This window comes from Zosterops lateralis, assembly GCF_965231275.1.
Source record: "Zosterops lateralis genome assembly, chromosome: 32".
NCBI classification, from domain to species: domain Eukaryota; kingdom Metazoa; phylum Chordata; class Aves; order Passeriformes; family Zosteropidae; genus Zosterops; species Zosterops lateralis.
Window position 1 is genome coordinate 1549246 of NC_139792.1, and position 69307 is coordinate 1618552.

At 49.9% G+C, this 69307-nt stretch overlaps 4 protein-coding genes across 8 annotated transcripts in view; 1 reads left to right on the forward strand and 3 right to left on the reverse strand.

The window, feature by feature from the left end:
- Positions 1 to 10232, reverse strand: part of ERBB3 (erb-b2 receptor tyrosine kinase 3) — a 30947-nt gene extending 20715 nt beyond the window's left edge. Inside the window, exons 1-6 of the mRNA XM_083880988.1 lie at positions 10125 to 10232; positions 4665 to 4816; positions 2883 to 3069; positions 2182 to 2307; positions 1193 to 1258; positions 976 to 1094 (exon numbers count right to left, since the gene is read on the reverse strand). Of these exons, the coding sequence (XP_083737114.1) occupies positions 976 to 1094; positions 1193 to 1258; positions 2182 to 2307; positions 2883 to 3069; positions 4665 to 4816; positions 10125 to 10215 (741 nt within the window). The 5' untranslated portion in view covers positions 10216 to 10232. The remainder of the gene's footprint in view (positions 1 to 975; positions 1095 to 1192; positions 1259 to 2181; positions 2308 to 2882; positions 3070 to 4664; positions 4817 to 10124) is intronic.
- Positions 10233 to 11771: 1539 nt separating this feature from the next.
- On the reverse strand, positions 11772 to 19008 carry RPS26 (ribosomal protein S26). 2 transcript variants are annotated; one of them, XM_083880954.1, is made up of 4 exons: positions 18862 to 19008; positions 16070 to 16247; positions 12734 to 12864; positions 11772 to 11869 (listed from the first exon to the last, which is right to left on the reverse strand). In XM_083880954.1, exons 1-4 carry the CDS (start codon positions 18862 to 18864, stop codon positions 11834 to 11836), a joined length of 348 nt encoding a protein of 115 aa, XP_083737080.1. In that variant the 5' UTR covers positions 18865 to 19008; the 3' UTR covers positions 11772 to 11833. The 2 variants fall into 2 exon arrangements, with proteins under 2 accessions (XP_083737080.1, XP_083737081.1); XM_083880955.1 differs by lacking the exons at positions 11772 to 11869; positions 12734 to 12864 and adding an exon at positions 12878 to 13006.
- A 3844-nt stretch (positions 19009 to 22852) lies between these two features.
- On the reverse strand, positions 22853 to 44168 carry RNF41 (ring finger protein 41). Of its 4 annotated transcripts, none has more exons than XR_014592060.1 (8): positions 44022 to 44168; positions 40893 to 41007; positions 39440 to 39554; positions 36449 to 36720; positions 31905 to 32040; positions 25730 to 25833; positions 23321 to 23916; positions 22853 to 23175 (listed from the first exon to the last, which is right to left on the reverse strand). XR_014592060.1 is itself a non-coding variant. In XM_083880943.1 (7 exons), exons 3-7 carry the CDS (start codon positions 39527 to 39529, stop codon positions 23565 to 23567), a joined length of 954 nt encoding a protein of 317 aa, XP_083737069.1. In that variant the 5' UTR covers positions 39530 to 39554; positions 40893 to 41007; positions 44022 to 44168; the 3' UTR covers positions 22853 to 23564. The 4 variants fall into 4 exon arrangements, 2 of the variants coding, with proteins under 2 accessions (XP_083737069.1, XP_083737068.1); XR_014592061.1 differs by having other exon boundaries at positions 22853 to 23093; positions 23275 to 23916; XM_083880943.1 differs by having other exon boundaries at positions 22853 to 23916.
- A 250-nt stretch (positions 44169 to 44418) lies between these two features.
- Positions 44419 to 52570, forward strand: NABP2 (nucleic acid binding protein 2). Its single transcript, XM_083880989.1, has 7 exons — positions 44419 to 44473; positions 45826 to 45928; positions 46930 to 47068; positions 47908 to 47979; positions 49800 to 49881; positions 51400 to 51466; positions 52382 to 52570. Exons 2-7 carry the CDS (start codon positions 45850 to 45852, stop codon positions 52531 to 52533), a joined length of 591 nt encoding a protein of 196 aa, XP_083737115.1. The 5' UTR covers positions 44419 to 44473; positions 45826 to 45849; the 3' UTR covers positions 52534 to 52570.
- The last annotated feature ends 16737 nt before the right edge of the window (positions 52571 to 69307 follow it).

The following is a 69307-nucleotide window of genomic DNA, read 5'->3' on the forward strand; positions in this document are numbered from 1 at the left end:
TGGCATGGACTGATGGACATGGGATGGACACATGGACACAGGGATGGACACAGGGACAGACACAGCCATGGGCACAGACAGGACACATGAGCCGCTGTCATTGAAGTGCCGGCAGGCCTGGGGACGGACAGATGGACACGGCATGGACTGATGGGCAGATGGACAGATGGACATGGCATGGACTGATGGACAGATGGACGTGGGGATGGAAATGGGGATAGAGAAGGGATGGACATGGCACAGACACAGCCATGGGCACAGATGGACACAGGAGCCGCTGTCATTGAAGTGCCAACAGGCCTGGGGGTGGACAGATGGACAGAGGGACATGGCATGGACTGGTGGACAGATGGGCAGATGGACATGGGGATGGAAATGGGGATGGACACAGCCATGGACACAGACAGGACACAGACAGGACACAGGAGCCATTGTGGTTGAAGTGCTGGTAGGCCTGGGGTGGACAGATGGACATGGCATGGACAGATAGACACAGGGATGGACACAGCCATGGACATGGGGATGGACACAGGGGTGGACACAGGAGCCGCTGTGGTTGAAGTGCCAGCAGGCCTGGGGATGGACAGATGGACAGATGGACACGGGATGGACAAGGAATGGACATGGGGAGGGACGGATGGATGGATGGACGGATGGACGGACAGGCAGACACAGGGATGGACAGAGACAGACACACAGACTCACGAAGTAGTGGGTGCGCAGGGGCCTGGTGGGATGGATGGACACACAGACAGACAGACAGATATACAGACAGACACACAGAGACTCACGAAGCAGTGTGTCCTTAGGGGCCTGGTGCAGCCCCCCGCGCACTCCTCGTGGCAGCACTCGTTGGGATGGACGGACACACGGACAGACACACAGACAGACACACAGACAGACACACAGACAGACAGACACACAGACAGACACACGGACAGAGGGGTGGATGGACAGACAGACAGACAGACTCACGAAGCAGTGTGTCCGCAGGGGCCCGGTGCAGCCCCCCGCGCACTCCTCGTGGCAGCACTCGTTGGGCGCGCGGCCGAAGCAGCGCCCGTTGCACTGCGGGGCACAGATGGTCTTGGTCACTGCGGGGGGACACCGAGGGGTCACCAGGGGGGTCAGGGGGGTCACGGGGGTCTGGCTGACCCCCAGATTCCCCCCAGGAGACCCCCCAGGTACCCACGTTTCTGGCAGTCGTCAGGGCCCGGCCCCCAGCAGTGACCACCACAGCTCTCGTGGCACGGGGCGCCTGCGGGACAGTGAGGAGGGGTCAGCGAGGGGACCCCAGAATAGGGGGACCCCAAAGGGACCACAGAAAGGGGAGACCCCAAAGAGACCCCAGAGGGACCCCAAAGGGACCCCAGGAGGACCCCAGAACAAGGGGGGACCCCAAAGGGACCACAAAGGGACCCAAAACAGGGGTCACCCCAAGCCCAGGGGGGACCCCAAAGGGACCCCAAACAGGGGTCAGCCCAAACCCAGGGGGGACCCCAAAGGGACCCCAAACAGGGGTCAGCCCAAACCCAGGGAGGACCCCAAAGGGACCCCAAAACAGGGGTCACCCCAGGGTAACCCCAAAACGGGGGGACCCCAAAAAGACCCCAAAACAGGGGGGATCCCAAAGAGACCACAAAGGGATCCCAGAGGGACCCCAAAATGGGAAAGACCCCAAAGGGACCCTAAAGGGACCCAAAACCAGGGAGGACCCCAAAGGGACCCTAAAGGGACCCAAAACCAGGGTCATCACAAAGGGACCCCAAAAACGGGGGGACTCCAAAGGGACCCAAAACAAGGGGTGTCACCAAACCCAGGAGTGACCCCAAAGTGACCCCAAGCACAGGGCTGACCCTAAATCCAGGAGTGACCCCAACCTAGGAGTGACCCCAAAGTGACCCCAACCTCCAGGTGTCCTCAAAGTGACCACAACCCAGGAGTGACCCCAAACTGACCTCAACCCCTGGGTGACCTCCAAAGTGACCACAAACCAAGGGGTGTCCCCAAACTGAGGAGTGACCCCAAAGCCACCCCAACCCCTGGGTTGTCCCCAAAGCCACCCCAATCTCCTGGTGTCCCCAAAGCCACCCCAACCCCCTGGGTGACCCCAAAGCCACCCCAACCCCCTGGGTGACCCCAAAGCCACCCCAATCCCTGGTGTCCCCCGCTGTCACCCACAGCCCTGGCCGTTGTCCCTGACGAGCGGCTCGAGGCGCGTGTCCCTCATGATGTCCCTCCACTCCACCGTGTCCACGTGGCACAGCTGAGCGTTCTTCTCGATGTACACGCCCCCCGCCAGGATCTCTGCGGGGACACGGGGACATTGGGGACATTGGAGACACTGGGGGACATGGGGGACACAGGGGACATTGGGGACGTTGGGGACACTGGGGACACTGGGGACACTGGGGACATTGGGGACATGGGGGACACAGGGGACACAGGGGACACTGGGGACATGGGAGACCCCAACCCTCTTGCTGTGCCCAGTCCCCCACAATGTCCCCACTCCCCATGATGTCTCCAATCCCCTTGGTGTCCCCAAGTCCCCGTGATGTCCCCAATCCTCCATGATGTCCCCAACCCCCGGATGTCCCCAGTCCCCATGATGTCCCCAACCCTCCTGGATGTCCCCACTGCTGTGATGTCCCCAGGTCCCCACGATGTCCTGAGTCCCCTGCCATGTCCCCAACCCTCCATGGTGTCCCCAACCCCCCTGGGTGTCCCCACTCCCCCAGATGTCCCCACTCCCCATGATGTCCTCAACCCTCCAGATGTCCCCAATCCTCCATGATGTCCCCAACCTCCCTGGATGTCCCCAACTCCCCAGATGTCCCCAGTCCCCCCAGATGTCCCCAGCCCCCCTTTGATGTCCCCACCGGTGAGCTGGTTGAGGCCGAGCTGCCTCAGGGCGTGGGTGGTGTTGGGGTTGTAGTTGAGCAGCACGAAGAGGGCGAATCGCTCCTCGTAGAACTGCGTCCCGCGGATCACGCGCAGGTTCTGCAGCGGCAGCGCCGAGAACACGTTCATGGCGATCAGGATGTACCCCGTCACCTCGCGGATGGTCTGGGGGGACAGCGGGGTCACCTCGGGGCCGGGGGTGGTGTGCCCGGGGTGGGCGGGTCACCTCCTCAATGGTCACGTCCTTCCTTTGATGGCCACGGTCACCAGGACATGCCACATGGACATGATTGTCCATGGTTGTGTCACCTCTTCAATGGCCATGTCCTCCTCCCTTGATGGCCACGGTCACCATGGTGCACATGTCACCCCCACACTGACCATGTCCATGGCCGTGGTCCCCATGGTGGAAATGTCACCTCCAAACTGGCCATGGCCACGGGCACGGTCACCATGGTGGCTGTGTCACCTCCTCAATGGCCACAGCCTCCTCTTGATGGCCACGGTCACCATGGTGGCTGTGTCACCTCCTCAATGGCCACAGCCTCCTCTTGATGGCCACGGTCACCATGGTGGTTGTGTCACCTCCTCAATGGTCAAGGTCCCCATGGTGGTTGTGTCACCTCCTCAATGGCCATGTCCTCATTTTGATGGTCATGGTAACCATGGTGGACACGTGACCTCCAAACTGGCCATGGCCATGGGCATGGTCCCCATGGTGGCTCTGTCACCCCCTCAATGGCCACAGCTTCCTCTTGATGGCCACGGTCACCATGGTGGCTGTGTCACCTCCTCAATGGCCACGGCCTTGTCTTGAGGCCACAGTCCCCATGGTGGCTGTGTCACCCCTCAATGGCCACAGTCCCCATGGTGGTTGTGTCACCCCCCTCAATGGCCATGGCCTTGTCCTGATGGCCACAGTCACCATGGTGGACGTGTCACCTCCAAATTGGTCATGTCCTTGCCTTGATGGCCATAGCCATGGTCCCCATGGTGGACATGTGACCTCCAAACTGGCCACGTCCTCACCTTGATGGCCACAGTCCCCATGGTGGACATGTGACCAGGTCACATCCTCCCATTGATGGCCACGGTGGACAAATGGCCACCAAACTGGGCACATCCTCCTCTTGATGGCCACAGTCACCATGGTGGACACGTGATCTCCAGACTGGTCATGTCCATTACCATGGTCCCCATGGTGGCTGTGTCACCTCCTCAATGGCCATGTCCTGGCTTTGATTGCCACGGTCACCATAGTGGACATGTGACCTCCAAACTGACCATGTCCTCACTTTGATGGCCACAGTCACCATGGCGGACACGTGACCTCCAGACTGGTCATGTCCATTGCCATGGTCCCCATGCTGGCCATGTCCTCCCTTTGGTAGCCACAGCCAAGTTCCCCACGGGCTCCCTGTCCCCTCCAAACTGACCATGTCCTTGCCTTGATGGCCATCGTCCCTAAGGTGGACATGTGACCTCCAAACTGATCATTGTCCTTGCCTTGATGGCCACAGTCCCCATGGTGGCTGTGTCACCCCCTCAATGGCCATGTCCTTGCCTTGATGGCCACGGTCACCATGTCACCTCCAAACTGACCATGTCCATGGCCGTGGTCCCCATGGTGAACACGTCACCTCCAAGCTGACAGTGTCCTCCCCTGACTGACCACAGCGATGCCCCCATTGTCCCCTCCGAGCTGACCACGTCCCCCGCTCTGTGGCCACCCCGGCTGTCCCCGTGTCCCCGGGGGTCACCTGGAGGAAGGAGAGGTCCTGGGTGTGGTCAATGAGGACGATCTCCAGGTTGCCCATGACGATCTCGCAGTTGTTGTACATCTTGTGCAGGGTCTGGTACTGGTGCTGAGCGTCCCCTGTCACACTGAGCCCGTTCAGTGTCCCTGCGCACACTGGGGACATCCATGGGGTCACCAATGGGGTCACCAGGGCCATGGGGACACCAATAGTCACTGGTGCTGAGCATCCCTGGTGACACTGAGCCCGTTCAGGGTCCCTGCACACACTGGGGACAACCACGGGGTCACCAATGGGGTCACCGGGGTCACCAATGGGGTCACCAGGGTCACCATGGGGACACCACAGGGTCAGGGGGTCACTGGTGCTGAGCGTCCCCGGTGACGCTGAGCCCGTTCAGGGTCCCTGCACACACTGGGGACAACCACGGGGTCACCAACGGGGTCACCAGGGTCATGGGGTCACCAACAGGGTCACCAATGGGGTCACCAGGGCCACCACAGCCACCAGGGCCACAGGGACATCAGGGTCACCATGGCCGTGGCGACACGGGCCACCACAGGCACAGGGACACCATGGCCACGGTGACACTGGGGCCACGATAGGCGCAGGGCCACTGGGCCACCAGGGCCACCATGGACACAGGGACACCAGGGCCACCATGGCCACCACAGGCACTGGGCCACCACAGAAACCCCCATGTGGCCACAGCACCTCCTGCCTGGTCACAGCAATGTCCCCTCCCTGCTGGCCATGTCCTCTCTGAGGTGGCCATGTCCTGCATGTGGTGGCCGTGGCCATGACCCCCATGGCGGCCATGTCACCTCCTCGATGGCCCTGTCCCCTCCATGGTGTCCTTGTCCCCTCTACGGTGTCCCTGTCCCCTCCATGATGTCCCTGTCCCCTCCACGGTGTCCCTGTCCCCTCCATGGTGTCCCTGTCCCCTCCACGGTGTCCCTGTCCCCTCCATGGTGTCCCTGTACCCTCCATGGTGTCCCTGTCCCCTCCATGTCACCTCCGTCCCCTCCATGGTGTCCCTGTCCCCTCCACAATGTCCCTGTCCCCTCCACGGTGTCCCCTGCACACATCCCTGTCCCCTCCATGTTCTCCCGCCCACGCTGTCCCTGTCCCTCCCTTTCTGTCCCTTGTCCCCCCCTGTGTCCCCTGTGTCCCCGGGGGGGGGGTGGCGGTGCCGGGCGCTCCCCCCGCGGGTCCTCCCCCCCCTCCCCTCCCTCCCTCCCCTCCCCTGGGCGGCCCCTCCCGGTGCCCGAACCGGCCGGGCGAGCCTTGCGCAAGGCGGGCGCCTGGGGCAGGGCCCCCCGCCCCTCCCCTCCCCTCCCTCCCTCCCCGCCACACCCTGCACGGACTTCGGCCCCGCCACCGCCCCGAGGGCTGAGCCCGGCCCCGGGACCATCCCCGGGGTTTGGGACCCTCCCCCGGCTCAGGGACCATCCCCCGGTTAGGGACCATCCCCTGGGCCCCGGGACCATCCCCGGGGTTTGGGACATCCCCCCGGCTCGGGGACCCCCCCTGGCTTAGGGACCTTCCCTGGGCTACGGGTTAGGGTTCTGGGACCCTCCCCGGCTCTGGGACCATCCCCGGGGTTTGGGACCCCCCCCCCCGGCTTGGGGACATCCCCCCGACTTCGGAACATCCCCGGCTCCGGGACCCCCCTGGGCCACCCCCCGGCTTAGGGACCCCCCCGGGGTCCTGGATCATCCCCGGAACCAGGACCCTCCCCCTGCTCCAGGACCCCCCCTCCAGCTCCGGGACCCCCCATCTCCAGGACTCCCTTCCAGCTCCAGGACTCCCCATCCCTTGGACACCCCCAGGCTCCAGGACCCCCCATCTCTGGGACCCCCCATCTCTGGGCCCCCCCAAACTCCAGGACACCCCTGGGACCCCCCATCTCCATGACCCCCCATCCCTTGCACACCCCAAGTCTCCAGGACCCCCCATCTCCAGCCCCCCCCCCATCCCGGTGGTCCCGCTGTCCCCTCGGGGGTCCCGCTCTCTGTGTCCCCCCCCTTTCCCCGGGCTGACAGAGCCCCCTTTGTGCTCGGTGCCCCCTCCCCTGGCCCCGCACAAAGCGCCGATTGTGGGGGACACCCGGAGCCCCCCCTGTCCCCAGAGCGGGACCCCCGGGGGCACCCAGGGGTGACTCAGGCCCGGCTCAAAGGCGGCTTTGTCCGGCCCGGGTCGCTCAGGAACGGCCCCCCCACCCCGGCCCGGGCTATAAAAAGGTCCCAGCTGCGATTCCAGCGACCCCAAACCCCGAGGGGCCGGACAGGGGGTGCTGCGACCCCTCCCCAAAATAAATAAAAACATCTCAAAGCGTCCTGGGGCAGCGCCGGGGAATCATTAACGGCGGGTTTTGGGGGGATTAAAGGGGAAAAACCCCCGGCTGCACCTGCCCGAGGGATGGGGGGGTGGGCGGTGATGGTGGGATCCCCCAAACCCTCCCCAAAGCCTCCCCAAAGCCCCCCCAAAGCCCCCCCGGCTCCGGGAGGGGAGAGGAGCGTTATCAGCTCCGGCAGCTCCGTTATCAAACACCCAGAGCCAGGAATAGCAGCGGGGGGACCCGGGGGGCACCGGGAGGGGCCGGGGGGGACCCGGGGGGCACCGGGAGGGGCCGGGGGGGATCCGGGGGGCACCGGGAGGGGCCGGGGGGGACCCGGGGGGCACCGGGGGGGACCGGGGGGGACCCGGGGGGCACCGGGAGGGGCCGGGGGGGACCCGGGGGGCACCGGGAGGGGCCGGGGGGGACCCGGGGGGCACCGGGAGGGGCCGGGGGGGACCCGGGGGGCACCGGGGGGGACCGGGGGGGACCCGGGGGGCACCGGGAGGGGCCGGGGGGCACCGGGAGGGGCCGGGGGGCACCGGGAGGGGCTGGGAGCGGCCTCCTGCCCCCCGGGCCCGGCACAAAGGGGGCTCTGTGTGTGCGCCGGGAACAAAGGGGGCTCTCAGAGAGGATTTTGGGGCGGGTGAAGAGTTGGGACCACTCCTTTCTCCATCCCCGAGGGGTCCCCAAGGCCCCCAAAGTGTCCCCAAGCCCCCCAAGCCCTCCAAAGTGTCCCTTGTCCCCCTGTCCAGGCAGGACCCCCGTGGGTGGCACATGGAGAGAGGGGGGGATACAGAGATGGGACCCCTCAATATGTGCCCCCCACCCCTGGGTGCTCCCCCCACCCCTGGGACACCCCTGGACACCCCTGGGACACCCCTGGGACATCCCTGGACACCCCTGGGACACCCCTGGGCACCCCTGGGACACCCCTCTACACCCCTGGGTGCTCCCCCCACCCCTGGGACACCCCTGGGACACCCCTGGGCACCCCTGGACACCCCTGGGACACCCCTGGGCACCCCTGGGACACCCCTCTACACCCCTGGGTGCTCCCCCCACCCCTGGGACACCCCTGGGACACCCCTGGACACCCCTGGGTGCTCCCCCCACCCCTGGGACACCCTTGGGCCATCCCTGGACACCCCTGGACACCCCTGGACACCCCTGGGACACCCCTGGGCACCCCTGGACACCCCTGGGTGCTCCCCCCACCCCTGGGACACCCCTGGGCACCCCTGGGCAACCCTGGGTGCTCCCCCCATCCCTGGGCACCCCTGGGACTCCCCTGGACACCCCTGGGTGCTCCCCCCACCCCTGGGACACCCCTGGGCACCCCTGGGACACCCCTGGACACCCCTGGGTGCTCCCCCCACCCCTGGGACACCCCTGGGACTCCCCTGGACACCCCTGGGTGCTCCCCTCACCCCTGAGACACCCCTGGGTGTTTTTTTTTTTTTTGGGTGACGCTTTCCGGCCCCACCTGCGCGTCCCAGCCCTCGGTGTTTTTCCTTTGGGAATTGAAATAAATAAAAAAAAACCAACTCCCGGGCGGGCTCGGCCCTTCCGGGGTGCGGGAAAAGGGCCGGGGGCTCCTCTGGGGGTCCCCCCTTGAAGGATCCCCCACTCGGGGGGTCCCAAAAGGCACCGCCCGGAGCCTAAAATTAACCCGGGGCAGCTGCGGGGCCGCAGGTGCGGGACAGGGGGGACGGGACCGGGACAGGGACAGGGACAGGGACAGGGACAGGGACAGGGACAGGGACAGGGACCGGGACAGGGGGGACGGGACCGGGACAGGGACAGGGACCGGGACAGGGGGGACGGGACCGGGACAGGGACCGGGACCGGGACAGGGACAGGGACAGGGATGGGACAGGGACCGGGACAGGGGGGACGGGACCGGGACAGGGACAGGGACCGGGACAGGGGGGACGGGACCGGGACAGGGACAGGGACAGGGACAGGAACAGGAAAACGAGCCCTGGACCGAACCAGGGACGGGAAATCGAGACCGGGAGGGGGAACCGAACCCGGGATTGAGCCCCCAAAGAACCCAGCGAGCCCCGGGACCGAACCCGGTTGGGGGGACCGAACCCAGGAGGGGAAATCGAACCTGGAAAGGGGAACCGAGCCCCGGGACCGAGACCAGGAGGGGAAATCAAGACCAGGAGGGGAAACCGAGCCCTGGGACCGAACCCGGGAGGGGGAACCGAGCCCCGAAAAAACCCACCGAGGCCAGGATTGATCCCAGGAAGGGCCACCGAGCCCCGAAAAAGGCACCAAAGCCGGTTCCGATCCCAATAAAGGGCACCAAAGCCAGTTTCGATCCCGGTTCCGAGCCCGGTAAGAGGCGCCCAGCCCCAGGAAGGGCCACCAAACCCAGTTCTGGCCCCGGTAAAGGCACCAAACCCGGTTCCGAGCCCGGTAAAAGGCACCAAAGCCGGTTCTGGCCCCGGTAAAGGCACCAAAGCCGGTTCTGGCCCCGGTAAAGGGCACTAAACCCGGTTCCGAGCCCGGTAAAGGCACCAAAGCCGGTTCCGAGCCCGGTAAAGGCACCAAACCCAGTTTCGAGCCCGGTAAAGGCACCAAACCCAGTTCCCAGCCCGGTAAAGGCACCAAACCCGGTTCCGAGCCCGGTAAAGGCACCAAAGCCGGTTCTGACCCCGGTAAAGGCACCAAACCCGGTTCTGGCCCCGGTAAAGGCACCAAACCCGGTTCTGGCCCCGGTAAAGGCACCAAACCCGGTTCTGGCCCCGGTAAAGGCACCAAAGCCGGTTCTGGCCCCGGTAAAGGCACCAAAGCCGGTTCTGGCCCCGGTAAAGGGCACTAAACCCGGTTCTGACCCCGGTAAAGGCACCAAAGCCGGTTCCGAGCCCGGTAAAGGCACCAAACCCAGTTCCGAGCCCGGTAAAGGCCGCCCAGCCCCAGCCCCGCCGCAGCCGCAATCCCGGGGTGATCCCAGTGCCGGTCCCGGTTCCCCCGGACCCCCCGGGACAAGATCCCAGCTCTGCCCGGGGGGGCTCGGCTCGGGCTCCGGTACCGGCGGCACCAGCGGGACCCCCCAGAGCCCCAAATCCCCCCCAGTGCCGGTTCCCCCCGGGGTTTCCCGGTGCGGGTCTCACCTGCCTGGGCGGTGCCGGGCCGGGGGAGCGGCAGGAGGAGCAGGAGCAGGAACAGGGGCAGGGGCAGAGCCCCCGGCCCGCGGGGCTCCATGGCCGGGCCCCGGGAACGGCGGGACGTGCCCGGGAATGCACCTGGCGCGGGGCCGGGCGGGGCAGGGCCGGGACAGGGCGGGGGGACACCCCGAGAGGGGCCCGGGACCGCCCAGGGGTGGCACCGGCACCGCCCTGGGTGGAACCGGCACCGCCCCGGGATGGGACCGGGACAGGAACCGGCACCGGCACCGCCCCGGGATGGGACCGGGACAGGAACCGGCACCGGCACCGCCCGGGATGGGACCGGGACAGGAACCGGCACCGGCACCGCCCGGGATGGGACAGGGCGAGGAGGAGCCACCCCGGTACCGGTTCGGAGCCACAACAGGGCCCGGTTCGGAGCGCCCCCGGTACCGGTTCTGGAGCAAAGTTTGCCCTTCCGAGCCCCCGGTCCGGTCCAGATCCCTCCCGGTCCAAAGTTCGCCTCTCTAAACCCACCCCGAGCCCCCCGGTCCGGTCCAGAACCTCCCTGGTGCCGGTCTCGGTTCCAGTCCCAGTCCCGGTGCAAAGTTCGCCCCTCCCGAGGCTCCCTCCGAGCCCCCGGTCCAGTCCAGACCCCTCCCGGTTCTGGTCCCGGCCCAAAGTTCTTCCCTGGGAACTCCGAGCCCCCGGTCCCGGATCCAGAGCAAAGTTCGCCCCTCTGAGCCCACCTTGAGCCCCCCGGTCCGGTCCAAATCCCTCCTGGTCCCGGTCCCGGAGCAAAGTTCTCCCCCCCCGAGCCCCTGGTCCCGTTCAGACTCCATCCCGGTTCTGGTCCCGGTCCAATTCCCAGTCCCGGAGCAAAGTTCTCCCCTCCAAACCCCCGGTCCGGTCCAAATCCCCCCTGGTCCTGGAGCAAAGTTCGCCTCTCCGAACCCCCTCTGAGCCCCCGGTCCGGTCCAAATCCCCCGCGGGCCCGGTTCCGGTCCTGGAGCAAAGTTTGTCCCTCCTGGGGCTCCGTCCGACCCCTCCCCGAGCCCCCGGTCCGGTCCAGACCCTTCCCTGGTCCCGGTCCCGGTCCAAAGTTCTCCCTTCCCCCCCTCAAGATCCCCCCAAAATCCGGTACCATCGAACCCCCACCCCAAACACGGGGGTCCCACTGCTGCCGCCCCCCCCCCCCAAATGCGGCTCTTGGGGTGTGGCCGCCCCCCAAAACCCTCAAAAGGGAGGGGGCGAGACCCCCCTCAGGACCCCCCAAAGTCGGGGATTTGGGGACCCCCCCTCGGGCAAGGTTTGGGTTTAGGGGAGGGGTCCCCAAATACCCCCAGGGGTCCCCAAATACCGCCAGACACTCCCAGGGGTCCCCAAATATTCCCAGGGGTCAGAGCCCCCCCTTTTTTGCCCCCCAGGGTGGGCAGCAGCCCCCAGACCCACATTTGGGGGACCCCAGAGCCCCCCCAAAATAAAGGGGGCTGAGAGTCCCTCAGGACCCCCCAAATCTCCCCCAAAAACACAGAGCCAGGCTTGGAGCAGCCCCCTCCCCTCAGGATATGGGGTGACCCCAGTTCTGTCCCATAAGGAGGGGGTTGAGGCCCCCTCAGGACCCCCCAAATCCCCCCAAAAAACACAGAACTCTCGGGGCAGATCCTTTATTATCCGCTCTGCACTCGGGGGTCCCGTCCTGGGCCGGGGTCTCCTCACATGGGCTTGGGGGGGGGTCGGGGGGCGGCTCCCTGCAGAGAGAACACAAAGTTAGGGGGGCACGGAGCCCTGGGACCCCCCCAGACCCTTCCAGGACCCCCCAGAACTCCCTAGACCCTTCCAGGACCACCCCAAACACCCCTGGGACCTCCCCCGACCCTTCCAGGACCCCCCCAGACCCTTCCAGGACCCTCAGGTAGCCCCCAGACCCCTTGGGACCCCCCCAGGACTCCCTTTAGGGCCACCCAGAACCCCCCAAGGACACCATCTGGACACCTGAGGACCCCCAAAACCTCTCCAGGACCTCCCCAGACCCCTCCAGGACCCTCCCAAACACCCCTTGGACACCCCGAGTCCCCCTTAAACACCCCTGGGACTCCCCCAGACCCCTCCAGGACTCTCTGGGCACTCCCCAGACCCCTTCAGGACCCTCCCAAACACCCCTGAGTCCCCCCAGACCCCTCCAGGATCCTCCCAGACACTCCTTGAACCCCTCAAGTCCTCCTTCAACACCCCTGGGACTCCCCCAGACCCCTCCAGGACCCTCCACAACCCTCCAGGGCCCTCCCAAACCCCCCAAGGACCCCCCCAGGCCCCTCTGGGACCCCCCAGACCCCCTTAAACACCCCTAGGACCCCTCCAGGACCCTCTGGGGACCCCCAAACACCCCTGAGCCCCCCCCAAACACCCCTAGGACCCTCCCAAACCCCCCAGACTCCCTGGGACTCACGGCGGGGCAGAAGGGTCCAGTCCAGGACACCCCCAGACTCCTCCCAAACCCCCCTGGGCCCCCTCAGACCACTCCAGGACCCTCTCAAACACCTCTGGGACCCCCCCAGACCCCCTTAAACACCCCTAGGACCCCTCCAGGACCCTCCCAAACCCCCCAGACTCACGGCGGGGCGGAAGCGGGGCGGGGGGGTCCGGTCCTTTCGGGCCTCCCGGGAGCGGTTCCGAACCACTTTGCTGTGGATGGCGCAGCTGACGCAGTAATGGAGCTTCACGTACAGCTTGGGCAGCACGTAGGCTGGGGTGGGGGGAGATAGGGGGTTAGGGACCCCAAAAACAGCCCCAGGGACCCCAAAAACCCCCAAAAACACACCCAGAAACCTCAAAAATACACCCAGGGCAGTAATGGAGCTTCACGTACAGCTTGGGCAGCACGTAGGCTGGGGTGGGGGGGAGATAGGGGGTTAGGGACCCCAGAAACAGCCCCAGGGACCCCAAAAACCCCAAAAAACACACCCAGAAACCCCCAAAACACATCCAGGAACCCCAAAAATACACCCAGGAACCCCAAAACAGCCTTTACAGGGCAATAATGGAGCTTCACGTACAGCTTGGGCAGCACGTACGCTGGGGTGGGAGAGAGATAGGGGGTTAGGGACCCCAAAAACAGCCCCAGGGACCCCAAAAACCCCAAAAAACACACCCAGGAACCCCAAAAACCCCCCAAAACACACCCAGAAACCCCAAAAATACACCCAGGGCAGTAATGGAGCTTCACATACAGCTTGGGCAGCACGTACGCTGGGGTGGGGGGGAGATAGGGGGTTAGGGACCCCAGAAACAGCCCCAGGGACCCCAAAAAACCCCCAAAAACACACCCAGGAACCCCAAAAACACATCCAGGAACCCCAAAACAGCCTTTCCAGGGCAATAATGGAGCTTCACGTACAGCTTGGGCAGCACGTGGGGTGGGATAGGGGGGAGATAGGGGGTTAGGGACCCCAAAAACAGCCCCAGGGACCCCAAAAACCCCAAAAAACACACCCAGAAATCCCAAAAATACACCCAGAGCGGTAATGCAGCTTCACATGCAGCAATAGGCTGGGATGGAGGGGAAATAGGGGGTTAGGGGCCCCAAAAACAGCCTCGGGGACCCCCAAAAACCCCAAAAATACACCCAGGAACCCCAAAAACCCCAAAAAACACACCCAGGAACCCCAAAAATACATCCAGGAACCCCAAAACAGCCTTTACAGGGCAATAATGGAGCTTCACGTACAGCTTGGGCAGCACGTACGCTGGGGTGGGAGAGAGATAGGGGGTTAGGGACCCCAAAAACAGCCCCAGGGACCCCAAAAACCCCAAAAAACACACCCAGGAACCCCAAAAACCCCAAAAAACACACCTAGAAATCCCAAAAATACACCCAGAGCGGTAATGCAGCTTCACATGCAGCAATAGGCTGGGATGGAGGGGAAATACGGGGTTAGGGACCCCAAAAACAGCCTCGGGGACCCCCAAAAATCCCAAAAAACACACCCAGGAACCCCAAAAATACACCCAGGGCAGTGATGGAGCTTCACAGAGAGCTGGGGCAGCACGTGGGGTGGGATAGGGGGGAAATACGGGGTTAGGGACCCCAAAAACAGCTCCAGGAACCCCAAAAACCCCAAAAAACAGACCCAGAAATCCCAAAAACCCAAAAAAACAGACCCAGAAATCCCAAAAATACACCCAGGGCAGTGATGGAGCTTCACACAGAGCTGGGGCAGCACGTGGGGTGGGATAGGGGGGAGATAGGGGGTTAGGGACCCCAAAAACAGCTCCAGGGACCCCAAAAAACCCCAAATCACACCCAGAAATTCGCAAGACACATCCAGGAATCCCAAAAATACATCCAGGGCAGTGATGGAGCTTCACACAGAGCTGGGGCAGCACGTGGGGTGGGATAGGGGGGAGATATGGGGTTAGGGACCCCAAAAACAGCTCCAGGGACCCCAAAAAACCCAAAAAACACACCCAGAAATCCCAAAAATCACACCCAGGAACCTCAAAAACAGCTTCAGAGACCTCAAAACCTCCTCAGAGACCCCCAAAATCAGCCCCAGGGGTTTTTATGGGGCTGTTATAGAGCCGTTTCAGGGCCATTTTTAGGGCTGTTTTAGGGCCGTTTTTAGAACCATTTTAGGGTTGTTTTGGGGCTCCTTTAGGGCCATTTTTAGGCCATTTTCAGGGCTGTTTTAGGGCCGTTTTTGGGCTGTTTTAGGGCTGTTTTAGGGCCATTTTTGGGCCATTTTATGGCTGTTTTTAGGGCCATTTTTAGGGCTGTTTTAGGGCCATTTTTAGGGCTGTTTTGGGGACATTTTGGGGCCTTTCTTAGGGCCATTTTAAGGCTCTTTTAAGGACTGGTTTAGGGTCATTTTTGGACCATTTTAGGGCCAGTTTTAGGGCTCTTTTAAGGACTGTTTTAGACCCATTTTAGGGCCATTTTTGGACCATTTTAGGGCTATTTTAGGGCCATTTTCAGGGCTGTTTCAGGGCTATTTTAGGGCCATTTTTAGGGCTATTTTAGGACCGTTTTCAGGGACATTCTTAAGGCCGTTTTTCCCAAACGAAACTCCATTTCTCGACCCAAAAACTCCCAAAAAAACCCCTGGAAAAACCCCTCCAAACCCCAAAAAAACCCTCCAAACTTTAAAACCCACAATCAAAGACGCTGGCCTCGGAGATATCCCTGACAGCAGCGGCCTCCACGATGTTCCTGATGACGAATTTCTTGATGGCCATTTTAGGGCTGTTTTGGGGCTCCTTTAGGGCCATTTTTGAGCCATTTTAGGGCTGTTTTAGGGCCATTTTTGAGCCATTTTTGGGCTGTTTTAGGGCCATTTTTGAGCCATTTTAGGGCTGTTTTAGGGCCATTTTTGAGCCATTTTTGGGCTGTTTTAGGGCCATTTTTGAGCCATTTTTAGGGCTGTTTTAGGGCCATTTTTGAGCCATTTTTAGGGCTGTTTTAGGGCCATTTTTGAGCCATTTTTGGGCTGTTTTAGGGCCATTTTTGAGCCATTTTTAGGGCTGTTTTAGGGCCATTTTTGAGCCATTTTTGGGCTGTTTTAGGGCCATTTTTGAGCCATTTTTGGGCTGTTTTAGGGCCATTTTTGAGCCATTTTCGGGCTGTTTTAGGGCCATTTTTGAGCCACTTCTGGGCTGTTTTAGGGCCATTTTTAGGGCTGTTTGGGGGACATTTTGGGGCCTTTCTTAGGGCCATTTTAGGGCTCTTTTTAGGACTGTTTTAGGGCCATTTTAGGACTGTTTTAGGGCCATTTTAGGACTGTTTTAGGGCCATTTTTGGACCATTTTAGGGCTGTTTTAGGACCATTTTCAGGGACATTCTTAAGGCCGTTTTTCCCAAACAAAACTCCATTTCTCGACCCAAAAACTCCCAAAAAAACCCCTGGAAAAACCCCTCCAAACCCCAAAAAAACCCTCCAAACTTTAAAACCCACAATCAAAGACGCTGGCCTCGGAGATATCCCTGACAGCAGCGGCCTCCACGATGTTCCTGATGACGAATTTCTTGATGGCCTTGTCCTTGGGCACGCAGCGGGCGCAGTTGGTGCAGCGGATGGGCTGGACGTGCCCACGGCCCTTCTTGGCCCGCCCGTTGTTCCTCCTCTTCTTGGTCTGGGGTTGGGGATTTGGGGGGGAATTAAAGGGTTAATGGTGGGGGAAATGGTGGGGGAAAGGTTGGAGAGCCCCCCGTAGAAAGATGGTCACGGTTTTTATAAAAAGGTCGGAGACCGTTCCATGAAAATTTGGGTTTGGATCCATAAAAATGCCAGAGAACCCAAAGGTTTTATCTGTGAATCCCTCAGCCTCATAAAAAAATCCTAAAGAACCCTGAGATCACCATCCTCAGCCCCATAAAAAATCCCAAAGAACCCTGATTACTGTCCCCAATTCCATAAAAACCCCAAAGAGTCCTTGGGATCATCATCCTCAGCCCCATAAAAATCCCAAAGACCCCCTGGGATCACAGTCCCCAAACCCCATAAAAATCCCAAAGACTTCCTGGGATCACTATCACCATTTTCAGCCCCATAAAAATCCCAAAGAGCCCTGAGATCATCATTCCCAATCCCATAAAAACCCCAAAGAACCCTGAGATCACTGTCCCCAATCCTATAAAAATCCCAAAGACTCCTGGGATCACCATCACCATTTTCAGCCCCATAAAAATCCCAAAGAACCCTGAGATTACTGTCCCCAATCCCATAAAAACCCCAAAATCCCTGTCTCCAGTCCCATAAAAAGGTCGGAGATCGTTCCATGAAAATTTGGTTTTGGATCCATAAAAATCCCAGAGAACCCAAAGGTTTTATCTGTGACCCCCCAGCCCCATTAAAAAATCCCAAAGACGCCTGAAAATACTGTCCCCAATCCTATAAAAATCCCAAAGACTCCTGGGATCACCATCATCATCCTCAGCCCCATAAAAATCCCAGAGAGCCCTGAGATCATCGTCCTCAATCCCATAAAAACCACAAAGAGCCCCTGAGATCACTGTTCCCAAACCCCATAAAAACCCCAGAGATCTCTGAGATCACCATCATCATCCTCAGTCCCATAAAAAATCCCAAAGAGCCCTGAGATTACTGTCCCCAATCCCATAAAAACCCCAGAGATCCCTGTCTCCAGTTCTATAAAAAGGTTGGAGATCGTTCCATGAAAATTTGGTTTTGGAGCCATAAAAATCCCAGAGAACCCAAAGGTTTTATCTGTGAACCCCCAGCCCCATAAAAATCCCAAAGAACCCTGAGATCATTGTCCCCAATCCCATAAAAATCCCTGGGATCACCGTCCTCAGCCCCATAAAAACCCCAAAGAGCCCTGAGATCATCATTCCCAATCCCATAAAAACCCCAAAATCCCTGTCTCCAGTCCCATAAAAAGGTCGGAGATCGTTCCATGAAAATTTGGTTTTGGAGCCATAAAAATCCCAGAGAACCCAAAGGTTTTATCTGTGAACCCCCAGCCTCATAAAAAAATCCTAAAGAAGCCAGAGATTACTGTCCCCAATCCTATAAAAATCCCAAAGACTCCTGAGATCACCATCATCATCCTCAGCCCCATAAAAATCCCAAAGAACCCTGAGATCATCACCCTCAATCCCATAAAACCTCAAAGAGCCCCTGAGATCACCATCCCCAATCCCATAAAAACCACAAAGACCCCTGGGATTACTGTCCCCAGTCCCATAAAACCCCCCAAAGAGTCCTTGGGATCATTATCCTCAGCCCCATAAAAAACCCCAAAGACCCCCTGGGATCACAGTCCCCAAACCCCATAAAAATCCCAAAGACTTCCTGGGATCACTGTCCCTCAGCCACATAAAAACCCCAGAGATCCCCCCAAAAAGCTGCCCCCAGTCTCACAAAAATCCCAGAGACTCCCAAGGATCCCCCATTTAGAGCTGTCCCCAGCCCCATAAAAGTCCCAAAGAGCCCTGAGATCACCATCCCCAATCCCATAAAAACCCCAAAGATCCCTGGGATCACTATTATCTCAAGTCCCATAAAAAGGTCAGAGATCGCCCCATGAAGATTTGGTCTTGGACCCATAAAAATCCCAAAGAGCCCCGAGATCACCATCACCATCCTCAGCCCCATAAAAAAATCCCAGAGACCTCCTGGGATCCCTCATTCAGAGCCACCCCCAGTCCCATAAAAACCCCAGAGAGCCCCTCACAAAGATCTGGCCTCGGCCCCATAAAAACCCCAGATACCCCTGAGATCACTGTCCCCAAACCCCATAAAAATCTTGGAAATGGTCCCCAGATCATCCCCCCATGGCCCCATAAAGGCTTTGGGGTGTCTCTCTGCCCCACAGAGACCCCCCAAAACTCCTCTCAGCCCCTCTCTGAACCCCCTAAAATCCTCCTGGAGACCCAAAATCCCCTCCTAAAGCTCTCCGAGTCCCCCCAAAACCTCCCCTCAGCACACCCCGCCCTATATGGGCCCTACATCCCTCTCTGAGCCCCCCCAAACCCCCTCTCGAGGCTTTTAGGGCCCCCCAAAATCTCCCCTCAGCACCCCCAGCCCTACATCCCTCATCCCACCCCCCTCAGGGCCCCTCCCGCTCTCCCCCCGCCGCTCTCCCACAGCCCCCCGAGGGCCCCTCTGGGCACCCCCCGTCCCATACGGGTCCCACATCCCCTTTTTTGGCCCCCTCAGTCCATTCCGAACCCCAGGGCCGCCCCCCGGAGCCCTCCGGGCTGCCCCGGCCACGCCGCGCTCACCATGGCGGCTCTGAGGGAGAACCGGAAGAGGAGCGGCCGCAGCACCGCCGCGCTTATATCCCTCCGCTCCCTCCGCGCGGAAACGCCGAGACCGCCGCTCCAATCCCCGGGAGACACCGGAGGAGGCCTCGCAGGGGCTCAACCAGAGGTACCGGAGCGGGTGGAGCGAGCGGCGGACGGCGGGAATTAACGGGAGCGAGGATGGATAAGGGACTATTTTTTCTCTGCGGTAGGCGGAGGGATCCATGCGGAGCACGCGGTGGTGTGAGAACTCCCGCGCAGTGCGTGTGACGTCATGCGCAAGGCGCGCACGCCGCGAGGGTTGATGGGAAATGGAGTCCGGAAGGGGCTCATGGAGTCCCAGTGACCGGAGGGGTCCCCAATGTCCTTTGTCCCCCCCAAATGTGTCCCCAATGTTCTGTGTCCCCCCCAAAGCCCCTAAAGGAGACCCCAGTGTCCTTTCCTCCCCCAATTTCTGAATGTCCCCAATGTCCCCTGTCCTCTCCTGGATGTCCCCAATGTCCCCCTCTCCCATTCCTGGGTATCCCCAATGCCATTTGTGTCCCCCCAAAACCCCTAAAGGAGACTCCAATGTCCTTTCCCCCCATTTCTGGGCGCCCCCAGTGTCCTGTGTCCCTCCCTGGGTGTCCCCAACGTCCTTTGTCCCCTCCTGAGTGTCCTCAAGGTCCCCTGTCCCCTCCTGGGTGTCCCCAATGCCATTTGTGTCTCACCAAACCCCACAAAGAAGACCCTCAATGTCCTTTACCCTCATTTCTGGATGTCCCCAATGTCCTTTTTCCACTTCTGAGTGTCCCCAGTGTCCCCTGTCCCCTCCTGGGTTGTCCCCAATGTCCTTTAACTCCATCCCTGGATGTCCCCAACGTCCCCTGTCCATGACATCGATTGATATGGAAATCTCATGGACACAGAGCACCGGACACCGGGCACTGAAAACCGGGCACCGAGCACCTGGCATTGATCATTGAATACCAAACACTGAACACCGGGCACTGAGCACTGAATACAGAGCATTGAGCACCAAGTACTGAACACCGAACACCGAGTATTGATCATTGAACACCGAGCACAGGGCACCCAGCACTGAACATGGAGCACTGGGCATTGAACACCCATCCCCGGACACTAAACACCGAATACCGGGCAGTAAACACCGATGCCCGGGCACTAAACCCCGGTCCCCGGGCACTGAACCCCGAGCCCCGGGCATTGATTATTTATTGAACACCGGGCACTGAACACTGAGTCCCGGGCATTGATCACTGAACACTGGGCATTGAACAGTGAGCACTGGGTACTGAACCCCGAGCCCTGGGCACTAAACACCGATCCCCGGGCACCAAACCCCGTTCCCGAGCAGTAAACACCGAATACGGGACAGTAAACCCCGAATACCGGACAATAAACCCCAATGCCCGGGCCAGGGCGGGGCCGGGAGCAGCAGCAGGCCCAGCTTTATACCCCACACGGCGCACGGAGAGCGCCGGAGTCACGGTGGCCGAGTGGTTAAGGCGTTGGACTCGAAATCCAATGGGGATTCCCCGCACAGGTTCGAATCCTGTCCGTGACGCCACGATCCCTTTTTGCTACCGGGGGAAAACAAAGGGAAAACCGGATTTCCCGGTACCGGAAAACACACCGGGGCCTCCGGTACCGCCGTGAGCGACACGGAACCGGCTCTTTTATGGCGGAAAGGGCGGGGCGGACACAGCCCCGGCCTCCGGTACCGGCCCCGTTAACGGCGGGAGGGGCAGAGAGTCCCCAATCCTGGTCCCAGCTCTTTTTGGGGTGGGAAAATGGGGACCCCCCCTCTAATTCTGTTTTTTTTAGGGCTGGGAACTCCCTAATCCTGATCTCAGCTCTTTTAGGGGTGGAAATAATGGGGACCCCCCTCTAATTCTGGCTCCTTTAGGGGTGGGGACCCCCCAATCATAGCCCCAGCTCTATTTGGGGTGGGAATAATGGGGACCCCCCTCTAATTCTGGGTTTTTTAGGGGTGGGGAATCCCCAATCCCAGCCCCAGCTCTTTTTGGGGTGAAAATAATGGGGACCCCCCTCTAATTCTGGGATTTTTAGGAGTGTGAACCCCCCAATCCTGGTCCCAGCTCTTTTAGGGTGGGAAAAATGGGGACCCCCCTCTAATTCTGTTTTTTTTAGGGTTGGGAACTCCCTAATCCTGATCTCAGCTCTTTTAGGGGTGGAAATAATGGGGACCCCCCTCTAATTCTGGGGTTTTTTTAGGGGTGGGGATCCCCCAATCCTGGTCCCAGCTCTTTTAGGGTGGGAATTATGGGGACCCCCCTCTAATTCTGGGTTTTTTAGGGGTGGGGACCCCCCCAATCCCAGTCCCAGCTCTTTTAGGGTGGGAAAAATGGGGACCCCCCTCTAATTCTGGGTTTTTTAGGGGTGGGGATTCCCCAGTCCTGGTCCCAGCTCTTTTAGGGTGGGAATTATGGGGACCCCCCTCTAATTCTGTTTTTTTTAGGGGTGGGGATTCCCCAATCCCAGTCCCAGCTTTTTTAGGGGTGAAAACAATGGGGACCCCCCTTAATTAATTAATTTCTGATATTTTTAAGGGCAGAAATGGGAACCCCACCCCAATTTTGGCTCTTTTAAGGATAAGAACAACAGGGAATGTGTTGATCCTTTTTTGGGGAGCAAATTTGGGGGGTTTTAGGACATTGGGAACCCCCCAAGACCCTCAACCATCCCCATTCCCTCCCAAAAATGACATTTATTGATCCCAAATCCCCTCCAGAATTGGGAAAAAAAACCCCAAATTAATCTATTTTTACCCCAAGATGAATTAAACCCTGGAGTTGACATGGGGAAGGAAAAAGCCCCCCCAAAAAAAGGGGATTAAAGCAATTAAAGAATTTTGTTTATTGATCACTTCAATCCCTGCCTCCTCCTCCTGCCGGGAGGAGAAAACAATGGTAAAAATAAAAAAAAAAAAAAAAAAGAAAATAAATGCAAATAAATTAAATTCCCTTCCCAACGAGTCTCATGGACTCAGGGGGAAAAAAAAAATCAAATAAAAAAATAAAAAGGAGGGGATAAAAATAAGAAAAAAAAATAAAATAAAAAAAAAAAAAATAAAGAGTATAAAAAGAAGAAAAAAAAAAAATAAAAATACAGAACCACAATCACAGAGTGGAAAAATTAAAAATTAAAATTGAAGGTGGAGAAAAAAGCAGAGTGGGAGATGCTCAAAGGGGGGACAGGGATGGGACATGCAGAAAATTGGGGGGGACAGGAGGGTCCCCAAGGCCCCTTTGGGGACACAAAATCCAGAGGGGGACGAGGAGATGGAAATGGGGGTGAAATTTGGGGGTTTGGGGGACCCCTGAGGGGTCTGGCAGTGCCTGGAGCCCCCAAATTTTTCTCTTTTCTCTTTGTTAAAATATGAAGAGTTTGAGGTTTAATCGATCCGAGGTGGAGAAAACCCGAAAATTTGAGTCCAGGAGGTGAAAATAGTGAATTTTGTGGGGTTTTTTTAATCAGATTTCTTCCACCTCATGAGAGAAAATCATGATGAGAGCCCGTTTTTCTTCTTGTGGTTGAGTTTGAAGCAGGTCCAAAGAATCCAGGGTGGAGAAAATCCGAAAATTGGAGTCCAGGATGTCCCAAATGTGCCAAAAATCACCAATTTTTGGGCTTTTTTTGTATCAAATCTCCTCCACCCCATGAGTGAAAATCATGATGATCCTCCATTTATCTCCTTGTGAAAACACGTTGAGTTTGAGTCCAACCAAACCAAAATCCGAGTCCGGAACGTCCCGAATGTGCCAAAAATCGCCGATTTTTTGGGGTTTTTTTAAGGTCTTCTCCACCCCATGAGTGAAAATCACGATCAGACCCCGTTTTTCTCCTCGTGAAAACACGTTGAGTTTGACTTGAGGCCCGTTTGATCTGGGGTGGAGGAAACTCTAAAATCTGAGTCCCGGAGATGGCGAAAATCACGAATTTTGTGGGTTTTTTTAATGTTTTCTCCACCCAATGAATGAAAATCATGACAAACCCCTGTTCTCCTTCTCTCCTTGTGAAAACATGTTGAGTTTGAGTTTGACTTGAGGTTCAATCAATCCAAGGTGGAGAAAACCCTAAAATACGAGTCCAGAACATCCCGACGGCGCCAAAAATCGCCAATTTTTTGGTGTTTTGGGTTTTTTTAATCAAATCTCCTCCACCCCATGAGAGAAAATCATAATGAGCTCCTGTTCCCTCTGTCTCATTGTGAAAACATGTTGAGTTTGAGTTTCAAAACCAGGTCCAATCAATCCAAGGTGGAGGAAACTCTAAAATCTGAGTCCCGGAGATGGCGAAAATCACGAATTTTGTGGTTTTTTTCCAATCTCCTCCACCCAATGAATGAAAATCATGACGAGTTCCCACTTCCCCTCTCTCTCCTTGTGAAAACACGTCGAATTTGAGGTCCAACCAAACCAAAATCCGAGTCCAGAACATCCCGAATGCGCCAAAAATCGCCGATTTTTTTGGGATTTTTTTTTTTTTAATCAAATCTCCTCCACGCCGTGAGCAAAAATCATGACAAACCCCTGTTACCCTCTCTCCTTGTGAAAACACGTCAAATTTGAGTCCAACCAAACCAAAATCCGAGTCCGGAACATCCCGAAAGGCGCCAAAAAATCGCCGATTTTTTTGGGATTTTTTTTTTTTTTTAATCAAATCTCCTCCACGCCGTGAGCGAAAATCATGACGAGCCCCGGCTCCAGCACCATGTCCTCCCCCATGTGCTGGTTCTCGCAGGCCATCACCACCACGGCCTGTTTGCCGGGGATCCTCTTGGCCACGTAATTCTCGTAATACCTGCGGTTCATCTGCCGCGTCTCCAGCGTGGCCAGGCCCTGCGGCCAGTTGCGCTCGTGGGCGTTTTCGATCAGCTCGTTGGTGATGGAGGCCGGGCAGCCGCTCTCCACCAGGGAACGTTTGATCACGGCTTGGAGGACGGCGTCCGGCGTGGAGATCATCCCGCCCCAGCGCGTCACGCGGGCGGGCTGCAGGGAGTTCACCCACCTGGAGGGGGGAAAAAGGGGTCAGGAATGGGGTTTGGGGTGGAATCGTGGAGTTGTGGGGGTTAAAACGCCTGGGGGAGACAGGAAATGGGGTTTGGGAAGGAGTTGTGGGAGTTCACGCACCTGCAGGGGTCAGGGATGGAGTTTGGGGTGGAAATGTGGAGTTGTGGGGGTTCAGACACATGGGGAGACAGGGAATGGGGGTTTGGGGGTGGAATCGTGGAGCTGTGGGGGTTAAAACACTTAGGGGGACAGGAAATGGGGTTTGGGGTGGAAGTGTGGGGGTCATCCCGCCCCAGCGCGTCACGCGGGCGGGTTGGAGGGAGTTCACCCACCTGGAGGGGGGAAAAGGGTCAGGGGTGAGGTTTGGGGTGGAAATTGTGGAGTTGTGGGGGTTTACTCAGCTGGAGGGGACAGGGAATGGGGTTTGGGGTGAAATTGTGGGGGTTAATAGACTTGGGGGAGACAGGGAATGGGGTTTGGGGTGGAATCGTGGAGTTGTGGGGGTTAAAACACCTGGGAGGGAGAGGAAATGGGGTTTGGGGTGGAAGTGTGGGGGTCATCCCGCCCCAGCGCGTCACGCGGGCGGGTTGGAGGGAGTTCACCCACCTGGAGGGGGGAAAAGGGGTCAGGAATGGGGTTTGGGGGTTAAATCGTGGAGTTCTGGGGGTTAAAACACCTGGAGACAGTCAAAGGGGTCAGGAATGGGGTTTGGGATGGAAATGTGGAGTTGTGGGGGTTAAGACACATGGGGAGACAGGGAATGGGGTTTGGGGTGGAAGTGTGGGGGTCATCCCGCCCCAGCGCGTCACGCGGGCGGGCTGCAGGGAGTTCACCCACCTGGAGGGGGGAAAAAGGTCAGGGGTGAGGTTTGGGGGGAAATTGTGGGGATTTACACACCTGGGGGGCAGAGGAGGGGATTAGGAATGGGGTTTTGGGGTGGAATAGTGGAGTTGTGGGGGTTAAAACACCTGGGGGGTAAAGAGAACGGGGTTTGGGGTGGAATTGTGGTGGTTAACACACTTAGGGAGGGACAGGGAATGGGGTTTGGGGTGGAAATGTGGAGTTGTGGGGGTTAAAACACTTAGGGGGGACAGGAAATGGGGTTTGGGGTGGAAATTGTGGAGTTGTGGGGGTTCAGACACATGGGGAGACAGGGAATGGGGTTTGGGGTGGAAGTGTGGGGGTCATCCCGCCCCAGCGCGTCACGCGGGCGGGCTGGAGGGAGTTCACCCACCTGGAGGGGGGAAAAAGGTCAGGGGTGAGGTTTGGGGGGAAATTGTGGGGATTTACACATCTGGGGGGGAGAGGAGGGGATTAGGAATGGGGTTTTGGGGTGGAATAGTGGAGTTGTGGGGGTTAAAACACCTGGGGACACTCAGAGGGGTCAGGGACAGTGAGTCTGGGGTGGAATTGAAGAATTGTTGAGGTTGGAAAACACCTCCATGACCACTGAGCTCAACCTGAGACAGACCCCCAGCAGGGCCCAAAAGAATTACAAGTTCCCTTTAAAAAATTACAAATTCCCCTCAAAAACCTCCAAATTCCCCTCAAAAAACTACAAATTCCCTCAAAAACCTCCAAATTCCTCCCCAAAGTTTCCTTAAAAAATCGCAAATTCCCCCCAAAACCCAACAAATTTCCCTCAAAAAACGACGAATTTCCCTGGAAAAACTAAAAATATCCCTCAAAAAATGACGAATTTCCCTCAAAAACCCCACAAATTTCTCTCAAAAACCCCACAAATTTCTGTCAAACCCCACAAATTCCCGTCGGAACGTCCCCAAATTCCCATTTTCCCCCCCAGGACTCACTCGAGGATCTCGTTGTACTCGATGGTCTCCTCCAGGTTCTGCAGGTTGGGGTTGACGCTGCGGATGGCCCGCATGTACGCCTTCAGCAGCTGGATGTCCCGTTTCTGGGAATGGGAATGACTCAAATGGGATTTGGGATTGGGATTGGGGTTGGGAATGAGCCCAGAGGGATTTGGGATTGGGATTGGGAATGGGACTGGGAACTGGGGCTGGGAACGACCCTAGAGGCAATTGGGAATGGGAATGACCCCAATGGAATTTGGGATTGGGAATGACCCCAAGAGAATTGGGATTGGGAACTGGGGTTGGGAATGGGATTGGGAATGAGATTTGGGGTTGGGGTTGGGAATGACCCCAATGGAATTTGAGATTGCGAATGACCCCAAAACAATTGAGACTGGGAATGGGATTGGGAATGAGCCCGGAGAGAGTCGGGATTGGGATTGACCCCAAGAGAATTGAGACTGGAAATGGGATTGGGAACTGGGACTGGGAATGAGCCCAGAGGGAACTGGAAATGGGAATGACCCCAGTGGAATTTGGGAATGGGAATGGGATTTGGGATTGGGAATGAGCCCAATGGAATTTGGGATTTGGGAGGGATTTCAGAATGGGAACGACCCCAATGGAATTTGGGATTGGGAATGACCACAAGAGAATTGGGTTTGGGATTGGAGGGAATTGGGATTGGGAACTGGGACTGGGAATGATCCCGGAGGGATTTGGGATTGGGAATGGAACTGGAGGGGATTGGGAATGGGATTGGGAACTGGGATTGGGGGTGGGAATGAGCCCAGAGGGAGTCGGGATTGGGAATGACCCCAATGAGATTTGGGATTGGGAATGACCCCAAAACAATTAGGATTGGGAATGGGACTGGGAATGAGCCCAGAGGGATTTGGGATTGGGAATGATCCCAATGGAATTTGAGATTGCGAATGACCCCAAAACAATTGAGACTGGGAATGGGATTGGGAATGAGCCCAGAGGGATTTGGGATTGGGAATGACCACAAGAGAATTGGGATTGGGATTGGAGGGAATTGGGATTGGGAATGAGATTGGGAAATGGGTTTGGGAATGACCCCAATGGAGTTTGGGATTGGGAATCACCACAAGAGAATTGGGATGGGGAACTGGGATTGGGAACTGGGACTGGAGGGAATTGGGACTGGGAATGAGCCCAGAGGGATTTGGGATTGGGATTGGGGTTGGGAATGAGCCCAATGGGATTTGGGATTGGGAATAGCCCCAAGAGAATTGGGATTGGGAATGGGACTGGAGGGATTTGGGATTGGGAATGGGACTGGGAATGAGCCCAGAGGCATTTGGGATTGGGAATGATCCCAATGGAATTTGAGATTGCGAATGACCCCAAAACAATTGAGACTGGGAATGGGATTGGGAATGAGCCCAGAGGGAGTCGGGATTGGGATTGACCCCAAGAGAACTGAGATTGGAAATGGGATTGGGAACTGGGACTGGGAATGAGCCCAGAGGGAATTGGGATTGGGAATGGGACTGGGGGGAATTGGGACTTGGAATGGGATTGGGAATGGGACTGGAGGGATTTGGGATTGGGAATGAGCCCAGAGGGATTTGGGATTGGGATTGACCCCAAGAGAACTGAGATTGGAAATGGGATTGGGAACTGGGACTGGGAATGACCCCAGAGGGAACTGGAAATGGGAATGACCCCAGTGGAATTTGGGAATGGGAATGGGATTTGGGATTGGGAATGAGCCCAATGGAATTTGAGATTTGGGAGGGATTTCAGAATGGGAACGACCCCAATGGAATTTGGGATTGGGAATGACCCCAAGAGAATTGGGTTTGGGATTGGAGGGAATTGGGATTGGGAATGGGACTGGGAATGATCCCGGAGGGATTTGGGATTGGGGATGGAACTGGAGGGGATTGGGAATGGGATTGGGAACTGGGATTGGGACTGGGAATGAGCCCAGAGGGAGTCGGGATTGGGAATGACCCCAATGGAATTTGAGATTGCGAATGACCCCAAAACAATTGAGACTGGGAATGGGATTGGGAATGAGCCCAGAGGGATTTGGGACTGGGAATGACCCCAATGGAATTTGGGATTTGGGAGGGATTTGGGAATGGGAATGACCCCAATGGAATTTGAGATTGGGAATGACCCCAAAACAATTGGGATTGGGAATGGGATTGAGAATGGGATTGGGAATGAGCCCAGAGGGATTTGGGATTGGGAATGACCACAAGAGAATTGGGATTGGGATTGGAGGGAATTGGGATTGGGAATGAGATTGGGAAATGGGTTTGGGAATGACCCCAATGAGATTTGGGATTGGGAATGACCCCAAAACAATTAGGATTGGGAATGGGATTGGGAATGACCCCCGAGGGATTTGTGACTGGGAATGGGATTGGGAACTGGGACTGGAGGGAATTGGGATTGGGAATGAGCCCAGAGGGATTTGGGATCGGGAGTGGGATTGGGAACAATCCTGGAGGGATTTAGGACTGGGAATGGGATTGGGAATGGGACTGGAGGGAACTGGGAATGGGAATGACCCCAAGAGAATTGGGATTGAGAATGGGACTGGGAATGGGACTGGAGGGATTTGGGATTGGGAAGAGATTGGGAATTATCTCAGGGGGATTTGGGATTGGGAATGGGACTGGGAATGGATGGGTTTGGGATGGGGAATGGGACTGGGAATGAGCCCAGAGGGATTTGGGATTGGGAATGAGCCCAATGGAATTTGAGATTGCGAATGACCCCAAAACAATTGAGACTGGGAATGGGATTGGGAATGAGCCCAGAGGGATTTGGGATTGGGATTGACCCCAAGAGAACTGAGATTGGAAATGGGATTGGGAACTGGGACTGGGAATGACCCCAGAGGGAACTGGAAATGGGAATGACCCCAGTGGAATTTGGGAATGGGAATGGGATTTGGGATTGGGAATGAGCCCAATGGAATTTGAGATTTGGGAGGGATTTCAGAATGGGAATGACCCCAATAGAATTTGGGATTGGGAATGACCACAAGAGAATTGGGTTTGGGATTGGAGGGAATTGGGATTGGGAACTGGGACTGGGAATGATCCCGGAGGGATTTGGGATTGGGAATGGAACTGGAGGGGATTGGGAATGGGATTGGGAACTGGGATTGGGACTGGGAATGAGCCCAGAGGGATTTGGGATTGGGAATGATCCCAATGAGATTTGGGATTGGGAATGACCCCAGAGGGATTTGGGATTGGGATTGGGGTTGGGAATGACCCCAATGGGATTTGGGATTGGGAATAGCCCCAAGAGAATTGGGATTGGGAATGGGACTGGAGGGATTTGGGATTGGGAATGGGACTGGGAATGAGCCCAGAGGGATTTGGGATTGGGAATGAGCCCAATGGAATTTGAGATTGCGAATGACCACAAAACAATTGAGACTGGGAATGGGATTGGGAATGAGCCCGGAGGGAGTCGGGATTGGGATTGACCCCAAGAGAATTGAGACTGGAAATGGGATTGGGAACTGGGACTAGGAATGAGCCCAGAGGGAACTGGAAATGGGAATGGGATTGGGAATGGGACTGGGGGAATTGGGATTGGGATTGGGAATGACCCTAGAGGGAACTGGGATTGGGAACGACCCCAATGGAATTTGGGATTGGGAATGACCCCAAGAGAATTGTGATTGGGAATGGGATTTGGGATTGGGAATGACCATGGAGGGAATTGGGAATGAGCCCAGAGGAATTTGGGATTGGGAATGGGATTGGGAACGAGCCCGGGGGGATTTGGGATTGGGAATGACCCCAGAGGGATTTGGGATTGGGACTGGGAATGGAACTGGAGGGAACTGGGGTTGGGAATGGGACTGGAGGGATTTGGGAATGGGAATGACCCCAAGAGAATTGGGATTGGGAACTGGGGTTGGGAATGATCCCAGAGGGATTTGGGACTGGGAATGGGATTGGGAACTGGGACTGGAGGGAATTGGGAATGAGCCCGGGGGATTTGGGATTGGGACTGGGAATTGAGGGATTTGGGATTGGAAACTGGGGTTGGGAATGGGACTGGGAACTGGGAATGGGAACTGGGGGGAATTGGGATTGGGAATGAGCCCAAGAGAATTTGGATTGGGAATGGGATTGGGAAACAGGCATTTCAGATTGGGGCTGGGATTGGGAATGACCCCGGAGGGATTTGGGATTGGGAATGACCCCAATGGGATTTGGGAGGGATTTCAGAATGGGAACGACTCCAATGGAATTTGGGATTGGGAATGACCACAAGAGAATTGGGATTGAAAATGGGATTGGGAATGGGATTGGGAATGGAACTGGGAATGGCCCCAGAGGGAACTGGGATTGGGAATGGGAAACAGGGATTTGGGATTGGGACTGGGAAACAGGGATTTGGGATTGGGAATGGGATTGGGACTGGGAATGGGAATGACTCCAGAGGGATTTGGGATTGGGAATGACTCCAAGAGAATTGGGATTGGGAATGGGATTAGGAATGGGAATGGGAATGACCCCAGAGGGATTTGGAAATGGGAATGACCCCAATGGAATTTGGGATTCGGGAGGGATTTCAGAATGGGAACGACCCCAATGGCGTTTGGGATTGGGAATGACCACAAGAGAATTGGGATGGGGAACTGGGATTGGGAACTGGGACTGGAGGGAATTGGGATTGGGAATGACCCCAGAGGGATTTGGGATTGGGAAAGACCCCAAGAGAATTGGGATTGGGAATGGGAGTGGGAATGGGATTGGGAAACAGGGATTTGGGATTGGGAATGGGACTGGGAACTGGGGTTGGGAACAACCCCAGAGGGAATTGGGATTGGGAATGAGCCCAGAGAGATTCAGGAATGGGAATAACCCCAATGGAATTTGGGATTTGGGAATGGGAACTACCCAAATAGAATTTGGGATTGGGAATGACCCCAAAACAATTGGGATTGGGAATGGGATTGGGAATGGGGTTGGGATTGACCCCAAAGGGATTTGGGACTGGGAATGACCCCGGGGGGATTTGGGATTGGGAACTGGGGGTGGGAACTGGGAATGATCCCAGAGGGATTTGAGATTGCGAATGACCCCAATGGAATTTGGGATTGGGAATGACCATAAGAGAATTGAGATTGGAGGGAATTGGGATTGGGAATGGGATTGGAAACTGGGACTGGGAATGAGCCCAGAGGGAATCGGAAATGGGAATGACCCCAGTGGAATTTGGGATTGGGAATGGGATTGGGAATGGGATTGGGAATGGGATTGGGAACTGGGGTTAGGAATGGGACTGGAGGGATTTGGGATTTGGAATGGGATTGGGAATGACCCTAGAGGGAACTGGGATTGGGAACAACCCCAATGGAATTTGAGATTGGGAACAACCTGAAAAGAATTGGGATCGGGAATGGGACTGGGAATGATCCTGGAGGGAATTGGGATTGGGATTGGGAATGGGACTGGAGGGATTTGGGACTGGGAATGGGATTGGGAATGGGACTGGGGGGATTTGGGACTGGGAATGACCCCAGAGGGGTTTGGGATTGGGACTGACCCCAGCCCGGCCCACAGAGTCACCCTCAGCCCGTTTTCCCCCCTTTTCTGGGTAAATTTTGGTCCCCAGAGCACAAAAAATTACCTTTTCCCCAACCATTTCTTTGCCATTTTGGTGCCTAAGAACCCAAACCCGCCCCTTGTTTTTTTTTGTTTTTCTTTTTTATTTTCTTTTTTTGTTGTTGTTGTGGTGTGGGTTGTGGTGGTTTGTTGGGGGTTTTTTTGTTTGTTTGTTTTTGGTTTTTTTTTGGTTTTGGTTTTGTTTTGGGGTTTTTTGGGGGTTTTTTTTGTTTGTTTGTTTTGTTTTTTTTGTTTTTTTTTTTTAATTTTTTTTTTTTTTTTTTTTTTTTTTTTTTTTTTTTTTTTTTTTAAATTTTTTAAATTTTTTTTTTTTTTTTTTTTTGGGATCCAAGCCCCAAACCTGCCCCTTCCCAACCCAATCCTGGAATTCCTGGAGCTCCCAATGTGACTAAACCAACCCCTACAAAACCACACAACCCATTTCTCCCCTCCACACTTTTATTTTTTTTTTTCAATTTTTCCCGGATTTCTCCCTCCAAAACCCCAAAATTTCCCTTTCTCACCCCAAAAAAACCTATTTTTTGAAGCCCCACCTGCTCTGCCAGCTGATGCTTGTGCTCAGCTGAGGTTTTTTCCAGCTCAGCAATCCTCGTCTGCTGCTGCTGCACCACCGACCTCAGGTGCTTGATGCAGTTGTGGTTGGGCAGCTCGTCCTTGGGCATCTCCAAACTGCCAAAAAAATCAAAAATAAAGGGGATTTTGGCACCTCATGGAGTTAATTTAGGTGTGGGGAAGGTTAAGGGGGGAAATTTTGGGGGGTTTTGAGGGTTTGTTTGGGGAGTTTTAAAGCCTGATTGAGGTTTTTAGGGGGGAAATTCTTCCTGATTTTCATCCTGAGCCTCTCCTGGAGGAATTTGAGGTTGTTTTCTCTTATCTTCATGTTCCTTTGGAGCAGATTTTGGCTCCACTCTCCTCTCAGGGAGTTTTGGGGTGAAAATTCCCCTCTGAGCCTCCTTTCCTCCAGGCAATTCCAAGGTCTGACCACTTTTTCCATGGAAAAATTCCTCCTGATTTCCATCCTGAGCCTCTCCTGGAGGAATTTGAGGTTGTTTTCTCTTATCTTCATGTTCCTTTGGAGCAGATTTTGACCCCACTCTCCTTTTACGGAATTTTGGAGTGAAAATTCCCCTCTTTATCTAGGCAATTCCAAGGTCTGACCACTTTTTCCATAGAAAAATTCCTCCTGATTTCCATCCCGAGCCTCTCCTGGAGGAATTTGAGGCTGTTTTCTCTCATCCTGGTGCTCCTTTAAAGCAGATTTTGGCTCCACTTTCCCATCAGGGAGTTTTGGGGTGAAAATTCCCCTCCTTATCCAGGGAATTTCAAAGCCTGACCACTTTTTCCATGGAAAAATTCTTCCTGATTTCCATCCTAAGCCTCTCCTGGAGGAATTTGAGGTTCTTTCTTCTCATCCTGCTGTTCCCTGGGAGCAGATTTTGGTTCCACTCTCCTCTCAGGGAGTTTTGGAGTGAAAATTCCCCTCTGAGCCTCCTTTTCTCCAGGCAATTCCAAGGTCTGACCACTTTTTCCATGAGGAAATTCCTCCTGATGTTCATCCTGAGCCTCTCCTGGAGGAATTTGAGGTTCTTTCTCTCATCCTGGTGCTCCTTTAAAGCAGATTTTGGCTCCACTCTCCTCTCAGGGAGTTGTGGGGTGAAAATTCCCCTCTGAGGCTCCTTTTCTCCAGGCAATTCCAAGGTCTGACCACTTTTTCCATGGAAAAATTCCTCCTGATTTCCATCCTGAGCCTCTCCTGGAGGAATTTTGAGGTAATTTCTCTCATCCTGCTCTTCCCTGGGAGCAAATTTTGGCTCCACTCTCCTTTTAGGGAGTTTTGGAGTGAAAATTCCTCTCCTTATCCAGGCAATTCCAAGGTCTGACAGCTTTTTCCATGGAAAAATTCCTCCTGCTGTCCATCCTGAGCCTCTCCTGGAGGAATTTGAGGCCATTTCTCTCATCCTGCTGTTCCCTGGGAGCAGATTTTGGCTCCACTCTCCCATCAGGGAGTTTTGGGGTGAAAATTCCCCTCCTTATCCAGGGAATTTCAAAGCCTGACCACTTTTTCCATGGAAAAATTCCCCCTGCTGTCCATCCTGAGCCTCTCCTGGAGGAATTTGAGGCTGTTTTCTCTCATCCTGCTGTTCCCTGGGAGCAGATTTTGGCCCCACTCTCCTTTTAGGGAGTTTTGGAGTGAAAATTCCTCTCCTTATCCAGGCAATTCCAAGGTCTGACAGCTTTTTCCATGGAAAAATTCCTCCTGATTTCCATCCTGAGCCTCTCCTGGAGGAATCTGAGGCCATTTCTCTCATCCTGCTCTTCCCTGGGAGCAGATTTTGGCTCCACTCTCCCATCAGGGAGTTTTGGGGTGAAAATTCCCCTCCTGAGGCTCCTTTCCTCCAGGCTGAGCCCCTTTCCAGCTCCCTCAGGGCTCCCCCAGCCCCTCAATGTCTCTGTGACCCCCCAATGTCTCAGAACTGGACCCAGCACAGGGGAAAACAGACTCAAAAACCCTTCCCAGCCCTTTCCCTGCAGGACCTTGGATTTCAAACCCTGTGAGATCCCAATGCTGGTCCCATCTTGGGGGCTGAGATGATTCTGGGAAGACCCACAGAGCTCCAGCACCAAGAAGAAATGGGTTTGATTTAAAAATCCTTCCCAATCCTTCCTATCCCTGTCAGACCCCAATCCCAAGGGCTGGAGGGGCTCTGGGAAGACTCAAAAAGCTCCAACACCCAAGGGAGTTAATGAAGAAATGGGTTTGACTTAAAAATCCTTCCCAACCCTTTCGACTTTGGCATTCAAAACCCTGTGACATCCCAATCCTGGGCTCATTCCCTGGAGCTGTGACCCTTCCTGTGTCCATCCCATGGCCAGAGTGGTGTCACTCCGTGTCCATCCCCAGCCTGTGTCCATCCCACGGCCATCCCGTGTCCACCTCCATCGTGTGTCCATCCCCAGGCTCTTCCTGCATCTTTCCCAGGGCCACCCCAGTGTCCGTCCTGTGTCCATCCTGACCTCATGTCCACCCCAGTGCCCATCCTGTGTCCACCCCAGTGCCCATCCTGTGTCCATCCTGACCCCATGTCCACCCCAGTGCCCATCCTGTGTCCATCCTCACCCCATGTCCACCCCAGTGTCCATCCGGTGTCCACCCCAGTGTCCATCCTGTGTCCATCCTCACCCCATGTCCACCCCAGTGTCCATCCGGTGTCCACCCCAGTGCCCATCCTGTGTCCATCCTCACCCCATGTCCACCCCAGTGTCCATCCTGTGTCCACCCCAGTGCCCATCCTGTGTCCATCCTGACCCCATGTCCATCCCAGTGTCCACCCTGTGTCCATCCTGACCCCATGTCCACCCCAGTGTCCATCCTGTGTCCATCCTGACCCCATGTCCACCCCAGTGCCCATCCTGTGTCCATCCTGTGTCCACCCCAGTGTCCATCCTGTGTCCATCCTGACCCCATGTCCACCCCAGTGTCCATCCTGTGTCCATCCTGACCCCATGTCCACCCCAGTGTCCATCCTGTGTCCACCCCAGTGTCCATCCTGTGTCCATCCTCACCCCATGTCCATCCCAGTGCCCATCCTGTGTCCATCCTGACCCCATGTCCACCCCAGTGTCCATCCTGTGTCCACCCCAGTGCCCATCCTGTGTCCATCCTCACCCCATGTCCACCCCAGTGTCCATCCTGTGTCCATCCCATGTCCCATCCCAAGACCCTTCCTGTGCCCTTCCCAGTGCCCATCCCGGTGCCCACCCCGTGTCCATCCCATGGTCATCCTGTGCCCATCCCAGTGCCCATCCTGGTGCCATCCCCTGTCAATTCTGGTTCCATTCCATGTCCCATCCTGTGTCCACCCCAGTGCCCATCCTGTGTCCATCTCAGGGCCCTTCCTGTGCCCATCCCATGTCCATCCTGTGTCCATCCCCTGTCAATTCTGGTTCCATTTCATGTCCCACCCTGTGTCCATCCCAAGACTCTTCCTGTGCCCATCCTGGTGTCATCCTTTGTCAATTCTGGTTCCATTCTATGTCTCATCCTGTGTCCATCCTGTGTCCATCCTTTGTCCATCCCATGTTCATCCCAAGACTCATCCTGGTGCCATCCTGTGACCATCCTAGTGCCCATCCCAGGACCCTTCCTGTATCCATCCTGTGTCCATCTCCATCCCATTGCCCATCCCATCTCCATCCCATTGCCCATCCTGTGTCCATCCTGTGCCTAACCCATGTCCATACTGGTGCCACCCTGTGCCCATCCCATGTCCACCCCAGTGCCCATCCCAGTGCCCATCCTGGTGCCCATCCCAGGTCCCTTCCTGTGTCCATCCCAAGACCCTTCTTGTGTCCACCCCAGTGCCCATCCTGTGCCATCTCTTGTCAATTCTGGTTCCATTCCACATCTCATCCTGTGTCCATCTCAGGGCTCTTCCTGTGTCCATCCCATGTCCACCCCAGTGCCCATCCTGTGTCCATCTCAGGGCTCTTCCTGTGTCCATCCCTTGTCCCATCCCAGTGCCCATCCTGTGTCCATCTCAGGGCCCTTCCTGTGCCCATCCCACGGCCCATCCCAAGGCTCTTCCTGTGTCCCATCCCTGTGCCCATCCTGGTGCCATTCTGTGTCAATTCTGGTTCCATTCCGTGTCCCACCTGGTGTTCCATCCCAAGACCCTTCCTGTGTCCATCCCATGTCCACCCCAGTGCCCATCCTGTGTCCATCTCAGGGCTTTTCCTGGTGCCCATCCTGTGTCCATCCCAGTGTCCATCCTGATGCCATCCCGTGTCCAGCTCAGGGCTCTTCCTGTGCCAATCCCAGTGCCCATTCCATGTCCATCACCATCCCATGGCCATCCCTGTGCCCATCCCACTGCCCATCCCGTGTCCATCCCAAGACCCATCCTGGTGGCCACCCCATGTCCATCATCCCCCTGTCCTCACCCGCATCCCTGCTCGCAGGTGACGGGCCGTTTGGGGTTGTGCTCGCAGTCGTTGAGGTGAGCCATCAGGTTGTCCAGGCCCTTCCTGTGCCCATCCCATGTCCACCCCATTGTCCACCCCATCCCCATGTCCTCACCCGCATCCCTGCTCGCAGGTGACGGGCCGCTTGGGGTTGTGCTCGCAGTCGTTGAGGTGAGCCATCAGGTTGTCCAGGCGCACCACGGCGGTGCAGCCGAAGACGGCGTTGTCGCAGGTGATCTGCAGCTTGGAGAGCATGTTCCGCATGATCCGCGGCACGGGGCGCAGGTGGGCCACCGTCACCACGCTGCGGTCCACGGGACACGTCTGCTGCTGCGAGAACCACTGCGTGATGCAGGCATTGCAGAAGGCGTGCTCGCAGTGCGGGGCCTGAGGGGAGAGGGACACGGGTCAGGTATGGGGGTTTGGGGGCAGTTATTTGGGGTTTGGAGAGGGTGAGGTGGGACTGGAGACTGGAGGGTCACCTGGGGTTGGTCACTCATGGGATCAGTCATGGGATCACTGATGGGATCGCTGAGTTTGGGTCAAACCACCTGGACTGGGGAGTTCAAGGTGGGAGTGATGCCCACCAGAGTCAAGAGCGTCACCTTGGGTTGTTCACCCATGGGATCATTAATGGGATCATTCATGGGATTGGTGGGATTGGGGAAACCACCTGGGTTGGAGAGTCCAAGGTGGGACCAGAGACAGGAGGGTCACCTTGGGTTGGTCACTCATGGGATCATTAATGGGACAATTCATGGAACTGTTAATGGGATCATCCATGAGATCATTAATGGGACCATCCATGGGATGGTTAATGGGATCACCCATGGGATCATTCATGGGACCATCCATGAGATGGTTAATGGGATCATCCATGGGATGGTTAATGGGATCAGTCATTGGAATCGTTCATGGGACCATTCATGATATCATTAATGGGATCAGTCATTGGAATCGTTCATGGGATCAGTCATTGGATGGTTAATGGGATCACCCAAGGGATGGTTAATGGGATCACCCATGGGATGGTTAATGGGATCACCCATGGGATGGTTAATGGGATCACCCATGGGATCACCCACGGGACACGTCTGCTGCTGCGAGAACCACTGCGTGATGCAGGCATTGCAGAAGGCGTGCTCGCAGTGCGGGGCCTGAGGGGGGCAGAGTCACATATGGGGGATCAGTGGGGTTTGGGGGGGATTATTTGGGGTTTGGAGAGGGTGAGGTGGGACTGGAGACTGGAGGGTCACCTTGGGTTGGTCACTCATGGGATGAGTCATGGGATTGCCCATGGGATCATTCATGGGATTATTCATGGTATCATTCATGGAATTGTTAATGGGACTGTTCATGGAATCGTTGATGGGATCACTCATGGGATTGCTCATGGGACTGGTGGGTTTGGGGAAAACCACCCAGAGCGGTGGGACCTTGGATCGTTCACTCATGGGATCACTGATGGAATCGCTCATGGGATCATTAATGGGATCGTTAATGGGACCATTGATGGGATCATTAATGGGACCATCCATGGGATGGTTAATGGGATCAGTCATTGGAATCGTTCATGGGACCATTCATGATATCATTAATGGGATCAGTCATTGGAATCGTTCATGGGATCAGTCATTGGATGGTTAATGGGATCACCCATGGGATGGTTAATGGGATCACTCACGAGATCCTTAATGAGATCATTCATGGGATGGTTAATGAGACCATCTATGGGATCATTAACGGGACCATCCATGGGATCATTAATGGGACCATTCAAGGGATGGTTAATGGAATCACCCATGGGATCGGTCATTGGATGGTTAATGGGACCACTCATGGAATCGGTAATGGGATCATTCATGGGATTGTAAATGGGATCATTCATTGGATCATTAACAGGACCATTAATGGGATCGTTAATGGGATCATTCTTGAGATTGTTAATGGGACCATTCATGAGATCATTAATGGGACCATCCACGGGATCCTTCATGGGATCATGAATGGGACCGTTCATGTCCCCAGGAGTCCCCAGGTGCCCCAGGTGTCTCCAGGTGTCCCCAAGAGTCCCAAAGGGTCCCCAGATGTCTCCATAGGTCCCCAAGGGTCCCCAAAGGTCCCCAGGTGTCCTCAATGTCCCCAGGTGTCCCCAGGTGTCCCTGGTCCCCCCAGGTGTGCCCAGGTGAGCTCAGATGTCCCCAGGTGTGTCCCCAATCCCCCCAGGTGTCCCCAGGTGAGCTCAGATGTCCCAAGGCCCCCCAGGTGTCTCCAGGTGTCCCCAAGAGTCCCCAAGGGTCCCCAGGTGTCTCCAAAGGTCCCCAAGGGTCCCCAAAGGTCCCCAGGTGTCCTCAAGTGTCCCCAGGTGTCCCAGGTGTCCCTAGGTGTGTCCCCAATGTCCCCAGGTGTCCCCAGGTGTGTCCCCAGGTGTCCCCAGGTGCCCCCAAAGTGTCCCAGTTGTATCTCCAGCTGTCCCCAGGTGCCCCCAGATGTCCCCAGGTATCCCCAGGTGTGTCCCCACGCCCCCAGGTGTCCCCAGGTGTGTCCCCAATGTCCCCAGGTATCCCCAGGTGTCCCAGGTCCCCCCAGGTCCCCCCAGGTGTGTCCCCAATTGTCCCCAGGTGTGTCCCCAGGTGTGTCTCCAATGTCCCTAGGTGTGCCCAATGCCCCCAGGTGTCCCCAGGTGTGTCCCCAATCCCCCCAGGTCCCCCCAGGTCCCCCCAGGTGTCCCCAGGTCCCCCCAGGTGTCCCAGGTGTGTCCCCAGGTGTCCCCAGGTGTCCCAGGTGTGTCCCCATGCCCCCCCAGGTCCCCCCAGGTGTCCCCAGGTGTCCCCAGGTCCCCCCAGGTGTCCCAGGTGTCCCCAGGTGTGTCCCCAGGTCCCCCCAGGTCCCCCCAGGTCCCCCCAGGTGTCCCCAGGTCCCCCAGGTGTCCCCAGGTGCCCCCAGGTGTCCCCAGGTGTCCCCAGGTGTCCCCAGGTCCCCCCAGGTCCCCCCAGGTGTCCCCAGGTCCCCCCAGGTGTCCCAGGTGTCCCCAGGTGTGTCCCCAGGTCCCCCCAGGTCCCCCCAGGTCCCCCAGGTGTCCCCAGGTCCCCCAGGTGCCCCTGACCTGCACAGGCTCCTCCAGGACGCCGCTGCAGATGGGACAAATGAGATCCTCGTCCACGTCCCCCTGGAATCGGGTCACATCATACCCCATAGCGCCCGTCACCGCCCCCACAAACCTGGGAAAAAACAGAGATTTCTGCTTAATCACAGGGATTTTATTAAAAAAATAAATTAAATTATCATTTTGGAATTATTTGTGATTTAATTGGCACCTCTGGCACAAAAATCGGAAAAAGGAAAAAAAAAGGGAATAAAAAGCGAAAAAAAGGGAAAAAAAGGGAATAAAAGGGGAATAAAAAAGGGAATAAAAACGAGGAAAAAAGCAAAAAAAAAAAAAGCAAAAAAAATGAGAATAAAAGGGAAAAAAAGTGAAAAAAATGGGAAAAAATGGGAATAAAAAGAGAATAAAAAAGGAAAAAAAAGGAATAAAAAGGGAATAAAAAGGGAACAAAAAGGGAACAAAAAGGGAACAAAAAGGGGAATAAAAAGGGAATAAAAAAAGGAATAAAAAAGGAATAAAAAGGGAATAAAAAACGGAATAAAAAGAGAATAAAAGGGAATAAAAAGCGAAAAAAAAAGCAAAAAAAAAGCGAAAAAAAGGGAAAAATGGGAATAAAATGGGAATAAAAGGGAATAAAATGGGAAAAAAATTGGAATAAAAAGAGAATAAAAAGGGGAAAAAAGGCAAAAAAAGGGAAAAAATGGGAATAAAAGGGAATAAAAAAGAAAAAAAAATGGGAAAAAAAACAGAATAAAAAGGGAAAAAAAAGGAATAAAAAAGGAATAAAAAGGGAATAAAAGGGGAATAAAAAGGGGAAAAAAGTGAAAAAAATGGGAAAAAATGGGAATAAAAAACAGAATAAAAAGGGAAAAAAGGGGGAAAAGGGGAAAAAAGGGGAAAAAAAGGGGAAAAAAGGGAATAAAAAAGGAAAAAAAAAGCAAAAAAATGGGAATAAAAAGAGAATAAAATGGGAAAAAAACTGAATAAAAATCAGAATAAAAAGGAGAAAAAAGGAATAAAAAGGGAATAAAAAAAAGGAATAAAAGGGAATAAAAGGGAATAAAAAGCGAAAAAAAAAAAAAAAGGCAAAAAAATGGGAATAAAAGGGAATAAAATGGGAAAAAAAGGGAAAAAAAAAGAGAATAAAAAGGGAAAAAGGGGAATAAAAAAGTGAATAAAAGTGAAGAAAAAGGGAAAAAAAGAGAAAAAAAGAGAAAAAAGGGGAAGAAAAGGGGAAGAAAAGGGGAAGAAAAAAGGGAATAAAAAAGGAAATAAAAAGGGAATAAAAAAGGAAATAAAAAGGGAAAAAATGGGAAAAAAATGGGAAAAAAAGCTAAAAAAAAAGGGAAAAAATGGGAATAAAAAAACAGAATAAAAAGGGAATAAAAAACAGAATAAAAAGGGAAAAAATAATTTAAAAACCAGAATAAAAAGGGAATTAAATGTCCTTTACCTCCCGAGGCAGAATTCCCCGTGCAGAGACTCTGAGCTGGGCCGGCCTCTCTCTGTGCAGGGAATTCCTCCCAAAAAATTCCCATTTTTCCTCCTCCTGCCCACGAATTCTGCAGCTGAAATAACAAAATAACAGAGAAAAATCACGATAAAGAAAAATAAATGGGAAGAAATAAAAATAAATAGGAAGAAATAAGAAAATAAATAATAAAAAAAGAAAAAATAAGAAAAAATAAGAAGAATAAATAAGAATAAATAGGAAAAAATAAGAAAAAATAAGAAAAAATAAGAAAAAATAAGGAAAAATAAGAAAAAGAAGAAAAAATAAGAAATAAGAAAAAAAATTTAAAAAAAAGAAAAAATAAGAAAAAATAAGAATAAGAAGAATAAGAAAAAAAAAGAAAAAATAAGAAAAAAAAAGAAATAAGAAAAAATAAAGAAAAAGAAAAAATAAGAAAAAAAAAAGAATAATAAATAAGAATAAATAAGAAAAAATAAGAAGGAAATAAGAAAAAATATATAAAAAAATAAGAAGAATCAATGAGAATAAATAAGAAAAAATAAGAAGAAGAAATAAAAAAAAGAAGAAAAAATAAAAAGAAATAAAAATAAATAAGAATAAATAAGGAGAATAAATAAGAATAAATAAAAATAAATAAGAAAAAATAAGAAAAAATAAGAAAAAATAAGAAAAAATAGTGAGAAACAAAAATAAATAAGAATAAATAAAAATAATAATAATAAATAAAAATAATAAATAAGGAGAAATAAGAATAAATAAGAATAAATAAGAAAAATAAATAAGAATAAATCGGAATAAGAAAAAAGAACAAATAAGAAAAAATAAGAAGAAGAAATAAGAAGAAATAAAAAAATAAGAATAAATAAGAGGAAATAAGAGGAAATAAGAAAAAATAAGAAAAAAAGAAAAATAAGAATAATAAATAAGAAAAAATAAGAAGAAATAAGAAAAAAAAAGAAAAAAAAAGAAGAATAAATAAGAATAAATAAGAAAAAATAAGAAGGAAATAAGAAAAAATATATAAAAAAATAAGAAGAATCAATGAGAATAAATAAGAAAAAATAAGAAAAAACAAGAAGAAATAAGAAAAAATTAGAAAAAAATTAAGAAGAAATAAGAAAAAATAATAAATAAGAATTTAGTAAGAAAAAATAAGAAGAAATCAGAAGAAATAAGAAGAAATAAGAAAAAAAATGAGAAGAAATAAGAAAAAATAAGAAGAAGAAATAAAAATAAATAAGAACAAATAAGAATAAATAAGGAAAAATAAGAAAAAAATAGAATAAATAATAAGAAAAAATAACAAAAAAAAATAAAAAAAATAAGAAAAATAAGAAAAAGAAATAAGAAAAAATAAGAAGAAATAAGAAAAAATAATAAGAATAAATAAGAATAAATAAGAAGAAATAAGAAGAAGAAATAAAAACAAATAAGAAATAAGAAGAAATAAGAAAAAAAGAAGAAAGAACAAGAAAAAACAAGAAAAAATAAAAAGAATAAATAAGAAAAAATAACAGGAAGAATAAGAATAAATAAATTAAAAAAAGAAATTAAAAAAAAAAGAAGAAAAAATAAGAATAAATAAGAAAAAAATAGAAAAAAAAAAAGAAAAAACGAAAAAAATAGAAAAAAAAAAGAAAAAAAAAGAAAAAAAAAGAAAAAAATAAAAAATAAGAATAAATAGGAAAAAATAATAAGAAAAGATAAAAATAAATAAGAATAAATAAGAAAAAAAGAATAAATAAGAATAAATAAGAATAAATCAGAATAAGAAAAAATAAGAAAAAATAACAAGAAAAAATAAGAATAAATAAAAATAATAAATAAGAAATAAGAATAAATAAAAAGAAATAAGAATAAATCAGAAGAAATCAGAAGAATAAATAAGAATAAATAAGAATAAAATAGAAATAAGATTTAAATAAGAATAAAAAATAAGAATAAAAAAGAAGAAATCAGAAGAAATCAGAAGAAATAAGAAGAATAAATAAGAACAAATAAATAATAAAAAGAAATAAGAAGAAATAAGGAGAAATAAGAAACAATAAGAAGAAATAACAAAAAATAAAAAGAATAAATAAGAAGAAATAATAAATAAGAATTTAATAAGAAATAAGAAGAAATAAGAAGAAATAAAAATAAAGAATAAGAAGAAATATGAAGATGGTGATTCCAACCTGGATGGAAAAAATTGGGATTTTTTTTGGGGGAAAAAACAAGTGGAAAAGGAAATTTCCACCCTGAATTCCCAAATTTGGGAATTTCAGCCCCAATTTTGGGAATTCACACCCAGAAATTTGAGAATTTCAGCCCCAAATTTTGGGAATTTCAGTCTCAATTTCAGGGTCAGAAATTTGGGAATTTTTCCCCAATTTCGGGGTCAGAAATTTGGGAATTTCAGCCCCAAATTTTGGGAATTTTTTCCCCAATTTCAGGGTCAAAAATTTGGGAATTTCAGCCCCAGTTTCAGGGTCAGAAATTTGGGAATTTTGGGATTTTCAACCCCAATTTGAGGCTCAAAAATTTGGAAATTTCAGCCCCAATTTTGGGAATTTCAACCCCAATTTTAGGGTCAGAAATTTGGGAATTTCAGCCCCAATTTTAGGGATCCAAAGGCAGAAATTTGGGAATTTTTGGGAATTCCAGGATTTTCCCTGGGAATTCCATTAAAAAAAAAAAAAGATGGAAAATGAGGTTTTAATTCTTTTTTGGTGCTTCCCAAAGGGTCCAAACATTCCCCAAAAATCATCTGGATTTTGCTCAAATCCTTTTGGATTTTTCCCCCCAAATTTTTTTGGATTTTCCCCCAAAATTTCTCTGGATTTTCCTCGAAATTCTTTCGGATTTTTCACCAAAAATTCAAATTTCCTCCAAATTCTTTCGAATTTCTCCTCAAATCCTTCAGGATTTTTCTCAAATTTCTTCAAATTCTCCCCAAATTTCTTTGAATTTCCCCCGAATTCCCTCAAATTCTCCTTAAATCCCTCAAGATTTTCCCCAAATTATTTTAAATTCTCCCCAAATCCCCCATTCCCTCCCGTTCTCAGCGGGACCCTCCACCCCCGGCCCCGTTTCCCCCGTTTCTCCCCTTCCCTCAACCCCACGAACCTTCGGGACCCTTCGGAGCCGATTTTGGGTCAATTTAAGTCGATTTTGAACCGATTTTTGGTCGATTTTGGGTCAATTTTGGGCCTTTTCCGGCCCGTTCGGGGCCGCGGCCTCTCCCGGTAACCCCGGCCCGGCCCCGCCGCGCCGGAAGTGACGCACCGGAAGTGCCGCTCTACCCTCGCGCAAGGCGGGAATGAACTCTGTGGTAAAAGGGGCGTGGGTTTGCCGTTTAAACCACGCCCCCTTTTCGCCGTGCTGCATCACTATTGGTTGATGTGAAGGCAAGCCCCGCCCCTCCTCCTGTGCTGCATCGCTATTGGTTGGAGTGAAAGCGAGCCCCGCCCCTCCCCGTGCTGCGTCGCTATTGGTTGGCGTGGAGGCGGCGTCATCACCTTCTTAGAGCGGTGATTGGTGCAGAGCGCGGACTTCCGGGAGCGGCGGCGGCGGCGCCGGTGAGAGCGGCGGGAGTGGAGAGCGCCCCCTGGCGGCGGGGCGGGAAGGAGGGAGGGTGGTCCCGGTACCGGTTCTGGTTCCGGTTCCGGTCCCGGTTCTGGTTCTGGTTCTGTTCCCGGTCCCGGTGGCCCCGCGGTACCGTCCCCGGTGTCCCCGGTGCTGTCCCGGTCCCCGGTGTCCCGTCCTCGGTGTCCGGTCCCCGGTGTCCCGCCTGTCCCGTCCCCGTTTGTCCAGTCCCGGGGTTGTCACCGCCGCTGTCCCCGCGGTCCCCAAAGTCCCCTCGGTGTCCCCCTGGTGTCCCCTCATCATTCCCGGTGTCCCACCTTAGTCCCCGGTGTCCCCCCAGTCCCCAGGGTGTCCCCAGTGTCCCCCCATCCATCCATAAGGTCCCCTCCAGTGTCCCCTCCAGTGTCCCCTCCAGTGTCCCCCCAGTCCCCAATGTCCCTCTCGGTGTCCCCAGTGTCCCCCCATCCATCCCCAGTGTCCCCACTCTGGTCCCCACTGTCCCCTCAGTCCCCTGTGTCCCATCCCTGTGTCCTCCCCCAGTCCCAGTGTCCCCTCATCCCCATTGTCCCCACTGTCCCCTGGTCCCCCGTGTCACCCCATGTCCCCTCCAGTGTCCCCCCAGTCCCCAGTGTTCCCCAGTGTTCCCCAGTCCCCAATGTCCCGTCCAGTGTCCCCCATCCATCCCCAATGTCCCCACTCTGGTCCCCAGTGTCCCCCAGTCCCAGTGTCCCCTCCAGTGTCCCCCCATTGTCCTCCCAGTTCCCACTGTCCCCTGGTCCCCAGTGTCGCCCCATGTCCCCTCCAGTGTCCCCACAGTCCCCAGTGTGTCCCCAGTGTCCCCCCAGTCCCCAGTGTCCCCCCAGTGTGTCCCCAGTGTGTCCTCAGTGTCCCCCCATCCATCCATAATGTCCCGTCCAGTGTCCCCCCATCCATCCCCAGTGTCCCCACTCTGGTCCCCACTGTCCCCTCAGTCTCAGTGTCCCCTCCAGTGTCCCCAGTGTCCCCGCCATCCATCCATAATGTCCCCTCCAGTGTCCCTCCAGTCCCAGTGTCCCCAATGTCCCCTCCAGTGTCACCCCATGCATCCCCACTGTTCCCTCTTTGGTCCCTGGTGTCCCCCAGTGTCCCCAGTGTCCCCCCCAGTGTCCCCACTGTCTCCAAGGTGCCATTCCCTGTGTCCCCAGGGTGCCATTCTGTGTCTCCAGTGTCCCCACTGTCCCCAAGGTGCCATCCCATGTCCCCAAGGTGCCATTGTATGTCCCCAGGTGTCCCCCGTGTCCCCAAAGTGCCATTGTATGTCCCCAGGTGTCCCCCGTGTCCCCAAAGTGCCATTGTGTGTCCCCAGGTCCCCCGTGTCCCCGGTGTCACCATGAGCACCGAGACGTTGGTCAAGGACGTCAAGCCGGGGCTCAAGAACCTCAACCTGATTTTCATCGTCCTGGAGACAGGTGGGTGCCACCCCTGTGTCCCCTGGTGTCCCCTCTGTCCCCTGGTGTCCCCTGGTGTCCCCTGGGTGTCACCTCTGTCGCCTGGGGTCCCCTGGGGTGTTCTCTGGGGTGCCCTGAATGTCACCCCTGTCCCCTGGGTGTCCCCTGCTGTCCCCTGGTGTTACCTGAGTGTCCCCTGGCTGTTCCCTGGGGTCCCCTGGCTGTCCATGGGGTGTCCTCTGGGTGTCCCATGGGTGTCCCCTCTGTCCCCAATGACCCCCTGTGTCCCTTGGGTGTCCCCTGGTGTCCCCTGGGTGTCCCCTGGGTGTCCTGTGGGTGACACCCCTGCTGTCCCCTGAGTGTCCCCTGAGTGTCCCCTGGGTGTCCCATGGGTGTCCCCCTGCTGTCCCTTGCTGTCCCCCCATGTCCCCACTGTCCCCTCCATGTCCCCACTGTCCCCTGCCTGTCCCCAATGTCCCCTCCATGCCCTGCTATCCCTGCTGTCCCCACTGTCCCCTCCATGTCCCCTCCATGTCCCCCACTGTCCTCCTGTCCCCTCCTGTCCTCACTGTCCCCACTGTCTCCTCCATGTCCCCACTGTCCCCCATTGTCCCTTCCATATCCCCTGGTGTCCCTGCTATCCCCCATGTCCCCCACTGTCCCCTCCATGTCCCCACTGTCCCCTGCTGTCCCCTCCATGTCCCCTCCATGCCCTGTTGTCCCCTCCATGTCCCCACTGTCCTCCTGTCCCCTCCTGTCCTCACTGTCCCCGCTGTCCCCTCCATGTCCCCTGGTGTCCCTGCTCTCCCCACTGTCCCCTCCATGTCCCCACTGTCCTCTGCTGTCCACACTGTCCCCGCTGTCCCCTGATGTCCACACTGTCCCCTCCATGTCTCCACCATCCACACTATCCCCACTATCTCTGTTGTCCCCTGTGTCCCCTCCATGTCCCTGGTGTCCCCACTGTCCCCTCCATGTCCCCGCTGTCCCCCCCATGTCCCTGGTGTCCCCGTTGTCCCCAGGCCGAGTGACCAAGACCAAGGACGGGCACGAGGTGCGGACGTGCAAAGTGGCCGACAAGAGCGGGAGCATCAACATCAGCGTGTGGGACGACGTGGGGACCCTCATCCAGCCCGGGGACATCATCCGCCTCACCAAGGGGTCAGAGGGGACACTGGGGACATTGGGGACACCTTGGGGACACTGGGGACATTGGGGACCCTCATCCAGCCCGGGGACATCATCCGCCTCACCAAAGGGTGACTGGGGACATTGGGGACATTGGGGACACCTTGGGGACACTGGGGACATTGGGGACCCTCATCCAGCCCGGGGACATCATCCGCCTCACCAAGGGGTATGGGGACACTGGGGACACCTGGGGACACCTGGGGACACTGGGGACATTGGGGACCCTGATCCAGCCCGGGGACATCATCCGCCTCACCAAGGGGTACCTGGGGACATTGGGGACACCTTGGGGACATTGGGGACATTGGGGACACCTGGGGACATTGGGGACATTGGGGACCCTGATCCAGCCTGGGGACATCATCCGCCTCACCAAGGGGTACCTGGGGACATTGGGGACATTGGGGACATTGGGGACACTTGGGGACATTGGGGACCCTCATCCAGCCCGGGGACATCATCCGCCTCACCAAGGGGTACCTGGGGACATTGGGGACATTGGGGACATTGGGGACACTTGGGGACATTGGGGACATTGGGGACAGCTGGGACATTGGGGACACCCGGAGACACCTGGGGACACCTGGGGACACCTGGGGACATCATCCGCCTCACCAAGGGGTATGGGGACATTGGGGACACCCGGGGACATTGGGGACACATTGGGGACATTGGGGACACCTGGGGACCCTTGTTGACCCTTGGTGACCCTTGGTGACCCTTGATGACCCTTGATGACCCTTGGTGACCCCTGGTGCCCCTTGGTGACCCTTGGTGACACTTTGGTGACATTATTGTCCCTGTCCCAGTTACGCCTCGGTGTTCAAGGGCTGCCTGACGCTCTACACCGGCCGCGGGGGGGACCTGCAGAAGATCGGGGAGTGAGGACAAAATCCGAAATATTTGGGGGGTTTTGGGGGGTCCTGGGGGGTCCTGGGGGGGTTTGGGGGTTTTGGGGTTTTTTGGGGATTTTTAGGATTTTTTTGGGATTTTTTGGGGGGGAATTTGGGGGGTTCTGGCAGGAGTTTGGGGGGTTTGGGGGGAGTTTATGGGGTTTTAGGGGTTTTTTAGGAGGGGGTTGTAGGGTGTTTGAGGGGTCCTGGGGGTGTTTGGGGGGTCCTGGGGGTGTTTGGGGGGTTTTGGGGATTTTTTGGGATTTTTTAGGAATTTTTGGGGGATTTTTACAGGGGTTTTTGTGGACTTTGGGGGGAATTTCTGAGGTTCTGGGAGGGGTTTTGGGGGGTTTTTGGGGGGTTTTGGGGGGGAGTTGGGGGGGTTTTGGGGAGGTTTGGGGGTTCCTGGGGGTGTTTGGGGGGTCCTGGGGGGTTTGGGGGATTTTTTAGGATTTTTTGGGGATTTTTTGGGGGGTTTTGGGGGGAATTTCTGAGGTCCTGGGAGGGGTTTTGGGGGATTTTGGGGGAATTTGGGGGTGTTTGGGGGTTCCTGGGGGTGTCTTGGGCGTCCTGGGGGTGTTTGGGGGGTCTTGAGGGGGTTTGGGGTTTTTTGGGATTTTTTTGGGATTTTTTTGGGGGGTTTGGGGGGTTTTGGGGGGATTTTCTGGGGTTCTGGGAGGGGTTTGGGGGGGTTTTGGGGGGATTTGGGGGTGTTTGGGGTTCCTGGGGGTGTTTGGGGGGTCCTGGGGGGATTTGGAGGGTCCTGGGGGGTTTTGGGGATTTTTTAGGAATTTTTTGGGATTTTTTTGGGGGGGGTTTGGGGGGAATTTCTGGGGTTCTGGGAGGGGTTTTTGGGGGGGTTTTGGGGGGTCCTGGGGGATCCTGGGGGGGGTTTTGGGGGGTCTTGAGGGGAGTTTTGGGGATTTTTGGGGGGATTTTTGGGGATTTTTTGGGGATTTTTAAGGGGGGTTTTGGGGGGAGTTTATGGGGTTTTGGGGGGGGTTTAGGAGGGGCTTTGGGGGATTCTGGGAGGGGTTTTGGGGGGAATTTTGGGGTCCTGGGGGGAATTTGGGGGGTTTTGAGGGTTTTGGGGGGTCCTAGGGGGTTTTGGGGATTTTTTAGGAATTTTTGGGGGATTTTTACAGGGGTTTTTGTGGACTTTGGGGGGAATTTCTGAGGTTCTGGGAGGGGTTTTGGGGGGTTTTGTGGAGGTTTGGGGGGTTTTGGGGGTGTTTGGGGGGTTTTGGGGATTTTTTAGGATTTTTTTTGGCATTTTTAGGAGGGGTTTGGGGGGTTTTGGGGGGAATTTCTGAGGTCCTGGGAGGGGTTTTGGGGGATTTTGGGGGAATTTGGGGGTGTTTGGGGGTTCCTGGGGGTGTCTTGGGCGTCCTGGGGGATTTTGGGGGGGTCTTGAGGGGGTTTGGGGATTTTTAGGATTTTTTGGGGATTTTTTTTGGGGGGGTTTTGGGGGTTTTGGGGGGAATTTCTGGGGTTCTGGGAGGGGTTTTGGGGGGTTTTGGGAGGTTTTAGGGGGAGTTGGGGGCTTGTGGGGTCCTGGGGGGAGTTGTGGGGTTTTGGGGGGCAGTTCTGGGGTCCTGGGGGAGGGTTCAGGGGGGTTTGTGGGGTTTTAGGGGGTTTTGAGGGGGCTCGTGGCTGGTTTGGGCATTTTTTGGGGGGATTTTTAGGGGGCGATTTGTGGGATTCAGGGGGAGGGGACTGCGGGAGGGTTTGTGGGGTTCTGTGGAGGGTTTTTTGAGGGTCTGGGGGGTCTCTGTGGGGTCCCCAAACCCCCCTGTTGTGCCCCCCAGGTTCTGCATGGTTTACTCGGAGGTTCCCAATTTCAGTGAACCCAACCCCGAGTACGGGGCCCAGCCCGGCCCGGCCAAGGGGGTGAGACTGGCATGGGGATGGGGGAATTTATCACAAATTCACACAAATTCCATTGATTTCCACAAATTCCCATCATTTTCCCAAGAATTTCCACAAAATTCCCAAGAATTTACACAAAATTCCCACAAATTCCCACAAATTTTTCCCGAATTTTCACAAATTTCCACAAATTTCCCAAGAATTTCCATAAGTTTCCCAAGAATTTCCACAAAATTCCCTGAAATTCCCACAATTTTTTCCCAAATTTCCACAAATTCCCACAAATTTCCACAAATTTGCCCCGAATTCCCAAGAATTTCCACAAAATTCCCAAGAATTTCCACAATTTTTTCCCAAATTTCCACAATTTCCCACAAATTTCCACAAATTTCCACAAATTTTTCCCAAATTTCCACAATTTCCCACGAATTTCCCACGAATTTTCACAAATTTCCACAAATTTCAACAAATTTCCACAAAATTCCCAAGAATTTCCACAAAATTCCCAAGAATTCCCACAAATTTTTCCCGAATTTCCACAAATTTCCCACGAATTTCCACAAATTTGCCCCGAATTCCCAAGAATTTCCACAAAATTCCCAAGAATTTCCACAATTTTTTCCCAAATTTCCACAATTTCCCACAAATTTCCCACGAATTTCCACAAATTTCCCTGAAATTTCCCACGAATTTCCATAAATTTTCACAAAATTTCCACAAATTCCCATAATTTTCCCAAGAATTTCCACAAAATTCCCAAGAATTTACACAAATTTTTCCCAAATTTCCACAGATTTCCACAATTTCCCACAAATTCCATCAATTTCCCACCCATTTGCCCCAAATTCCCACAAATTTCCACAATTTCCCACGAATTTCCCACGAATTTCCACAAAATTTCCACAAATTCCCACAAATTTCAACAAATTTCCCTGAAATTCCCACAAATTTCCCAAGAATTTCCACAATTTTTTCCCAAATTTCTCACAAATTTCCTAAAAATTTCCCATAAATTTGTCCCAAATCCCCTTGGTTTCCACAAATTTCCAGAAATTCCCAAGAATTCCCAACAAATTTCCCACAAATTTTCACGATTTTTCCCGAATTTCCACAATTTCCCACAATTTCTCAAATTTGCCACAAATTTCCCACGAATTCCCACAAAATTTTCCCAAATTCCCACAAATTTCCACAATTTTTTCCCAAATTTTCCCAAATTTTCACAAATCCCCACAGAATTCCCTTAAATTCCCTCAAATTCCCCCAAAACCCTCAAATTCCCCCCAAATTTCCCCCCAATTTTCTCCCAAATTTCCCCCCAACCCCCCAAATTTCTCCCCAAATTCCCCAAATTCCCCCCCAAATTTCCCCCAAAACCCCCCAGATTTCCCCCAATCCCCCCAAATCCCCCCCAGATTTCCCCCAAATCCCCCCAATTTCCTCCCAGTTTTCCCCCAAATTTCTCCCCCGACCCCCCAAACTTCACAAATTTCCCCCAAACCCCCAATTTCCCCCCCTGTCTCTGTGTTTCCCCCCCAGGCTCAGGCAGACGGAGCCCCCCCGGCCCCTCCCCAGCCCCCCCAGGGCCCCCCCGCTGCCCCCCCAGGTGGGTATTGAACCTGTGACCCCCCTGTGACCCCTGTGACCCCCCGTGACCCCTGTGACCCCCCTGTGACCCCTGTGACCCTTATGACCCCCCATGACCCCTTGGTGACCTCCCAGTGACTTCCTGGTGACCCCCCCAGTGACCCCCCCATGACCCCTATGACCCTCATGACCTCCTGGTGACCCCTTGACCCCTCCATGACCTTCCAGTGTCCCGTCCCCTCTGGTGACCCCCTGTGACTCCCCATGACCCCTCATGACCCTCATGACCCCCTGATGACCCCCCCGATGACCCCCCCAGTGACCCCCCCAGTGACCCCCCCATGACCCCTATGACCCTCATGACCTCCTGGTGACCCCTTGACCCCCCTGTGACCTCCCAGTGTCCCCCTGTAACCCCTCGATGTGTCCCCCCTCATGACCCCCTGTGACCCTCCGGTAACCCCCCATGACCCCTCAGTGACCCCAGTGACCCTCATGACCCTCCTGATGACCCCCATGTCCCCCCCCAGTGACCCCTTGACCACCCATGACCTTCCACTGACCTCCCTGTGACCCCCCATGACCCCTCATGACCTCCTGGTGACCCCAAATAACCTCCCCATGACCTCTAAGTGACCTCACAGTGACCTCCCAGTGACCCCCCATGACCCCCAGTGACCTCCCCATGACCTCCTGGTGACCTCCCAGTGACCCCCCCGTGACCCCTATGACCCTCATGACCCCTCAGTGACCCCCAGTGACCCCCCATTTCCCCCCCAGTGACTCCCCATGACCCCCCGGTGACCCCCCATGACCCCTGTGACCCCCCTGTGACCCCCAATAACCCCCTGTGACCCCCATGACCCCCCATGACCCCTCAGTGACCCCTCAGTGACCCCTCGATGACCCCCATTAACCCCTCGTTGTCCCGCAGCCCCGGAGAGCCAGAACGGGGCCGGGGGCTCCGTGTCGGGGGGGGGGTCCGGGCTGGGCCCCCCCGCTCACCCCCCGAGCGGCCGCAGCACCCGCAGCCAGCCCGGGACCCTCAGCAACGGCAAAGAGACGCGGAGGAGCGGCAAGAGATAACGGGAGGGGGGCAGAGATACCGGGACAGCGCCGGGATCGGCCCCGGGATCAGCCCCGGGATCACCGGGATCCACCAGGGAACCCCCAGATCACCCCTGGGATCACCGGGATCAACCCCAGGATCACCGGGATCAACCCTGGGAACCCCCAGATCACCGGGATCAACCCCGGGATCACCGGGATCCACCAGGGAACCCCCAGATCACCCCTGGGATCACCTCCGGGATTCCCTGGGATCACCACTGGGAACCCCCGGGAGCCCCTGGGGAATACTGGGACCCAGTGGGATCATCCCCAGGATTCCCCGGGATCACTACCGGGAGTCTCCGGGATCACCGCTGGGATCCCCAGGGAATACCGGGATCCAGTGGGATCCCATCGGGATCACTGGGGACACACCGGGACCCCCCTGGGATCACCCGCTGGGATCCACCGGGGAACACCAGGGACCCCTCCCCAGGATCACCGGGAACACCCCTGGGATCACTGGGATTCCCCAGGATCACCACTGGGACCCCCCCAGGATCCCCAGGAACCCCCCAGGGAATACCAGGACCCAGTGGGATCCCGTCGGGATCACCGGGGACACGCTGGGATCATCCTCCAGGAACCCCCAGGATTCCCCGGGATCACCCCCTGGGATTACCAGGGAACACCAGGGAATACCGAGAGCCATCGGGATCCCACCGGGATTCCCCGGGATCAACCCCCGGGATCCACCAGGGAACACCGGGATCACCCCTGGGAACCCCTGGGATCACCAGGAACCCCCCAGGGATCCCCAGGACCCAGTGGGATCTCACCGGGGAATACCAGGATCAACCCCCAGGATCCACCGGGGACCACAGGGAACTCCCCGGGATCACCAGGACCCCCCCCCGGGAACACCCCCAGGATCCACTGGGGAACACCAGGACCCCCCCAGGATCACCCCGGGGTCACTGGGAACCGCCCCCCACCCCCGGGATCACCGGGAATCCCCCCAGACACCCCCAGGATTCCCCAGGATACACCGGGACCCCCCTCAGGATCACCCCAGAACCCACCGGGACCCCCAGACCCCCCCCATCCTCCCCCTGGGACCCCCTGGAACCCACCAGGAACCCACCGGGGACCACCAGGATCACTGGGACCCCCAGACCCCCCCCCCTCATCCTCCCCCCGGGACCCCCAGAACCCACTGGAAACCCCCAGAACCCACTGGGGACCCCCCAAAACCCACCAGGACCCCCAGAACCCACTGGGACCCCCCCAGGACCCCCAGAACCCACCAGGAACCCACTGGAAACCCCCAGAACCCACTGGGGACCCCCCAAACCCCCCCAAAACCCCCCAGGACCCCCCAAGATCCCATTTGGCCAATCCCACACCGGGCAGGGGGTTCCCGGTGTGTCCCCCCCAAAAACTCCCGGGACAGGCTGGGGGGGGGGGGGTCTCGGACCCCAATTCTGGTGTTTGGGGGTCCCAGACCCCAATTCTGGTTCTTGGGGGTCCCTCGGGGGTCTCGGGGTGGGGGTCCCACCTTTGGGGGGGTTAATAAAGATCCGAGTTCTACAATTTCTGGTTCTATTCGGACCCTCCTCGGGGTTTTGGGGGGTCCCAACCCCCCCTTTTTGGTCTTTGGGGGTCTCAGACCCCAATTCTGGTTTTTGGGGGTCCCTTGGGGGTCCCGGGGTGGGGGTCTCACCTTCGGGGGGGTTATAAAGCCCCAAATATCCCAAATTATCCCAAATATTCTCTGCCTGGACCCCAATTCTGGTTCTTGGGGGTCTCAGGGGGGTCCCAGGGTGGGGGTCCCAAGGGGGTGCCAGGATGGGGGTCCCAGGGGTCTCTCGGGGGTCTCTCAAGGGGGTCCCAGGTCCCAGATGGGGGTCCTGGGGGTCTCTCAGGGGGGTCCCAGGAGGGGGGTCCTGGGGGTCTCTAAGGGGGGTCTTGGGGGTCCCAGGGTGGGGGTCTCAGGGGTCTCTCAGGGGGGTCCTGGGGGTCTCTCAAGGGAGTCCCAGGATGGGGGTCTCGGGGGTCTCTCAGGGGGGTCTCGAGGGTCTCAAGGGGGTCCCAGGGGTCTTTCGGGGGTCTCTCGGGGGGGTCTTGGGGGTCTGAGGGTCTCTCAAGGGGGTCCCAGGATGGGGGTCCAGGATGGGGGTCCAGGGGGTCTCTCAGGGGGGTCTCGAGGGTCTCTCAAGGGGATATCAGGATGGGGGTCCCGGGATGGGGGTCCCGGGGGTCTCTCAAGGGGGTCTCGAGGGTCTCAAGGGGGTCCCAGGGGTCTCTGGGGGTCTCTGGGTCCCCCCTGACCCCCCAATCCCCTCCCCAGGTCCCCCGGGCGCTGCGGGCCCCGGGCCGGGGGGGGTTTGGGATGGTCTGGGGGTCTCTGGGGGTCTCTGGGGGTCTCTGGGGGTCTCTGGGGGTATTTGGGGGTCTCTGGGGGTCTCTGGGTGTATTTGGGGGGTCTCTGGGGGTATTTGGGGGTCTCTGGGGGTCTCTGGGGGTCTCTGGGGGTCTCTGGGTGTATTTGGGGGTCTCTGGGTGTATTTGGGGGGGTCTCTGGGGGTCTCTGGGGGGTCTCTGGGGGTCTCTGGGTGTATTTGGGGGTCTCTGGGTGTATTTGGGGGGGTCTCTGGGGGTCTCTGGGGGTCTCTGGGTGTATTTGGGGGTCTCTGGGGGTCTCTGGGGGGGATTTGGGGGTCTCTGGGGGTCTCTGGGTGTATTTGGGGGGGTCTCTGGGGGTCTCTGGGGGTCTCTGGGTGTATTTGGGGGGGTCTCTGGGGGTCTCTGGGGGTGTTTGGGGGTCGCTCTGGGCGGGGGGATCAGGGGCAGCATCGCCCTGGGGGGAGGGGGCGCTCAGAGCCCTCCTGGGGACCCCCAAAAACATCCCCAATTTGTGATTGAGACCCCAAAAATATCCCCCAAAATTGTGATTGACCCCCCCAAAAATACCCCAAAAAATCCCAAATTCTGATTCTCCCTCTGAGACCCCCAAAAATCCCCCAAAATTGTGATTGAGCCCCAAAAAATACCCAAAAATGTTCCCCAAAAATAAGTGGTTTAATAAATAAAATTGATCCAAAACTGTCAAAATTGTTTTGCCTTTTTTTTTTCTATTTTTAAATTTTTTTTTCTTTTCTTTTGACCAGTTTTTAAAATTTATTTTCCTTTTTTTTTTTTTCTTTTCTTTTTTTTCCATTTTTTTTTTTAATTTTTTTCCTCTTTTTTTTTTTTTCTTTTTTTCTCTTTTTTCCCCTTTTTTTCTTTTTTTTCATTCTGGGATAAAACCCCAAAATTCTCCCCAAAAATCCCAAAATTCTCCCCAAAAAATCCCAAAATTCCCCCAAAAAATCATCAAAAACCCCAAAAAATCCCAAATTTTCCCCAAAAATCCCAAAATTCCCCCAAAATTTCCCCAAAATTCCTCAAAAAAATCCCAAAATTTCCCCCCAAAATCCCAAAATTCCCCCCAAATCCCAAAAAAAATCCAAATTTCCCCCCAAAATCCCAAATTTTCCCCAAAATTTCCCCAAAAAATCCCAAAATTCCAAAAAAAAAATTCCCAAAATTTCCCCAAAAAATCCCAAATTTCCCCAAAAATCCCCCCAAAAATCCCCAAAAAATCCCAAATTTTCCCCCAAAAATCCCAAATTTGCCCCAAAATTTGCCCCAAAAATGTCAAAATTTCCCCAAATTTCCCCAAAAAATCCCAAAAAAATCCCAAAATTTCACCAAAAATCCCAAAATTTTGTGATTTTACCTCAAAAAAATTGAATAAAAACCTCAAAAAATCATCAAAATCCCCCCCAAAATCACCAGAAAATCCAATTTTTTTTTTCCATGCGAAGTTTTCCTTTATTTATTTTTATTTTCTTTATTTTTTTCATTTTTTATTTTTTATATTTTTCAAGTGGAACAAAGAACAAAGATGGAATAAGGCGAGTTTTTCCATTTTTTTTTTTATTTTTAAAGATATTTTTTGATTTTTTTTTTTCATTTTTTAAATACATTTTAAATTTTTTTCATTTTTTAAAATATTATTTTATTTTTTTTTCATTTTTAAATAATTTTTTAATTTTTTTGTCATTTTTAAATAATTTTTTTAATTTTTTTTGATTTTTTAAATAATATTTTTATTTTTTTTATTTTTTTAATATTTTGAATTTTTTTTCATTTTCTAAATAATTTTTAATTTTTTTTTCATTTTTAAATAAATTTTTAAATTTTTTATTTTTAAATTTTCTTTTTTTTATTATTTTTTAAATAATATTTTAAATTTTTTTTCATTTTTTAAACATATTTTGAATTTTTTTTATTTTTTAAATTAATTTTTAATTTTTTTCATTTTTAAATTTTTTTTTCGTTTTTTTTTTATTTTAAAAATATTTTTAATTTTTTTTTTATTATTTTTTAACACTTTTTTTTAATATTTTTATATTTTTAAAATATTTTCCCCCCTTTTTTTTGGGAGGTTTTTTTTTTTTTCTTGTGATAAATGAAATTTTTTTTTTAAATATTTTGATTTTTTTCGAATTTTTTTTTTATATTTTTAAATATTTTTCCCCCTTTTTTGGGGAGTTTTTTTTTTCTTGTGACAAATGAATTTTTTTTTTAAATATTTTGATTTTTTTTCGATTTTTTTCATCTTTTATTTTGATTTTTTCTGTGCAGAAAATCCCGAGGTGCAGCATTGACACATCAAAGACAATTTTTGCTACAAATTCCTCCAAAAATTCCATTTTTTAAATATTTTTTTCCCCCTCCAGACAAAAATTTCATCAAATTTCCCCCCAAAATTCCCAAAATTTCCCCAAAATTTCCAAATTTTTTAAAGGTGGCTCCAAAGTCTTGGTTTGTTTTGGTTTTTTAAATTATTTTAATTAATTTTTAATTATTTTTAAAATTATTTTTTAAATTAATTTCTAATTTTTAATTGATTTTAAAGTCATTTTAAATGATTTTTTAAAATTCATTTTAAATGGGTTTTTAATTCATTTTAAAAAGGGGAAAAAAGGGGAAAAAAAGGGGAAAAAGGGGAAAAAAGGGGAAAAAAGGAAAAAAAGGGGGAAAAAGCGGAAAAAACAGGAAAAAGGGGAAAAAAGGGGAAAAAAAAGGAAAAAAGGGGAAAAAAGGGAAAAAAAGGGGAAAAAAGGGAAAAAAAGGGGGAAAAAAGGGAAAAAAAGGGGGAAAAGGAAAAAAAAGGAAAAAAAGGGGGAAAATGGGGAAAAAAAAAGGAAAAAAAGGGGAAAAAGGGGAAAAGGGAAAAGGGAAAAGGGAAAAGGGAAAGAAAAGGGGAAGGAAAAATGGGCGGAAAAGGGATGAAAATGGGAAGGGAAAAGGGCTGGAAAATGGGAAAAAAGGTGGGAAAATGGGAAAAGTGCGGGGAAGGGATGGGACAGGAGGAGGAGGGGACACGGGGACACGGGGACAAGAGAGGGACAGGAGGACACGGGGACAGTCAGGACAGAGGGACAGGAGGACAGGAGAGGGACAGAGGGACAGGAGGACATGGGGACACAGGGACAGGACTGGGACAGCGGGACAAGGGGACAAAGGGACAAGAGAGGGACAGGGGGACAGAGGGACAGGAGCAGGACAGGGCTGGAGGAGGGGACAAGGGGACAGGATCAGGACAGAGGGACAGAAGGACAGGATGAGGAGGGGACAGAAGGACAGAGGGACAGGGGGACAGGGGGACAGGGGGACAAAGGGACAGAGGGACAGGGGGACACAGGGACAGGGCAGGAGGGGACAAGGGGACACGGGGACAGGAGAGGGGCTGGAGGAGGTGACAGGAGAGGGACAGAGGGACAGGACAGGAGAAGGACAGGCCTGGAGGAGGTGACAAGAGAGGGACAAGGGGACAGGGGGACACAGGGACAGGAGTGGGACAGGGGGACAGAGGGACAGGGGGACAGAGGGACAGAGGGACAGAGGGACAGAGGGACAGGGGGACATGGGGACATGGGGACAGGGGGACAGAGGGACAGAGGGACAGGGGGACAGGGGGACAGGGGGACAGAGGGACAGAGGGACAGAGGGACAGGGGGACAGGGGGACAGAGGGACAGAGGGACAGGGGGACAGAGGGACAGGGGGACAGGGGGACAGAGGGACAGAGGGACAGAGGGACAGGGGGACAGGGGGACAGGGGGACAGAGGGACAGAGGGACAGGGGGACAGGGGGACAGAGGGACAGGGGGACAGGGGGACAGGGGGACAGAGGGACAGAGGGACAGGGGGACAGGGGGACAGGGGGACAGGGGGACAGGGGGACAGAGGGACAGGGGGACAGGGGGACAGAGGGACAGAGGGACAGGGGGACAGAGGGACAGGGGGACAGGGGGACAGGGGGACAGGGGGACAGAGGGACAGGGGGACAGGGGGACAGAGGGACAGGGGGACAGGGGGACAGGGGGACAGGGGGACAGAGGGACAGGGGGACAGGGGGACAGGGGGACAGGGGGACACGGGGACAGGGGGACAGGGGGACAGAGGGACAGGGGGACAGGGGGACACGGGGACAGAGGGACAGGGGGACAGAGGGACAGGGGGACAGGGGGACAGAGGGACAGGGGGACAGGGGGACAGGGGGACAGGGGGACAGAGGGACAGGGGGACAGGGGGACAGAGGGACAGGGGGACAGGGGGACAGAGGGACAGGGGGACAGGGGGACAGGGGGACAGGGGGACAGAGGGACAGGGGGACAGGGGGACAGGGGGACAGGGGGACAGGAGGACACGGGGACAAGGCTGGAGGAGGGGACAGGAGAGGGACAGGAAAGGGACAGTCTGGGGACAGTGTGGGGACAGTTTGGGGACAGGGAAGGGACAGCAAAGGGACAGGCGAGGGCAGCGTGTCCCTGTGTCCTCCTGTCCTTCTCCTGTCCCTGTGTCCCTCTCCTGTCACCTCCTCCAGCCCTGTCCCATCCCTGTCCCCAAAGTGTCCCCTTGGTGTCCCCGGACTGTCCCTTTCCTGTCCCCAAATTGTCCCCAAACTGTCTCTAAATTGTCCCCAAATTGTCCCCATCCCTGTCCCCAAAGTGTCCTCAAACTGTCCCCAGGTGTCCCCAGGTGTGTCCCCAGGTGTGTCCCAGGTGTGTCCCCAGGTGTCCCCAGGTGTCCCCAGGTGTCCCCAGGTGTGTCCCCAGGTGTCCCCAGGTGTCCCCAGGTGTGTCTCCAGGTGTCCCCAGGTGTCCCCAGGTGTCCCCAGGTGTGTCCCCAGGTGTGTCCCAGGTGTGTCCCAGGTGTGTCCCCAGGTGTCCCCAGGTGTGTCCCCAGGTGTCCCCAGGTGTCCCCAGGTGTCCCCAGGTGTCCCCAGGTGTGTCCCCAGGTGTCCCCAGGTGTGTCCCCAGGTGTCCCCAGGTGTCCCCAGGTGTGTCCCCAGGTGTGTCCCAGGTGTCCCCCCAGGTGTCCCCAGGTGTCCCCAGGTGTCCCCAGGGTCACATTCAGTTTTTGTCACATTTTTATGGCTCAAAAGGCAAAAACACCCTCGGATTTGGAAATGGAAAATTATTGAATTTTTTTGTGCTCTTGGATTTTATTTTTTATTTATTTTTTTTAATTTTTTATCATTTTTTTTGTATTTTAAAATTATTTTTTATTATTTTTTATTTTTAATTTTATTTTTAATTTTTTCTTTTTTTCTTTTTAATTTATTTTTCTATTTTTATTTTTATTTTTATTTTTCTATTTTTATTTTTTATTTTTTTATTTTTAATTTTTTAATTTTTTATTTTTCTCTTTTTTTTTAGTTTTATTATTTTTTTTATTTTTAATTTTTATTTTTAATTTTTTATCCTCTCTCTCAAACCACAATTTTCCCTTTTTTATCCATTCACTCCCTAAAAAAAAATATATAATTTTTTTCTATTTTTTTTTTCTAATTTTTTTTCTCATTTTTTTTTTCTAATTTTTTTCTCATTATTTTTATTTCTCTTTTTTTTCCTCATTAATTTTTTTCATAATTTTTTTTCTCATTTTTTTCTCATTATTTTTTCCAATTTTTTTCTCATTAATTTTTTCTCATTTTTTCCTCATTATTTTATTTCTCATTATTTTACTTCTCTTTTTTTCCTCATTTTTATTTCTCATTATTTTTTTCTCATTATTTTTTTCTCACTATTTTTTCTTTTTTTTTTCTCATTATTTTTTTCTCATTATTTTTTCCAATTTTTTCCTCATTAATTTTTTTTCATAATTTTTTTTCTCATTATTTTTTTCTCTTTTTTTTCCTCATTTTTATTTCTCATTATTTTTTTTCTCATTATTTTTTCCTCATTATTTTTTCTTTATTTTTTTTTTCTCATTTATTTTTTTTCAATATGTTTATTCTCATTAATTTTTTCATATTATTTTTTCTCATTATTTTTTCCAATTTTTTCTCATTATTTTTTTCTCACTTTTTCCTCATTTTTTTTTTAAATTATTTTTTTAAATTATTTTTTTCTCATCATTTTTTCTCATCATTTTTTCCTCATTAATTTTTTTCATTATTTTTTTCTCATTATTTTTTTCTCATTTTTTCCTCATTATTTTTTTTTTCATTTTTTTTTTTCATTATTTTTTCTCATTATTTTAATTCTCATTATTTTTCTTTTAATTCCAACTAAAAAAAAATAAATCCAAACCCATTCTCACTTCTCTCTCTCACCTTTAATTCTATTTTATTTTATTTTATTTTATTTTATTTTATTTTATTTTATTTTATTTTATTTTATTTTAATTTATTTTATTTTATTTCAATTTTATTTTATTTCATTTTATTTTTTTTATTTTATTTTTATTTTATTTTTATTTTATTTTATTTTACTTTATTTCATTTCATTTCAATTTTATTTTATTTTATTTCATTTTATTTCATTTTATTTTATTTCATTTTACTTTATTTTATTTTATTTTATTTTATTTTATTTTATTTTATTTTATTTCATTTCATTTCATTTTATTTTATTTCATTTCATTTTATTTTATTTTATTTTCAAAGTGCTTTAAATTCCATTTCAAGAAGTGCTTTGGAGAGAAAATTATTTTTATTTTATTTTATTTATTTTTTTTTTTTTTTGTGGTTTTTTTAAAGGGAAAAAGGATTTTGAGTTTTCCAAGTGATTTATTGGATTTAAAGTGAAATAAATGGAATTTTCCTGCTCCAACTTTGGTCTAAAAATGGGGAAATTTGGGGAATTTTGGGGGGAAAAGGGAAAAAAAGGGAGGAAATTTCTCTCCTGCCCTTTTTTTGTTTTGTTTTTGTTACGGCGCAACAGGGAGAGAAAAATAAAATAAAGTAAAATAAAATAATAAAGTAAAATAAAATAAAATAAAACAAACAAAAAAAACCAAAAAAAAATTTAAAAAAATCCCAAAAAATTAAAAAAAACACCAAAAAAATAAAAAAAAAAAATTTAAAAAAATCCCAAAAAATTTAAAAAAACCACCAAAAAAAATCCAAAAAAAACCCCACAATAAAATAAAATAAAATTTAAAAAACCAAAATAAAATAAAACACAACAAAATAATAAAATAAAATAAAATAAAAATAAAATAAAATAAATTAAAATGAAAATAAAAAAAATAAAAATAAAAAATAAAATAAATAAAAGAAAAGAAAAGAAAAATAAAAGAAAAATAGAATAAAATAAAAAATAAAATGAAATAAAATAAAAATAAAAGAAACTAAAATAAAACAAAAAATAATTAAATAAAATAAAAATAAAAAATAATAAAAAATAAAAATAAAACAAAATACAAATAAAATAAAATAAAAAATTAAAATAAAATAAAAATAAAACAAAACAAAACTAAAATAAAAATAAAATAAACCAAAATAAAATAAAAAATAAAATAAATAAAATAAAATAAAAAAAATAAAATATAAAATAAAACAAAATAAAATAAAACAAAACAAAATAAAATAAAAATAAAATAAAAATAAAAATAAAAAAAATAAAATAAAACAAAATAAAACAAAATAAAAATAAAATAAAAATAAAATAAAAATAAAATAAAATAAAGTAAAACAAAATAAAATAAAACAAAATAAAATAAAAATAAAACAAAATAAAAAAAAATAAAAATAAAATAAAATAAACCAAAATAAAAAAAAATAAAACAAACAAAAAAAAAGTAAAATAAAATAAAAATAAAATAAAAATAAAAATAAAATAAAATAAAATAAAACTATTCCAAGCTCAATCTCATTCAGCAAAACAATGAATTCACTTTTTTTTCATTTTCGGCTCATTAATGAATCAATGAATGAATTAATGAACAAAGTCCAGCCCAGAAAGGAGAACAAGGTCAGAACCAAAATAAACCCCAAAAAAACCCCCAAAAATTGAAATTTTTCCTCCTTTTTTTGTGTCTCTTTTCCTTTTTCCTCCCCCCAAAAGCGCCGCCGGAGCCTCAAATTCCCCTTTTGGTATTAATTATTAATTATTAATTATTAATTATTAATTATTAATTATTGGTTCTAAAGGGAAAAGGGGGAAAAGCCCTTTGGGAGAGACTTTGATTGTCTTGGCTGAGATGGGAAAAAAGGGGGAAAAAATGGGGGAAAAAATTGGGAAAAAAGAGGAAAAAATTAGTGAAAAAAAGTGGAAAAAATTGGGGAAAAAATAGTGAAAAAAAGGGGAAAAATTGGGGAAAAAAAGTGGAAAAAATTGGGGAAAAAAAGGAGAAAAAATGGGAAAAAAATTGGAAAAAATGGGAGAAAATTGGGGAAAAAAAGAGAAAAAAATTAGTGAAAAAAATTGGAAAAAATTGGGAAAAAATTAGGAAAAAAAAAGAAAAATTTGGGAAAAAAAGAGGAAAAAATAGTGAAAAAAAGAGGAAAAAATTGGGGAAAAAAGAAGAAAAAAGTGGAAAAAATTTTGGAAATAAAAAGGGAAAAAAATTTGGAAAAAAAGGAGAAAAAATGGGAAAAAATAGAGAAAAAATAGTGAAAAAATTGGGGAAAAAAGGGAAAAAAATTGAAAAACTAAAGTGGAAAAAAGTGGGAAAAAAGAGGAAAAAATAGAGAAAAAATTGCGAAAAAAGTGGGAAAAAAGTGAAAAAAATTTGGGGAAAATAGAGGAAAAAATAGTGAAAAAAAGTGGAAAAATTGGGAAACAAAAGAGGAAAAAATAGAGGAAAAAAATTGGAAAATTTTGAAAAAATTGGGAAAAAATTGGGGAAAAAAGAAGAAAAAACTGGAAAAAAAAATTGGAAAAAAAAGGAGAAAAAATTGGGAAAAAAAGGAGAAAAAATGGGAAAAAATTGGGGAAAAAAGGAGAAAAAAATGGGAAAAACTAAAGTGGAAAAAACTGGGAAAAAAAAGAGGAAAAAATGGAGAAAAAATTGGGAAAAAAGTGGAAAAAAAGTGGAAAAAAATGGGGGAAAATAGAGAAAAAATGGTGAAAAAAAGTGGAAAAATTGGGAAAAAAGTAGAAAAATAGTGAAAAAATTTTGGGAGAAAATTGGGAAAAAAATTGGGAAAAAAATTGGGAAAAAAATTGAAAAAAAATTGGGGAAAAAAGTGGAAAAAATTGGGGAAAAAAGAGAAAAAAATTAGTGAAAAATTTGGAAAAAATTAGAAAAAAAAAGAAAAAATTTGGGAAAAAAGTGGGAAAAATTGGGGAAAAAAAGAGGAAAAATGGTGAAAAAAATTTGGAAAAAAAGAGAAAAAAATTGGGAAAAAAAGTGGAAAAAAGTGGAAAAAATTGGGGAAATTTGGGAAATAATTAGAAAAAAAAAAAAAGAAAAAATTGGGGAAAAAAAGAGAGAAAAAATAGTGAAAAAAAAGTGGAAAAAATTGGGGGGAAAAAGAGGAAAAAAGGTGAAAAAAATTTGGGAAAAATAGAGAAAAAAATTACTGAAAAAAGTGGAAAAAATTGGGAAAAATTTGGGAAAAAAATTAGCAAAAAAAGAAAAAATTGAGGGAAAAAGTGGAAAAAATTGGGGAAAAAAGTGGGAAAAATTGGGGAAAAAAGTGGGAAAAAATGAAGAGAAAAATAGTGGAAAAAATTTGGGGAAAAATTTGGGGAAAAAATTGTGAAAAAAGAGGAAAAAATTGGGGAAAAAAGTGGAAAAATTTGGGAAAAAAAGAAGAAAAAAGTGGAAAAAATTGGGAAAAAAGTGAAAAATTGGGGAAAAATTGGGGAAAAAAAAAGAAAAAATTGTAGAAAAAAGTGAAAAAATTGAAAAAAAAAAAGGGGAAAAAATTGGGAAAAAAGGGAAAAAATCTTTTAAAACGAACAACAAAAAAAAGGGAAAAGAGCTTTTAAAAAAGGATTAAAAATAATTTAAAAAGCGCTTTTTTTGTTATTTTTAAATAATTTTTTTAAATTCAAGTTTTGCTGGAGATGGTTCTGAGGGATCTGATGGAAAAAAGGGAAAAAAAGGGAAAAAATGGGGAAAAAAAAGGGAAAAAATGGGGGAAAAAAAGGGGAAAAAAGGGGGGAAAAAAGGGGGAAAAAAGGGAAAAAAATGGGGAAAAAAGGGAAAAAAGGGGAAAAAAAGGGATTTTTAGGATTATTTTTATCCTAAAATCAAGTGCCAGGATTGACCCAAAATTGGGATTTTGATCAGAGGGAGGAAAAGGGAAATAAAAATAAAAAATAAAATAAAAATAAAAATAAAATAAAAATAAAAATAGAAATAAAATAAAAATAAACCAGAAATTAAAATAAAAATAGAAATAAAATAAAAATAAAAATGAATATAAAAATAAAAATAAAAATTAAAATTAAAATAGAAATAAAAATTAAATTTAAAATAGAAATAAAAATATTAAAATAAAATAAAAATAAAATTAAAAATAAAATTTAAAATAAAAATAAAAATAAAAATAAAATTAAAATTCAAAATAAAAATAAAAATAAAATTTAAAAAAATAGAAATAAAAATAGAAATTAAAATATTAAAATAAAAATATTAAAATAAAAATAAAATTAAAAATAATCATGAAAATAAAAATGAAAATAAAAATGAAAATAGAAATAAAAATAAAAATTAAAATTGAAAATAAAAATAAAATAAAAAATTAAAGTAAAAAATTTAAAATAAAAAAAAAAGAAAATAAAAAATAAAAAGTAAAAATAAAAAATAATAAGAAAAACTTAAAAAAATTAAAATAAAAAATTAAAATAAAAAATTAAAATAAAAAATGAATAAAATAAAAATAAAAGTAAAAAAAGGAAAAAAATTAAAATAAAAAATTAAAATAAAAAATGAATAAAATAAAATAAAAATAAAAGTAAAAAAAGGAAAAAAATTAAAATAAAATAAAAAATAAAATTAAAATAAAATAAAATAAAAATAAATAAAATAAAATAAAATAAATAAAATAAAATAAAGCCAAACAATGCCAGGGGATCTCTCCCTTCATCTCCAAATAAAAAATCAAATTAAAAAAATCAAATTTTGCTTCCAAAAATTCCCTTTTCTCTCTGATTTGGTTTTTACAGGAGGAAAAAAATTCCCCAAAATTCCAGAAATTCCTCAAAATTCCCCAAAAAATTCCTGAAATTCCCCAAATAAAAATTAAAAAGGAAAAAAAAACCCTAAAATTTTAAAAATAAAAATTAAAAATATCAAAGTGCAACATTCTCCAACCTGCAGCATCAACAGGATTGAATTTTTTCCCCCAAAAAAATTAAAAATTAAAAATAAAAATAAAAAATAAAAAAATAAAATTAAAATTAAAAATTAAATTTAAAAAAGGAGAGGCAAAAAAAAAAAAAAAAATCCTCCAAAATCCCCAAAAAATCAATAATTTTGAATAAAATTTAAAAAAAAAATTAATAATTTTGAATAAAATTTTAAAAAAAATTCAATATTTTTGAATAAAGAATTTCAAGTGCATTTGTTTCTTCAATAAAAGGCAAAAAATGTGGATTTTTTCTTATTTTTTTTAAACATTTTTGGTGTTTTTTAAAGGTTTTTTTTTAATAAATAATTCTCTTTTTTTTAATTAAAATTTTTTAAAGAAAAAAATGGAAAAAAATTTGGAAAAAATTGGGAAAAATTGGGAAAAATTGAAAAAAAAAGTGAAAAAAAATTGGGAAAAATTGGGTAAAAAATTGAAATAAAATTGGAAAAAAAATGGGAAAAAATTGGGAAAGAATTGGAAAAAAATTGAAAAAAAAATTGGAAAAAAATTGGAAAAAAATTGGAAAAAATTGGGAAAAAATTGGGAAAAATAATTGGAAAAAAATTGAAAAAATTGGGGAAAAAAAAGGGAAAAAATTGGGAAAAAATTGGGAAAAAATTGGGAAAAAAATTGGGAAAAAAGAGGGAAAAAATCGGAAAAAAAAAAGGGGGAAAAAAAGGGAAAAAATTGGAAAAAAATTGGGAAAAAATTGGAAAAAATTTGAAAAAATTTTGGAAAAAAATTGAAGTAAATTGGGAAAAAATGGGAAAAAAATTGGAAAAAATTGGGAAAAAATTGGGAAAAAAATTGAAAAAAATTGGAAAAAATTGGGAAAAATTTTGAAAAAAAGTTGGAAAAAATTGGAAAAAATTTGGAAAAAAATTGGGAAAAAAAGGAAAAAATTGGGAAAAATTTGGAAAAAATTGGGAAAAAAATTGGAAAAAAATTGGAAAAAATTGGGAAGAAAAAAGGGGAAAAAATTGAAAAAAATTTGAAAAAAATTGGGAAAAAAAAGGGAAAAATTGGAAAAAAATTGGAAAAAATTGAAAAAAATTTGAAAAAAATTGGGAAAAAATTGGGAAAAAAAAAAAGGAAAAAAATTGGGAAAAATTTGGAAAAAATTGGGATAAAATTGGAAAAATTTGGAAAAAAATTGGAAAAATTTGGGAAAAAATTGAAAAAATTGGGAAAAAATGAGGAAAAATTTGAAAAAAAAATTGGGAAAAAAAGGAAAAAAAAATTGAAAAAAAATTTGGAAAAAAATGAGAAAAAAATTGAAAAAAATTGGGAAAAAAAAGTGAAAAAAATCCTAAAAAATCCCAAAACTGAATCCCTTAAAGTGCCTGAAGGGGGGAAGAGGCTCCGGTGGGGCAAAAGCTGCCAAAAGTTGATTATTTCAGGTATTTTTAGCATTTTTCAAGTTTTGTAGTTTGGTTTTATTTTTGGGGAGAGGACGGAGACGGAGATGGAGGAGGAAGAATTTCCAACAGAATGAAAAATCCCAAATTTCCTTTTTATGGCCCCAAAGATGGAGAAATCATCTCCCACCCAACCAAAAAAACCCCAAATCTCTCTTTTATGACCCCAAATCTCGTTTTTATGGCCCCAAAGATGGAGAAATCAACTCCAACCCAACCAAAAACCCAAAACTCCCCTTTTTCCGACCCCGAGGTGACGGAGGAGGAAGAAGAATCTCCAACCCAACCGAAAACCCCAAATGTCCCTTTTCCCACCCCAAAACCTTGAACAAATCATCATCTCCCACCCAACCAAAAACCCCAAAAAATGGAGGAAGAAGAGTCTCCCACCCAACTAAAAACCCCAAATCTCCCTTTTATCAACGGGATGAAGAAGAATCTTCCACTCAACCAAAAAACCCCAAAAAATGAAGGAAGAAGAATCTTCCACCCAACCAAAGACCCCAAAACTCCCCTTTTTCCGACCCCGAGGTGATGGAGGATGAAGAAGAATCTCCCACCCAACCAAAAACCCCAAAAGACGGAGGAAGAAGAATCTCCCACTCAACCAAAAACCCCAAATCTCCATTTTATGACCCCAAAGATGGAGAAATCATCTCCAACCCAACCAAAAACCCCAAATCTTCCCTTTTTCTGACCCCGAGGTGACGGAGAATGAAGAAGAATCTCCCACCCAACCAAAAATCCCCAAAAAATGGAGGAAGAAGAGTCTCCCACCCAACTAAAAACCCCAAATCTCCCTTTTATCAACGGGATGAAGAAGAATCTTCCACTCAACCAAAAACCCCAAAAAATGAAGGATGAAGAATCTTCCACCCAACCAAAGACCCCAAAACTCCCCTTTTTCTGACCCCGAGGTGATGGAGAATGAAGAAGAATCTCCCACCCAACCAAAAAACCCAAATCTCCCCTTTTTCCGACCCCGAGGTGATGGAGGATGAAGAAGCGTCTCCAACCCAACCGAAAACCCCAAATGTCCCTTTTATTGATGGGATGAAGAAGAATCTTCCACCCAACCAAAAAACCCCAAAAAATGAAGGAAGAAGAATCTTCCACTCAACCAAAAACTCCAAAACTCCCCTTTTTCCGACCCCGAGGTGACGGAGGAGGAAGAAGAATCTCCCACCCAACCAAAAACCCCAAATCTCCATTTTATAACCCCAAAGATGGAGAAATCATCGCCCACCCAACCAAAAACCCCAAATGTCCCCTTTCCCACCCCAAAACCTGGAACGAATCATCATCTCCCACCCAACCAAAGACCCCAAATGTCCCTTTTATCAACGGGATGAAGAAGAATCTCCCACCCAACTAAAAAACCCAAATCTCCCCTTTTATCAACGGGATGAAGAAGAATCTCCAACCCAACCAAAAACCCCAAATCTCCCCTTTTTCCGACCCCGAGGTGACGGAGGATGAAGAAGCGTCTCCAACCCAACCGAAAACCCCAAATGTCCCTTTCATTGATGGGATGAAGAAGAATCTTCCACCCAACCAAAAAACCCCAAAAAATGAAGGAAGAAGAATCTTCCACTCAACCAAAAACTCCAAAACTCCCCTTTTTCCGACCCCGAGGTGACGGAGAATGAAGAAGAATCTCCCACCCAACCAAAGACCCCAAATGTCCCTTTTATGACCCCAAAGATGGAGAAATCATCTCCAACCCAACCAAAAACCCCAAGAAA

Excerpts from the sequence above, each read along its gene's own strand:
- RPS26 (XM_083880954.1), bottom strand. Across the intron at positions 12,865-16,069 it reads CGAGGCCAGCGTCTTTGATT|CCTACGTGCTGCCCAAGCTG; the intron begins GTGGGTTTTAAA and ends CCCCCACCCCAG. Across the intron at positions 11,870-12,733 it reads CGCCCCGCTTCCGCCCCGCC|GGAGCCGCCCCCCGACCCCC; the intron begins GTGAGTCTGGGG and ends TTCTCTCTGCAG.
- RNF41 (XM_083880942.1), bottom strand. The coding sequence starts at position 40,977 with ATGGGAATTTTTTGGGAGGAATTCCCTGCACAGAGAGAGGCCGGCCCA.
- NABP2 (XM_083880989.1), top strand. The coding sequence starts at position 45,850 with ATGAGCACCGAGACGTTGGTCAAGGACGTCAAGCCGGGGCTCAAGAAC. Across the intron at positions 45,929-46,929 it reads TTTCATCGTCCTGGAGACAG|GCCGAGTGACCAAGACCAAG; the intron begins GTGGGTGCCACC and ends CGTTGTCCCCAG. Across the intron at positions 49,882-51,399 it reads AGCCCGGCCCGGCCAAGGGG|GCTCAGGCAGACGGAGCCCC; the intron begins GTGAGACTGGCA and ends TTTCCCCCCCAG.